This window comes from Humulus lupulus, chromosome 6 (genome assembly GCF_963169125.1).
Source record: "Humulus lupulus chromosome 6, drHumLupu1.1, whole genome shotgun sequence".
Lineage (NCBI taxonomy): Eukaryota > Viridiplantae > Streptophyta > Magnoliopsida > Rosales > Cannabaceae > Humulus > Humulus lupulus.
The window spans coordinates 17,302,487-17,374,575 of NC_084798.1; the positions used below are offsets into that span (position 1 = coordinate 17,302,487).

A 72,089-nucleotide genomic window follows, 5' to 3' on the forward strand; every position below is an offset into this window, starting at 1 on the left:
AATTGGTTTTATTCTCTGGGCGTGACCCCAAGGAGTAAGTTATCCGAAAGGGTTTCTGAACCTTGTAAAAATTCGTTGTGTCATTTATTGTTTTGCACTGTCTTTTTATTGTGTTCAATTTCTGTCGTAACAAGTTCGAATTCTGTCCCAACAGAACTGCAATCTGCTTAAACAGTTAATTACTATTCCACACTTTAATTAATTCACATGGTTTAAGGGAAGACTGACTTGGTAGATGTGCAACAAATTCAAACAATTGATATACATATCTTTTGGTCATGTCATCATATGTCTTGGAAATTTCTATATGAAGTGGTCCCATGCCTGTGTGAGCAGGAAAAATGTTTATATTAAAACCATTTTGTAATAACAAATTTGACTAACTTAACATTAGTGCGCTCAACCAGTAAATTCTCCAATGCATATGATACATAGATAAATTCTCCAATGAGAAATTACTAATGAGTTTCAGAACTATCTATATAAATTTTGTTCTGAAAATGTTGAAGACACCAACCTCTCTATATGGGACTTGGTGAGATGTATCAAGAAATTTCGGTAGAAAGCAAATGGAAAATGCATACAATTAATTAATAGAGTGAAAGGAAGAAAGTTGAGGTTGAGGTTGAGGTTAAGGCTGAGCACAACTTTAAGCACATGGGACCAGTACCTGTAAAAACAAAATTACACATTTCAACTTCTGTCAAATCATAATCAAAATGTTTGAATAATTCAACTATAAGGACATAATCCATGAAGGCGGGTTTAGTGTGGACTACATTACTTTAACATATATAGTTGGTACTTCACATCTCTTAACATAATGCATCCATCAAGTGATCCTTTAATCTCTGGATCTACCCCCACGTGGTGACCAAGACTATGGACGTTTGTTAATTTTAGACTTTTCTCCGAGCAAAGTTATGATAACGTGACTTGAAGGCTAGAAGAGCGATCCATTAATTGTCACAGCATGTATATATGTGACAATTGCTGACCTTTAAACAAATCATTTCATCTTTTTATTAAGTAGTCTATATCTAAAGTTATGGCTTTAGCTCTTATGATGATTCTCCTTTTCATTGCCACAGGTGATCCTTCCGTTGCATCTGCACATAGATCAAGTGAGACAGACAAACAAGCATTGCTCGAAATTAAGTCTCAAATAACTGAAGATCCTTTGCAGGTCACGAGTTCATGGAACGAGTCCCTCCATTTTTGTCAATGGCAAGGAGTTTCTTGTGATCCGAGGCATCGAGAAAGAGTCATTGAGTTGAACCTAAGATCGTTGAGTTTGAACGGTTTCTTATCTCCGTTTATTGGGAACCTCAGTTTTCTTAGAAGCATTGATATTTTCAACAACAGTTTCCAAGGAGAAGTTCCGTACCAAATAGGTAGTTTATTTCGATTACAACATGTGATTTTCAGAAAAAACTTCTTCAGAGGGCGAATACCCACTAGTTTGTCAAACTGTTCTCACTTGAGAATCCTAGACTTGGGATACAACCAATTTAGTGGGAACATTCCTTCTGAGATTAGTTCTTTATCAAACTTGGTTCAACTAACTCTTGTAGAAAACAAATTGGCGGGAAATATTCCACTCGTTCTAGGTAATCTCTCTTCTCTTAAAGAACTTAATATTTCAGGCAATAACCTAGATGGAAACATTCCAGCATCATTAGGCCGTTTGAAGAGCTTAATTCATCTTCGTATTTCTAAGAATAAGTTATCAGGCATGATCCCTCAATCCATTTACAATCTTTCTTACCTTGAATCATTCCTTGTTAGTAGGAATCGACTCCATGGATTCTTTCCTCATAACATTGGCTTTACTCTTCCTAATATTTGCTTCTTTCAAGTATGGGAGAACCAATTTAGTGGACGAATTCCAATTTCCTTTTCAAATTTTTCAAACATTGAGGAATTTGATATTTCTTTCAACAATTTTGTGGGAGAGCTCCCTGCAATTTTTGGAAATTTCAGGAAGCTTACGAGGGTACGTATTAGTCATACTAGTCTTGGATTAGGAAAAATAAATGACCTTGACTTCTTAACCTCTTTCATCAATTGTACCAATCTCAAAGTACTTGTTGTACAAGATAATAAATTTGGAGGGGCCTTGCCTACGTCCATAGGAAACCTCTCATCTCAACTTACATTTTTAGCACTAGGAGGTAACCAAATTTCAGGAAACATTCCTCCTAGTATTGGCAATCTAGTAAGCTTAAATGCATTAGATCTAGCTGGTAATCGTCTTACTGGAGCCATCCCTAAGAGCATTGGAAAACTTCATAGCTTAGTCCTATTGTATTTGGGTGGTAACGAATTATCTGGGGAGATCCCTTCATCCTTTGGAAATCTCACAATGTTGAACCGTCTTGCGTTAGAATACAACAATCTTCAAGGAAACATTCCCTCAAGTCTTAGAAACTGCCAAAGCTTACAAATATTGGCCCTTCCTGGAAACTTTCTCAATGGTTCCATTCCTCCAGGTGTAATTGGGATATCATCATTTGTAGCATTAATACTCTTTAGAAATCGTCTCACTGGAACTCTACCTCCGGAAGTTGGGAAATTGAAAAATCTCGTCAATATGCAAATTTCCCACAATGAGTTGTCAGGCAATATTTCAGAGAATCTTGGGGACTGTGAAAGCTTAAGATGGCTGGGCTTGGATCATAATAAGTTTGAAGGAACAATTGATTCATTGAGTTCATTGAAAGCGATTGAAGAAATAGATGTTTCAAACAATAACTTGTCTGGAAAAATCTCAAAAAACTTTGCCAAGTTAGTCTTTTTGTCAAGTTTAAATCTCTCTTACAATGATTTTGAGGGTCAAGTTCCAACCGGAGGTATTTTCAATTTCAGTGCGAATCTTTCTGTTGTTGGTAATGACAAGCTTTGTGGTGGTATAGCTAAATTATCCTTACCACCTTGCTCTGATATGACATCAAGAAAACACAATAAGTTATATCTTGCAAGAAAGTTAATAATCTCTATAGTTTGTGGCATTTTTGGACTTTGTTTGATGTTGTACCTTTTGATTTGTTGTTGGTTTAAAAGACATAAAAAGGAATCTTTAGAGTCTTTGTGGAATGATGTTCCATTCTTGAATATTTCATATGGGGAGCTCCTCAAAGCAACTGATGGGTTTTCTCTAGAAAATCGCATTGGTACTGGCAGCTTTAGTTCGGTTTTTAAAGGAATTCTTGAACCAAATCAACAATCTGTAGCAGTGAAGGTCTTCAACCTACAAAAAAGAGGAGCTTCCAAGAGCTTTGTGGCTGAATGTGAAACACTAAAAAGTATTCGACATCGAAATCTTGTGAAAATCATATCTGCTTGCTCGAGTGTTGATTACCAAGGTAATGATTTCAAAGCCCTCATCTACGAGTTCATGTCAAATGGAAGTTTGGAAGATTGGTTATATCCAAAGCCACAAACAGGAGAATATCAAATGAGAATTTTAACTTTATCTCAACGATTGAACGTGATCGTTGATGTGGCGTTGGCGTTAGATTATCTTCACAACCATGGCGAAATGCCAATAGTACATTGTGACCTTAAGCCAAACAACATTCTTCTTGACCAAGATATGACTGTCCATGTAGCTGATTTTGGTTTGTCAAGGATTATGGAAGATGATGATACCCAAATCTCTCAACCAAATTCAAGCTCTGTTGCAGTAAGAGGAACAATTGGATATGCTGCTCCAGGTAATTAAGCTTACCTTTTTTTCTACTTCTCCATATTACTTGTTTTTTTCTTAATAAAAAAAAAAGATCATGCACACCAAAATAAAATTCTATTACCCTTGTATTTTTATAGAATATGGCATAGGAAGCAAGGTCTCAACCGAGGGAGATATGTACAGTTTTGGTATCCTCTTGTTGGAGATTTTCACAGGGAAAAGACCCATTGATGATCATCTCGAAGATGGCATGAATCTTAATCAATTGGTCAAAAGAGCTTTGCGCAAAAATGTGTTGAGGGACATTGTTGATCAAAGCCTAATGATAACATTTGGACAAGAGGAGGAGGAGGAAGCATCTAGTAGCCGTACTGTGATGGAAAAGAGTAGATGCAAAATACATGAATGTTTAGTTTCGGTACTTGCAATTGGTGTCAAGTGTTCAGAAGAATCATCAAGAGAGAGGATGAAAATTAGTGATGCTCTTAAGAAACTGCAAGAAATCAAAAGTACATTTCTTAAAAATATCTAAGGTACCAAAATCATTTACCATAAAAGTAATGATATTATGCACACAATTTATACCAAAACATTAATATGATGAGATTTTAATAATCAATCTTATATAAATATAATTGGTTGAAAATCCTTGTCACATATGAGTGTGCGTAATGTTCCTCATTACCATAAGTCATCTTATATTTGGAATGGTAATACTTAATTTCTTCTGTCATTTTCATTTATGTAAGTATTCATTGTTTTGCAGGAAACCGATGAAGAGATGTTTCACTTTCGCGTTGATTTTGTAGTGTGTTTTTTTGTCTTTTCTATGATGTCGCTTAGGTTAGTAATATGTTTTTGCTATTCAAAATGGTTCATTAATTTCTTGTGGCTTTACGTACTTTGCTGTGAAAGTTTTATGAATTTGTTTCTTAGTCTCTATTTATTATTACTCAAATATATATATATATATATATATGTGAGAATTCTCTTATAGATGTTTCACTTCAAGCTCTACCGGTGGGGCTCTCAGTGTTCTCGACCCGTGAACAGTTTTCGGCGCGAATTTTTTTTATGACCGTGTATATTGTAGCTATTTAGAGCTTCCTACAAATTTGCAGAAAATTTTGAATAGTTTACAGTACCGAAAACTAAGTTCAAACATGTGGTTTTTTACGCGCATAAAAAAAATTAGTCACGCGTGCAACAACATGTTTGAACCTAGTTTTCGGTACTGTAAACTATTCGGAATTTTCTAAAAATTTGCAAGATGCTCTAAATAGCTACAATATACACGGTCATACAAAAAATTCATGTCGAAAACTGTTCACGGGTGGAGAACACTGAGAGCCTCATCGATAGGCTTAAAGTGAAGCCGTGCAAGAAAATTCTCATTTATATATATATATATATCTAAATATATGCCTCGACGAACACTTAAGAGAACATTTGTTGATTGCAAGTTGTTTTTATTTGATTCAATCTGTTCTCTCTTCAATATTAATCAACTCTGAAATATATTGTTTTTTTCAATTTTGTACTTGAAGTTCTCTTGGATGCTACTTTATCTATTTTTATACGACTTTAATAAATTTTTGATATAGGGTATCTTCTAGTAGTGAAGGATTATTAATATCACAATTTAGTAATTTACATCTAAGTTGGTAATCAAATTTCAAATATAGTTACATACAGTTACTTACACATTGATTGCACATAATCGACGTCTAAGTAAAAATATGTTACGCCCCCTAGCTCTATGTAGTAAATACTTTATAGTGTTGTGTACAATACAACAAAAACATTGTGTAAAATTAATTTTTAGTGGAGCTTTGGCACCTCTAGCATAAAAAAAAAAAAGTTTAAAGTAATATTTATGGACAACTCTTAATTTTTATCAGCAAGTAGACATTTGTGGATGTCCTTTTGTTGTAGCCTTTATTCAATGTAAGAATAAAATAAAGAATTAGATAAAGAAAAGAAAATCGCCTTTCATGTTGACATAAAAATACGCCAGTAAAAATAATTTTTGTAGTAGTGCACTAATTTATAAATAAGAGTGTTCAAGATTTAACTAATCTAATCTAATTCAATCTACAAAATGAGTATATTTGTACTTGTGCAGATTAGGTTGGATTGAAAATTTTAAAACTTGCACTCGTGCAAATTGAATTCATTTTCTATATATATGTTGAAACTTGAAAGTAACCGATCTAATCCATACTTTATTTCTATATATATAAAGTAGAAATATTTAATAATATTTTTAAAATACTAATATATGTGATATTTAAAACAACAGTTATTTAATAAAAAATATTTTGAAATTACTTTTTTTAAATAAAAAATATCTTAATTGATAAAAAAAATTGTGGTGAAACTATCCAAGCTTTTATAAGTGTGACAGATTAATACCTAAATTTTGTTTTGGCTGCAAAACTACCCAAGCTTACTAAAAAAATGTGTTATGTTATTATCTAATACTTAGCAGTGTTAAGTTGCCATGAAAAAGAAAAACTTGAGTATTTAATTGTCACACTTGCAAAAACTTTGACTATTTATCTGTCACACTTATAAAAAATTGGGTAGTTTCACCGTCAATATGTAATGACCCAACTACTCTAGACTTTGGACCATTAATGAAAACTACACATAGATCATAATTCTTAATAGAACTTACAAGTGAAAAGATCATAACTTTATTAAAACTTGTAAAAATAAAGGTTAAACTTACATAAAATTTAAGTTAAGATATGGGATCCCATCGTTTTCAAATCAAAACATAACATAATTGTAATTAAAAGAGATTGCATAAATAAGTGCAGAAAAATACACATAAAACCATAAGTAAAGACTTCATCCTCGAATCGAATCTCTCGGCTCCTTGAATCCATTCCGCATCAATACACATGCCCCAAAACTACCAAGAACCTTTCCCGCCACTAAAGCTATTTTCCTGCACATATAAACAAAAAGGAGTGAGCCTAATGCCCAACAAGGAAAATCTAACACATAAACCATATACATAAACTTCATAAAGAAACATAAAACATATCATAACACTTATGTCACATACATACTATAATGGCCATTATTACTTGGGGTCCCATAAACTAAACAAGTCATATGCCCATTAGATTAGTGGGGCTAGCTAGCTAAGCAAGTCATATGCCCATAATCTATTTGGGGCTTGTTAGTTGTATAGGTCATATGCCCAAGTCTACAAACATACTTAACATAGTATATTACATTACATAAAATCATATAACACATAAATCCTATCCTATTTTCTTTACCACAATTACCGGGATATGAGAACTGATTTGGGACTTTGGAACACTCCTAAAAACCATAAATGGAAGGGTGAGTATACTAAAGAGAATGAGATGAAAAGAATGAAGAACTATACCATTGAGAATATACTTACCAAAAACTTATGTTCAAGACCTTAGGTTTCCTAACCAAGAATAAAGAATAAGGTTAGAATGCTGAATAGAAGACTATAAGAACTTAAAGAAAATAATACCAAATGAACTAGAGTGTGAAATACCTTGAATGCTTCTATAGCCAATCTAAACCTTGAACAGAAATGCTATAAACCTTACTTCCCAAGTGTTTGATAAGCTTATAGTGATCAAGCTTATAATTCCCAACCCAAGTGTTAACACTCTCACACTAACCTAGCAACTTGCAGCCTCTGAACTTAGCTTAATAAATGAATAAATGGCTAGGTACTAGGTCCTATTTATAGAGTTTAGGAATGAAAAGATCTTCATTTAACTTGAATAAAAATAATGGCTTTTTAAGTGAAAAACATTTGAATTATCGTTCAGCAGAGGCTGAAGACTCGTTCAGAAAGATGTTGGACTTATCAAGAGGTTGAAGATTTGAATAGAGAAAATTTTCAAAAAGTTTCAAAATGCCCTGAAGGAGGCAATATATCGCCTGGGCCAGTATGCCCGAGGCAATCGTGCGGCGTTTTTTTTTTTTCCGTGCTGCTATATATCGCCCCCTATAGCTGCGATATATCGGCATACGCTGAATATTTAAACACGAAATTACACATTTTTAGCTTAATTTGAATTGAGTAAACATCCTTGACTAAGCCCTCTAACGTTTTCAAAGCTGCTGACTGACCCTAGGATATTCAAATTTTAACCTTAATAAATTTATTCCTCAAAATATTTAATCATTATTAAACATACACATGACATGTGCTATTATCTTATTGAGTCTTATCTAAACCTTATAATATAATAAATATTACCCTCAATATCAGTCATATTAATCAAACCTTAGTGTTGACCCAGATTTTGGTCAACCGACACGGAGTCAGAATATGCTTGATGTGAATGAATATGTTGACAAGAATCAAATGGCGAAAAGAATAAGAACACGATATTTTATAGTGGTTCGGCCCCAGGATCTGGTAATGACCTACGTCCACTTAGACTGTTATTGATATAAGAATCAAAGGAGTGATCACAGAACAAGGGTTCAATGAGTTTCACTAACCTCTGAAGAACAATACAATATTCCAAGGAGAATTACTCTAGTCTCAAATAATTCAAAAGTCAAAAAACCAAAAGTCCTCTCCCTTGAACTATCTTTTACTATTTATAGGCTCAAGGGGGATTACATGATTTAGTTGCCGATATTTTCTCCTAAATAATCGGATATTCAGGAGATTACGTGAGTTAAATCTGGGATCTACAAAGATCTTTACAGTAATATTACATTGCATGCGGAACCATCGACCAGACTGGTCGCAGGTAAGACTGGGCCACTTACTGCTTCTAATACGTCTTCTGGTCGATACACTAGCAGAGCCCTTCCAGGCGTCAGCCATGTGTCCAGGGATTACTTGCCACGTCATCAATTCTAATTTCTTGGATAACATTTGCCCCCCAAGTTTATTTATTACGAGCAATAGATAAACTTTTTGAGCGAACGACCCTTCGGTAACCCCGCCTTACGTGTCAGAACCCTTCGTGTGTTCTTGGAAAAAGTAACCTACTCCTGTCTAATCATGACTTTTCGGTTCCCCAGTAATAATTTGACGGCTATTCCGCTTCCCCATACTTCAAAAAAGGGAAACTGATGATTACGCCTTTTTTATGCCACAGACAAACTTATATAACATCTCCAAACTTCCCTTTTTCTTTTTACGCACGCCATTGCCTTCTCAAGAAACCTGAAAAACCAGAGCTTTAATCTTCTCTGGAGACAGTTTTTCTGCATTTTCAAGACTCAGTCCGAGAGTTCCTTAATTTCCGAAGACTCTTTTCCAATCTCCACGACCATTTTCTTGGTAAGTTTTTGAATCCTTATGCTTCAAATTTTCGTAATGCATGCTTCTGTATGTTGACTGTTTGAGTTCGTCTGCTTCTGGTTTGAGATGCTTGTGAGTAGAATGTCTTGTAGGCAAAAAAGGGTTACGAGTTAGTTTAATAGTCGGGATCATACTTTTAGGACCTAAAATCGAAGTAAAAATTCGATCTTTAGGCTAGTTGGAAAATAGGTTTTTCCCGCCCTAAGGGGAGTTGAAAAAGCTTTTTTGAAAACCTTTTTACTTTCACCCTTTGATCCGTTTCTCAAACTGTTCGTATGAAAAATTTAGCTTTTTGTTAGAATGCTGTTGTATAAAAGCTTGACTTTTATACTCGACCAGCGCCATTCTAAAAAGCCTTTAAAAATTCTCTATCCTCACCTCCCCATTCCTCTGTTTGCAGACTTTGATGCCATATTTATGGGGAGGTGAACGGCCCATCGATGACGATCTTCTCGCCCAGCTGCTCGAAGGCGAAGAACAACCGGCTGACTGAATCTACGAGATTCCCTTCTCACGATCCTCATCCAGACCTCGTCCTTCTCCATCTCAAATGGCCCGTTCCAAATCTGTAGGCAAGAAAAGACCTGAATCCGACGATAGTCCAAACCCTTCTGCCCAGCCTGATTCGCAGGCTAGGGTTCCCTCGACCAGCGGTCGAGACAATCCTGTTCCTGACCCTAACATCCAAATTAGAGCTCGCCCTCGCCATCAGAATCTGCCTGATGTCGAGTGGTACATCTCCCTGACCAGCGTAGTGACCCTTCGGATGGTTGCTAACTATTTCAGGAAGTATCCTCTCACAGGGGTTACCATCAAAATTCCTGCCGCAGACCAAAGGGCTAACCTCCCCGGAGGTATATACAGCACCTGGTCTCGGTATCACATAGAGGCGGGGGCTTTCCTCCCTCTACATCCTTTTTATCAGGGGGTGGCTAATTATTTCGATGTCGCCCCCTTCCAAATTACTCCAAATGGATATAGAATGCTGGCCGCACTCTATATCCCGTACAAACTTAAAAAATGGCCAGAACCTACCCCCCACGAGGTCAATTATCTTTTCGACCTTAAATCCAACCCGCAACAATACGGGACGGGTTTCTTCCACCTTTGTCACCAGGAGACAAACCGTACGTTCTTGAGTGATACTACGCACATATCCAATGTGGGGCAGTACAATAAGGAGTACTTCCTTACTCCGGACATAACCAGCAACAACCTGGCCTTCGCTCGAGGAGGTAAGTGCTATCTCTTACTGGTCGATACTTTTTAATCAAAGAGTTTCCCTTTATTCTTCTCAGACTATGCTTTGTCTTTCAGGCCCATGGTTACGTCCGACCCCAACACCAGACATGGTGTTGAGGTCCAATGCATTGGCCAGGATGACAGACGCAGAAAAAAGCGTCAAGTCCCTGGTCACTGATGAAAACCTGAGGCTGTCTGGCCTCCTGGCTCCTCGCCATGAAACAAGAGGATCTGTGGTAGCTGATGCCACTGCCAAGGGGGTTCCCGAACAACAACCTCCCGCGTCCCCTCCCCGAAGGAGGCCAACGGGGGTTTCAATCAGGGAACCCACGGGCAATCCTTCCGCAGAAAGGCCTTCTGCTCCCCAAGGCAAAGGGAAACAAAAGGCCACAGAGCCGGTTGTGGACTTGGGGGAATCCTCTGATGAGAACGGTAAAGTTATTTTGCTTTTAAATAGCTTGCCAATTCCCTGCCATTTGTTTGACGGGGAGGGCAACTTTACATATACTCCAAATCTAGGGCCAGACTTCTTCGTGCCAGATAGTGAGTGTGTGACTAATAGAGTCAATAGTATAGCGACCAGTAGTTGTAGCTCGGGTATTAACTTTGTGACCTTCTTTTCTATTTTGATAAAGAGTCTTCATCTGCCTTTATTTTTACCCTTTGCATGTTTTTACTTGTATGCAGATATGGCCACTCCCAACGTCTTCGACCTATACCAGGTTGAGGAGGAAGAGGAAGTTCCTCAGCTCCGGCGAAAGTCATCAAGGAGACACAACGGCGAGACAAGCCAGGGACCTGCCAAAAAGAGTTGAATAGAAGACCCTCCCAGGGACGTGCCAACTGGGCAGACTTCTGCTCATCCTCCGGCCCCTGCTGTCAAGGAGACTCCTCCTGCTCCGATGAACCCTCCTCCGGCTATGCCCAGCAGGGAACAAAACAAGCGGGAAGAAACTCTTGGGGCCAAACTCTCGAGTCGTGCCGTACGAGCAGCAAAAGACCGCATTGCGCACATCGGGAAGAACGACCGCGTCAAGGATGCAATGGTTGAGGCAGAGAGTATGACGGTCGACCTAATTCTGAACAGGACCCTGAACGAAATAGCCAGCGTAAGTGCTTCTTTATCTTTTTGGCCTTAGTTTTTGCCGCAGGTTCTAACTTTATCTTCTGTCCTCAGGCTTTGCTGTCTGCCACTACTGCTCGTACCCGCACCCAAGCCACCATCGAACAGGCTTGGGCAAAGCCTATCAAGAGGCACCAGGTGAAAGCAGCCGAGGAACTTTCGGCTGCAGAGGCCAGGCATGCAAAGGAGTTGGAGGCGATGGCTCAGCAGAGGGATGCCACGGTGACAAAGCTATCGGAGGCTGAAGCTTCAAAGGCTGCTATGAGGAAGCAGAGGGAGGAGTATCAGGAGGCCAGCCGAGTCCAGTTTCGCGAAGTCAAGAGACTGGGTGAGGTGCTTAAGTCCAAGGACGATGCCATCGCTACTCTTGAGGGCCAAGTAGAGCAGTTGAAGCTCGACAACTCCAAGAATCTGGAAAGGTATAAAAAGACGACGCTCTGGTGTTTTTATAACTTCTGGAAACACAATCAGGGCGCCGATTTCAGCTATCTTTCGGAAGATATCAGGACTGCTGAGCTGGCTCACTGCACTGCTCAACTGGCTGAAGAGGAGGCAAGAGCAAGGATCCCTGCTTCCCCAAGCCTTGCTGGTGCAGAAGAGGAAGGAGTCGTTGAGGACGCGACCAATCAGAATGCTGATAAAGACCCTCCTGCTCCCAATGCCTCTTAAGCTTTTTTATTATTTTTCTCTTTCTTTTGATCACACGACCCACGGGTCGTGATGTAAAGACAATATCTTTTTTTTAAACTTTGCTGCATGGGCAGCCAACTTTTCCTTTTATTTGAACAGTTACATCCAAGCAGTGATGCTTGCGGTGTAAAAGATTGCTTCATGATGCTATAACATTTTTATTTATTATAACATTTGTCCGCATGACCGGACTTAGCATAGTACTTTGGCTTGATTTAACAAAATATAAATTTTGAAAAATACTCTAAGTACCTTAGCATGCTTTCACTCATTTTGTTCATGTGTTTACATACCTCATGGTATGCTTTGCTATCGATGTGCCTTATATGCCCCCCAAGTGATCGAGGAGCTTTAGGTCCTTGGTCACTTGCCTTGACCATGACCTGTTCGAACATTTCTGCTCGGGTGAAAAAGTAATACTTGTAATACAGCAAAACAACACACGTAATGAACAAATACTTGTAAATATAAATTCACAAAGGTTGGCAAGAATGATTGGCTGCACACAGTCCCTTATAATCTCGTATTAAAAATGGACTAAACATGTCTTTACGAGTGATTCTGAAACAAAATCTTACATATACGAGCGATTAGCCATACAGCGTGGCTAACCCTCTTTGCAAAACTTGTAAAAAGTAAAATTTAATACAAGCCAGTCCTTTAAAAAGGACTGTTCACTGATAATACTTGCACAGGTGTTCTCCATTCCAATAACGTGGAACAAGATCTCCGTTTAAGCGTGCAATTTTGTAGGTGCCCGGATGAAGGACTTCTTCAACCTGGTAAGGTCCTTCCCAATTAGGTCCGAGTACTCCAGCAGTGGGGTCGCGGGTGTTTAAGAAAACTCGTCGTAACACCAAGTCACCGACGTTGAATTTTCTTTCTTTAACTTTGGAGTTAAAGTACCGGGCGACTTTTTTCTGGTAAGCAGCAACTCGAAGTTGGGCCTTCTCCCTTATCTCGTCAATTGAGTCTAGGGACTCCATCATTAGTTGGATGTTCTGGTCCTGGTCGTATGTTATACGTCGATGTGATGGGGGGTCTAGCTCGACAGGTAACATAGCCTCATATCCGTAAGCTAGGGAAAATGGGGTATGACCTGTCGCTGTTCGGTGAGATGTTCTATACGACCAGAGGACTTCAGGCAGCTGCTCTGGCCATGCCCCTTTAGCATCTTCAAGCCTCTTCTTCAGGGTATCTTTAAGAGTTTTATTCACTGCTTCGACCTACCCGTTTGCTTGGGGATGCGCAACTGAAGAAAAGCTTTTAATAATTCCATGCCTTTCACAGAAGTCGGTGAATAAGTCACTGTCAAATTGGGTTCCGTTGTTTGAAACTATCTTCCTGGGCAAACCATACCGGCAAACAATGTTCTTGATGACAAAGTCGAGAGCTTTCTTGGTCGTGATGGTAGCGAGCGGTTCAGCTTCGGCCCATTTGGTGAAGTAATCAACTGCCACGACTGCGTACTTTACTCCTCCTTTCCCCGTAGGCAGGGATCCGATCAAATCTATCCCCCACACCGCAGAAGGCCACGGACTTTGCATCTATTTCAATTCATTTGGAGCTGCTCGGGGAATCTTTGAAAATCTTTGACATTTATCGCATCTTCGTACAAACTCCACCGAATCCTCGTTCATAGTTGGCCAGAAGTAGCCTTGCCTCAGAATCTTCTTTGCCAAACTCTGCCCCTCAGCGTGATCCCCGCAGAAGCCTTCATGCACCTCTTTCATGAGTTCCTTAGCTTTTTCCGATGTAACGCATCTGAGTAGTGGCATTGAATATCCTCTTCGGTACATAATACCATCGACCAGTATGTACCTAGCGGCTCGCCTTTGTAGAGTTCTGGCTTTGTTTCTATCGGCTGGTAGCACACCGTTCGTCAGATACTCCAAGTAAGGTGCCATCCATGTATCCTCCATTCGAATCTCCATAGTGGTGTCAACCACTTGTATGCTTGGCTCACTCAGTCTTTCTACTGGCACAATATTCAAGGTGTCAGCATCTTTCGCGCTCGCAAGTTTTGCTAAGGCGTCTGCGTTTGAATTTTGATCCCGCGGAATTTGCTGAAGGGTGTACTCTTTGAACTGGGCTAGCAGGTCCTTTGTTTTATTCAAGTAGGCCACCATTTTTAAGCCGCGCACCTGATATTCTCCTAGAACTTGATTCACCACCAGCTGTGAATCGCTGTAAATATCAAGCGCCTTTATGCTCAAGTCTTTCGCCATTCTCAATCCAGCGAGGAGTGCTTCGTATTCGGCTTCATTATTTGACGCGGTGAAGTCGAACCTAATAGCGCAGTGAAATCGATGCCCTTCCGGCGTTATCAATATCACTCCCGCTCCAGCATGGGATTCGTTGGATGACCCATCCGTGAATAACTTCCACGAAGGAGCTTTGTCCTGAGGCTCAGGCGCTTTAGGTTGTTCGCTGTTTGGGATTTCGGTGAACTCTGCAATAAGATCGGCCAAGACTTGTCCATTTACTGCCACTCGCGGTGAATAAGTTATATCGAACTGCCCTAGTTCGACTACCCATTTTAATAATCGCCCAGCCGCTTCTGGTTTTTGGAGGACTTGCCGAAGGGGCTGGTTAGTTAAAACTGTGATAGGATGGGCTTGAAAGTAGGGGCGTAACTTTCTAGAGGCCAGGATTAAGCAATATTCTTGTAATAACCCAGAATTTTTTTTTTCTTTATTATTCTGATTTCATTTAAGAGTATGAATAATGATTAATATAATATTTGGTGAATATTATTTTAATTAAAGAAGTGTGAGTTGATCGCTTTAGACCATAGTGTGGGGACTTATATGTGAAATAAATCTAAAATGGACATCTTGTTCAAAGAGTTTAAGTATAAGATTTTATGTGTTTGGAATCCACATAAAATCTTAGAATCATTTTAGAATATGATTTTGTGATTTATTCACTAAGAGTCTATGAATAATTCAAGAGGAATTTTTAGGATTAAAATCATGATTTTATGTTGAAAGGACTCACATAAAATCATAGACATAAGTTTATACCAAAGTTGCATTAGTTAGTGCTTAGACCATAGTTGATTTTAATTATTTTAAGCTATATGGTTTTAATGCATCATTTTGGGTAAGATGCAAAGAATGTTTCGGATGGGTATAGAGTATAGTCTAGTAAGGTTTGGATACCTAAAGGATGGGGATGAGGTACCCTCACATGTGACTTTTCAGCACATGTATAAATATAAATATATATTCTTATGTTTCTCACGTAAGTTTTTCACACAAACTTGGTGGAAAATTTTGAATGAATATCTTGGGAGGTTATTGGAGGGTGGTTGAGAGGGAGTTGAAGCCACTTTCTCTCATTTGGTTTCAGCCATCCTCATATTGAAGAAAGAACCGAGAGGGAAGAAGGAAGGGAAGAAGGGCACGGTGCACTTGTGGTGTGTACGTTCGGGTTCAAGGAGATAAGAGCAAGGTGAGTTATTTCGTTGGTTTTCTTTGAGTTACAGATCTTAGACATGTCCTTAGAATATCTGTATTGATTGTAGAAGGAAGCAAAGAAACAGGAGAGAGTTTCTTTGAGTCACGTCATCAATTCCAATTTCTTGGATAACACTTAGGTTAAAATTAATATTCTTAAACTATAGGTTAAACTTAGAAAATCTACAAGTATTACTATGAGTGTCCAAATAAATCCCGGTCTGAACCAAAAATCCACAGTCATAACAATAATACTACTATTACTATTATACTACTATCTAACTAGCTAAGTAAAGTTTTTTGGACTCTACACAATATTTCTTTGTATAGATAATTTTATTTTAAAATAGAGATTAGATATGGCAAAAATGTTAGTAATATTTAGAACTTAGAATATTTAAGTTGAATATTTATAATATTTCAAAATTGTATACATTTGTAAGTTTAGATATTTATTTGTCACACTTATAAAAGCTTTAATATTTATTTATCAAACTTACAAAAGTGGATTGTTTCATTTCAAATATCCCAAATTGATATTAAGTTTTTAATTTGTAAATTTTAAGTTCAAATGCAGATATTATGGTATATTTTATTATTTGTGTTTTTAATAGGTAAACTTTATACTATTTGTTGTATAACTAGGATGGTAATTACTAAAAGTGAAATTTAAATTTTAGTGAGAAAGTACTAAAAATATTAATAAATAGTCTAAGACTGTTTTAGAAAAAGTAACCGAGATAATGCAACCAATCCAATTTGCACTATTGTAATTTTATTAGATTGATTTGAATAGTACAATTTAAATTAGATTCAAAATATCAAGTCGCTTTTTTATTATTAGCAAAATAAAATGCAAATTGGATCACCTTAAATCACGCATGCAGAAAATTAAATTTAAAAATCAATTGATGTTAAATAAAGTTTATGTTTCCCATATATTTTGATTGTGTGACTTTTTATATGGTCATGGATAAGAATCTCTCTAGCTATATACCTAGAAATTAAGGCCTTCTAAGTGATTGAATTATCATATTGATTTAATTGTCCTTGAACATTTAATTGTTTCTTCTTCCACCCCAACTTGTACGCCCATGGACTAATTTTGTAGGTAAGAGAAGATCGACTGACTTCGTCAATATTATCAATCCATAATACATATGTGCATTAAATTCCAACAATTGATATACTGTACGTATATTTTAGTCGAAATGTCGGAGAAATTAATATTATTAGAATTTGAAGGACCTCGTATTTTGTTTGGACTATAATATTTTTCCAGCATGTTGGTCTTTGACATTTTAAAAAATATATCGATTAAATTCGATATATGCTATTATGGGTAAAAAAAAATAGTATTGTTTGTCCTTAAAATCCCATAAATATACCCTACAAAAAAAATCCCATAAATATATGAAGATTATTTTCGAAAATATCCGTACACTGCCCATAATTAATATTAATAATTTTATATATATTTAAAAAATTTTAAGCACATTTATATTTATATAGATGCAAATTCTCCAATGCACATCAAATTTGAAGTGATGAAACTTAACATCAGCAACCTCAGTCTTCACAGCCCATGAGCGTGCTGTGAGTGGTCAAGACCAACAGGTCTAGTAGTTTCGATCACTGTGGGGACTAAGATTTTATATATGGACTTTTAATAAATTTAGAGCGCCCAAACAGTGAAGACCACAAAGTCATGATAACGTGACTTGAGGGCTAGAAGAACGATCCATTAGTTGCCACATGCATGAATATATATAAATATATATATATATATAATTAGGCATGACTTTTGTTTCCACCAATAAGGATTTTTTTTGTTTTTAGTGTCGGAAGAAATTATAACTTAAATATTTTTTATATGATGGTGTACACTTTAATTATAGTAGACATCCTATCAATTTTTAAGAAATTCTGAATAATTTACGGTGCCGAAAAATATTTCAAAATAAAATTTTTCACGCGCATATAAAACAGGGTTAAAACACAATCAATTTTCGTATTTTCGGTATATGGAAAGATTAAAATTCAAATTTTTTTTATATGACAATTTATAATATAGTTATTTAGAATCCCCCACAAATTTTTTCGAAATTCTAAATAATTTACAGTGTTGAAAATAAGAAATAGGTTGTGTTATCCCCAAAATTTAAAAACGATGACGTGACAATAGAAATGACAAATGGCAATGAATGGTTGGGTGATCTGGCTTAGGAGTGATCAATGAAGAATTTTGACTGGCCAGTCAAGTGTCATGATCGACCAGGCATGACCTTGTTCGACCAGTCATATGTTTGTCTGCCCAAGCATGACCTTGTCCGACCAGTCATATGTTTGTCTGCCCAGGCATGACTTTGGCTGACCAGTCATGACCATGTCCGACCAGTTATGACCATGTCTGCCCAGCCAAGTGCATGTCTGCCCAATCAATGGCGTGTCCGCCCAGTGAAGGTTTGGCCGACCAGCTTGAATGTGGTATGGATCGACTAGACAGAGCAGGGCTACGTAAAAAATCCCAGAAACAGCTTCAACAAGAATCGGTCTTGGTTTGCGCGGGAATCTCTCAGTTTATCCCATGAATATAGTGTATCGTTATATTTTGAATATTATTATAAATTAAATATAGTGAGAATAACAAAATATCCCGATTATGGGGGATATCATCTGTACGATCATGAGCCTATAAATACAAGGCTTATGACATCATAAAAATGACTTTTGATTCGAATTCTAATTTTCTAGAGAGAGAGTACTTGTATCTTGAGAAAATTCTTGTATTCTTGTAATCTGCAGTGAAGAAACTCAGTTGACTCAGGTTCATCTGATCTTGAGTGCAAATCTATAATCACAACTCTAAGTGGATTAGGCTATTACCAACACATTGGAGCTGAACCACTATAAAAATCGTTTGTGTCGTTTATTTCTCTTGAAGGTTTTTGTCGTTTGGACGTCTACACGTCGTTGGCCAAAAACGCGGTCAACATTTTGGTGCTTTCATTGAGAGCCTGAAGAGAAGAAGCACACGACTATCATATTGAAATAGCGCCCAAGAATACCAATGTGGCATCCAAAAAGTCAGGCACGTTAAAGGAGCCTGCTAGATCAGAAGAGCCTGGACCACAAAACCCAGAGACTGAGCCTAGGGTCTTTCTCGAGGAGACCACTCCAGAAGTTGAACAACTCCAAGAAGCAATGGGTGCTTTCCAAGAGGATATGGTGCAATTCAATGCTCGTCAGGAGTCTTTCGCTGAAGAGATGGCCAGGCAGAGAGCTGCGTTAGAGCAGCAAAGGCGCGATATGGAGGCCAGAAGCGAAGAGCTCAGACAGCAACAAGAGGAGGTCAACTGGAGACATCGTGAAGCAGCACTTGCTCTAGAAGCGGCTACCCAATTGGCCCAAGCCAATGCTCAAGCCACAGCACAAGCAGCCACCCAGGGAGCAAGAAATAATAATGCTGGTTGGAGGACCACTGACAGAGCCAATTCTCATGGACCGGACAGAAGCAGGAGTAACCCATCTGGTCGGCAAGATGATGGGGACCGATCCAGAACTGCCTCGACGCAAAGGGAGCAGTCTAGAACCTCCTCCAAGAGCCACCGATCAGAAACTTCAAGATCAGGAAGTCACCGATCGGGTAGTAAGAAGACTCCACCTGGGTAGGAGCAAAACAGAGCTCCTCAAGGTAAAGAAACTTCGCACTTCAAAGATGGGCATGGTCGTGATGAAGCTGATAGTTATCACACTGACCAGTCGAAAGGGAAAGAACAAGGAGGAAAAGACTGCCCGGGGCGTACCGAAAGGCCTCCACTGCACCCCGGCCAGCAGCGTAGTAGGAGAGCGCAAGTCTCGCGTAGTAATCCTTCTGAAAAATCGAAAAGTATGGTGTTCGACCGGGTAGGAGAGCATGCTTCCCGGAAGGATTTGAGGGACGTTATCACCAACAAGAGGAGGATCGTCCCGGTCGAAGGGCAAAATCTGAACCGCCCTGCCAGTCAAGTAGAAATACTTGACGACAGTGCACCAGATGGTAATGCCCGACCAGGCAGTCAAGACCTTGGAACTTCATCAGTTGCACCAGCCATCCAAGCCCAGCTTGACGTGCTAACGGCTGCAGTGCAAGGTTTGTCAAAACGACCTTTCGGGGTGGATGCGATAGACCACCGGAGTGGCAGCCCATTTTGTGCCCGGATTAGAGCAGCCCAGCCTCCGGCAAAATATAAAGCACCGGTTCTGCCAGTATATACAGAAAAGGCAGACCCCATCAGACATGTTGGGAAGTTTGAGGACCAGATGGAATTGCTCGGAGTAAGTGACGATTATCGGTGTAGAGTTTTCCCGACTACTTTGTCAGATACCGCCCAGGAATGGTATTGGAAGTTTAAGCCGAACTCCATAACCTCTTGGGAAGCATTCAGGAAGGAGTTTTGTAGACAATTCAACACTGCCCGGACTCCACCAGTTTATGCCAACCACTTGGCAGATATCAAACAAGGAAAGGATGAATCTTTAAAGAATTATATGCAGAGATTCATGAGAGAAGCCAATAGAGCAACTGCTGTAGGAGACGAGGGGAAGATGGTTGCCATATCCGCTGGGATAACTTATCGGAGCCCTTTGTGGGACAGTATACATAGAAATCCAATTTCAACACTTCAACAATTTCTTGACCGAGCAGACAAGTATATGAAATTGGATGGTGCAATCGAGAAAGAGGAGAATGGCAAAAATAATCCAGGCGGATCAACTGACTCTCCTAAGGATGGTGGAAAGAAACGTGGAAATAACGGGTCTAACCACCATGAGGAAAAGAAAGCAAAGTTAAGTTCAATGAAAAGCCAACCAAGTATGAGCCTCAGTTCACTAATTACACCACTCTCTCGGCCAGCCGAGCGGAAATATATCTTGCCAATCATGAAGAGGTTCCCTACAAGAAACCTCCACCCATCAGGAAAGAGATGAGGAAAAGAGATATGAATAAGTTTTGTCGTTTACATGGGGATTATGGTCACGACACAAATGAATGCAATCACCTCAAAGACGAGATAGAATTTTTTCTCTGGTCGGGCAAGTTGAGGAAGTACCGAGCAGAGACACCCCAAGGAGAAAGAGGCAGCAGTAATCCTGGTTTCAAACGACAAAGATCTCCACCCTTGCAGCCCGGGCCTGTGGACTTTACCTTAGACACTATATGTGGAGGTCCACACTTGGCTGAGGATAGCAACGAAGCAAGGGAGAGGTATGCTGAGCGGGAGTGCTAGGATCAGAAACCACTGGAGTGGCGAGCATCGGAAGATATATTATTTCTAAATACCGCTTTCAGAGTGGTAGCTTGATTTCGAGTTGTTTGACTTGTTATTTAAGTTTGGTTTATGAGCTGGTTATTTGCTAACCAGTCATTTTATTTTTGAACAATTTTGGTTGTTTAAGACTCGTTATTAGACATATTTTGTCATTTTTAATTTACGAGTAATAAAAGAGATTACGCGCAGCGTGGTCGATTCTTGCTACAAATGTGCATGTGTGTTAATTATTCGAACAGTGTTCAACTGGTCGGTAAGATCGGACAGTGTTCAACTGGTCGATACATTCAAGCAATGTTCAACTGCTCGAATATTTTCCATATATTCTATGTGTTTCACGAGTAATTAACTGCTCGAACAGATTCGGTCAAATAGCAAGTGACTAAGGATCTTTCAACCCACGATCACCTGAGGGGCACATGGGGTATACTGGTATATAATTTAACACAGGCAATAAGAGCACGAGTTAATATATCTGTTTTTAGGCTGACTTGTAAGTTTTCGAAGTCCAAAAAGGCCATTAAGCTAACTTGTTTGACAAAGCTTAAGTAACTTGGAATTTTTTTAAATTTCAAGTTAGAAGCAGATATTCGTGTGACAATAAACATTATGCTCATAAAATATTAGAGCAATAAGAGTGTGAGAAAGTATACTTAGTATGGACTTATGAAATGTCTAGAATTTCTAAGTTAGAAAACTAAGTACTCATGCAAAAATATAAGGCATACACCAGAGTGACTTTACTTTCACAAAAAACTTATAACTTTTTAAGTCTAAAAAAGACTTAGAATGTTTTAAGTTAACAAAGAAAAGTAAAGTATAAATGCCAACAACTCAGCTGTAAGAGAAAAATATCAAAGCTGCTAAGCAACAATTGTCTTCACAAGAATAAAGAGCAAACTACTAGCCGGGTACAAGGTTTAGCTGATTAGGTGCAAAGTTTTCCTGGTCGGGAGAGCAGATACAACTTCCCTGGTCAGCTAAGCATGTATCACTGATCGAGTAGGAAACTCTGTTGTTTAGCATGAATAACATCGATGAGTCCCTGGAGTGAATCAAACAAACATGAACAAATGCATGCAAAGTAAATACTACAAGGAGTTTTGATGGTTTTTGGAGAGAAGTTTTAGGCATATGCTTAAGTAGTTGTGCCATATGCCCGATCGGTTGGGTGATGACCAAACGGATGCCGAGTGTGCCGAAGCAGGCCCTGGCGCGCGTCCGAAGGCTACGTCCGAGCAGTTGGGGGCTGCATCCGAGCGGTGTCCGAGCAGCTAGGTTGCATCCGCGCGCATCCGAAGGCTACGTTCGAGCAGCTGGGGGCTGCATCCGAATGGCTGGCTGGGCATCTGAAGGGGAGAGGCGTCCGAAGGCTGTGTCTGAGCAGCCAGGCCCATGTCCGAGCGGACAGTGGCATTCGTCCGAGCGGCTGGGGTGCGCCTTCAAGGAGCTGTCGTCCGTGTCCGAGGAGATGCTTGCTAGCCATTCGAGGAGCCTAGTGCTTCCAAGGTTCCGCGTCCGAGGGCTGCTATCCTAGCAGCCAGTGGAAGGTGTCTGATCAGCTAGATGTTTGTCCGAGTATTGGGGAGCATGTCCAAAGATCCAAGCAAGCATCTGAGCAGGAAACAAAACACCCAAGGGTCAGCAGTTAAGAAAGTATTTGGGTCCCCGAGGACCAAATAGGCATTTCCAATCAACTAAGCAAGCACAAGTTTACTCAAAAACTTGGAGCAAACATATTTTCTTACTCATGGGATACTACAACAAGATCAAAAAATGGAATTTAAAGAATTCAAAAGAAAAGTTCAATCGTGGGTTTACTACAAAAGTGAGAGTTACTGACCGGATGGAAGCTTTTGGATGACCTCAAAAACATTTTGCTAGAAAAAAAGTTTATCATACGAGAAAATCGTATAATAAACTTGGGGGGAAAATGTTATCCCCAAAATTTGAAAATGATGATGTGGCAATAGAAATGACAAACGGCAATGAATGGTTGGGAGATCTGGCTTAGGAGTGACCCGGTAGACCAATGAATAATTTTGACTGGCCAGTCAAGTGTCATGACCGACCAGGCATGACCTTGTCCGACCAGTCATATGATTTTCTGTCCAGGCATGACCTTGTCCAACCAGTCATATGTTTGTCTGCCCAGGCATGACCTTGGCTGACCAGTCATGACCATGTCCGACCATTCATGACCATGTCCGACTAGTTATGACCATGTCTGCCAAGCCAAGTGCATGTCTGCCCAGTCAAGTGCATGTCTGCCCAGTCAATGGCGTGTCCGCCCAGTGAAGGTTTGGCCGACCAGCTTGAATGTGATATGGATCGACTAGACAGAGCAGGGCTACGTAAAAAATCCCAGAAACAGCTTCAACAAGAATCGGTCTTGGCTTGCGCGGGAATCTCTCAGTTTATCCCATGAATATAGTGTATCGTTATATTTTGAATATTATTGTAAATTAAATATAGTGAGAATAACAAAATATCCCGATTATGGGGGATATCATCTGCACGATCCTGAGCCTATAAATACAAGGCTTATGCCATCATAAAATGGACTTTTGATTCGAATTCTACTTTTCTAGAGAGAGAGTACTTGTATCTTGAGAGAATTCTTGTATTCTTGTAATCTGCACTGAAGAAACTCAGTTGACTCAGGTTCATCTGATCTTGAGTGCAGATCTATAATCACAACTCTAAGTGGATTAGGCTATTACCAACACATTGGGGCTGAACCACTATAAAAATCGTCTATGTCGTTTATTTCTCTTCAAGGTTTTTGTCGTTTGGACGTCTACACGTCGTTGGCCAAAAACGCAGTCAACAGAGTCCTTTCATTTTTTTCAATGGCCGGGATTTTCTTGTGATCCAAGGCATCAAAAAAGAGTCCCTGAGTTGAACCTAAGACCCTTGAGTTTGATGGTGTAGCGTCCCGAAAATCCTTAAAGTTACTTGTGCTTTGGTTAGTATGTCGGGAGGGCGTAATTGAATATTTGTGTAATTATGTGAGTTTAATTATGTTTAAAGTCACATGTTTGGCGACTAGGGGCATTTTTGTAAATTGAACCCATTGAGGGTATGTTTGTACTTTTATGTTATGTGTTGTGTGATTCGGCATTGGTGGATCCCGTCACGCGGAATTAGCGGAAAGTCACAGGTGTGGTATTTGATGTTTAGTTGGGATTATGGTAACAAGTGGTGACCTTTGTGTATTAGTAGCTTTTGTGGAATAGATGGGAAAAGTGGTACTTTTGCAATAAGAAAGAAAATTACTAGGCTGCCCTTGAGGATTAATAAAGGAATAGAGTTAAGGGAGAGGGTAGAGTGGTCTTTTATCCTTAAGTGTAGATAAACCAAAGTTGAATTATGCCTTGTACGTTCTAGGCTTCTCTAGTTCATTCCTTAGTCATTTTTCAAGTTCTCAAGGGAAGACACTAGGAACTCAGCTCATGGTTGCTGACTTTTGAGGAATTAAACAAAGAATTCAAGCTTAGAGATTGGGTTTAGCAGCTGCCATGGTGGAGGAATTCCAAGTTAGCAAGAGGACTATTCTAAGTGCTTGATGGGGATTGCATCTAGGACGCCACTTCTTAGCTTGTGGAATACATGTAAGAAAATTGTGTATGCACAAAGAGCAGGGCTTGACCCGATTGGTTGTATCTATACATGTTGAATTTGATGTCTTATGCGAATAATCTTGATTGTTTTATCTTAATTGTTTGTGCTTAAGCGGCATGGGCCGAGATTGGCAACAAGCATGTTGAATATGGGCCGTAATGGCAGGGCCACCTAGGGGGTGTTGTACACACTCGCTCGGCGAAGACCGTAAGCTTGGTGCCTTGGTAATGCACCTTGCTCGAAATAGGCCGCTTAGACGATTTCCAGTAAACGAATGGACAATGCTTATTATATTTTGGGCATGCTAATTATTTATTGATATTGAATTGTATTATGTTATGCTTATAAAGTTTTCTTGCTGGACATTGGCTCACGGGTGCTCTGTGGTGCAGGTAAGGGCAAAGGAAAAGTAGACCAGCCATGAGTTGGAGGGCTTAGGAGCAGTGCGTACATGTTTGGCCTACCTGGGCACCATGGTCGGGGTATTTGGAAGGATTCAGTATAGATGTCCAATTTTGTCCCTTAGGTCGACTGTAATGTAAACTGAATTTGTAAATATGTCTTAAACAACATTTTTGGGATCCCATGTAACTCTTTTATGATCTTAATGGGAGTTTGAATCTTTTCATGAGAATTTTTTATTAAATGTGTCTTTACTTTAATTTAATTACACTTTTGAGTCTAATACCTCGACTGGCGAGGTAAACATAGATTTTAAAATCACATGGTAACAACTCTAGGGTAGTAGGGCGTTACAGAAGTTTTTTATATCTCTGATTATTGAGAACCTCGGTTTTCTTATAAGCATTGATATTTCCAATGTTGTTTCCAAGGAGAAGTTCCCTACCATATAGGTTGTTTATTTCGATTACAACATATTGTTTTCGGAAGAAAAAAAAAACCTATTAGAGGATCAAATACCAACTAGTATATAGATATGAAATTTATTTTTAATTTACTAATACATGTAACTTTGTATTGTATTTTGTTACACCATCAATCACCATTTCTTTTCCTCCTTGATTAATGTTCATTTTCCACTTGGCAATTTTTTGAGCCTTTAATAATAAAATTTTGTTACCGTATGTCATTTGTTTAAAATGTCTTTTACTATTTTCATTTTTCATATGACAAGCTTTTAGAGCTTTTACCAATAAAATGTTGCCACGTGTGATTTGTGTAAAACATATAAAAATATATTACATATAAAACTATCACTACTACAAAAAAGATTTTTTTAGGACTCGTTTTGCAAGCCCTCTATTTGAGAGCCTTAAAAATTAAGGTATTTTAGGGCTCACGTTGCGAGCCCTAAAAGAATGTTTTTAGGGCTCGCAATGCGTGTTCTAAAAGATCTCGTTGAGTGCATATAAGTAAAGTTTTTAGGACTCTCTTCGTGTGCCCTAAAAAAATATTTTTAGGGATCGCAATGCGTGTCCTAAAAGATCCCGTTGAGTGTTTTTAAATAAAGATTTTAGGGCTCTTTTCGGGTGCTCTTAAAAGTTAAATTTTTTTTTAAAAAATGCAGCTACATTTTTCATTTTGCTTTAAAAAAAATAAATCTTATTGAGTGTCCAAAATGTATTATATATCTTAGATTTCTAAAATTTCAAAAGAAAATACTACAAAAACGCAAAAAAAAAAAATCAAAACAAATCTAAATTTCTCATTAACATGTAGTGTAAGCTAGCTTATAACATCTTTCATTTTGCTATAACCATTTGTAAAAATGACATCGTCCTTTCTTCTCGAACTTTGTCAATTTCTTGAGTAGTATATGGTTTGTTAGAGGTGAACTGAAAAAACAAAGAAACAAAACTTTAATTAGAATTATATTAGTAGTAATAAATTCAAAGCATATAGAAAAATTATACTATATTTATATTATGTAGTTGTATATTCATTGTTGCCTGTTTCGACAATAAATGTTTGATATGAGAGGAATTTATAAGTACATTATTCATCATCCTCATAACGTAATATCCACAGTCGATATTGTTTGATTGTTTACGACACTATAAAGATTGGTAATACATGTACAAATCTTAGTATTAAATATCTTAATAAACATCTTTATATATACATAAACCCATATACAAATAGAAACATACCATAGGTTGGAAATACATTACTCCCACTGGGCGTTTGTTGATCTTTTTACGTGCTTTAATTCTTTCTGCGAAATACATCTCAAATGCATCATGGATGGTCTCCTTGATGGCTGTCCTTTTATCTAATGGTACATTGAGAGGATCAAGAAAACAACAATAATACCAATTGGGATATAATAAAAATAACATCCAATGCTCATTGTTGAAAGAACAAGCAATAAACAAATTTTAACTTTAGATTCTATTTTTTTGTATCAATGAAAAGCATATAAATTAAACTTACCCATGGTTATAAGGCATAACTATCCAATCATGCTTTTTAGACGTGCAATATAACATCCTATCACATAAAGCTTGAGCATGAATATCTGCACGATTCACAGAAGTAGAAACCTTATTCGGATTCATAAACAACAATGATCCTCTCTTTTCCTCGTCTAATAATAGTTCCTACTACAACGTCCTACCAACGAATACCATTAATTAAAAGGAAAAGTTAAAAGAAAGCTAAATAGTTGATGATACAAAATCCTTACAGTAAATATTATTAACTTCATATAAAGCATACCTCATGTAGAAGACAATGCATGATTGTCCAATCATCTCCTTTCTACAAAATTCGAGTATTTCATCCTGAAACAGAGGAAAATATTCACAAGCATGGCCAAACACATCAAAGTCAATGGACACTTCAACGGCATAATCATGTTTAGGCCAATCATTGACGATTTCATATACTTGTCTCAACTTAGGCGGCAATGGAGATGGTTGTTGCACCTCTTGTGACAATGACGCCTTAGGTGCTCGTTTTGGAACTAGTTTTTGTGTTCGAGGTGCTAATAGAGAAGCTTTTTTTTTTCCACCTTGCTTTCCATTCCTGAGATCAGCAAGGTCAATAAGGTAAACTTCATCTCCATACATAGCCATGGTGGTAAATTATATATGACTAGCATAGCAGGCCAATAACTATACTTACTACTGAGAGAAGTATGAGGATTAATTTCGTCTGTAGAAAGAGCTAGATGAATATTTCTAGGTTCATTGGAAAATGAAGACCATTCAAAATCCACTGTCCTCCACACTGGTGAGTTAGCAGGATGTCTAAGTCTACCGTCCTTTAGTCTCTCATTCACATGCCAAGTCAAATTCTTAGCATGATCAACATTTGGATAAAACTGAATCAAACGAGGAATTGGCGGAATATACCACAGAACTTTTGCTGGTACTCATTCCTTAACTTCCTCTTAATTCCTTTTCTTTTGCCATCTGGACACGAATTCGCATCTACAAGGCTATTTCGATATAATACGCAATCATTAGGACAAGCATATATTTTTTCATATTACAAGCCTAATGAGCACATAGTTTTCTTAGCCTCATAAAATGACACGGGCATCTCGTTTTCTTCAGGCAATAAATCTTTCAAAAAAACTAACAACTTTGTGAAACTCTTATCACTCCATCCATTTTGGGTTTTCATGTTGTACAATCTAAGAAGGGCTGAAAACTTTGTAAATTTAGTGCAACCAGGGTAAATCGGCTTTTCAGCGTCATTTAGAAGATTTTCGAACTTAATGGGATCTACCTCTGATTCATAATATGCATCATCAATCATTTCATCTAAATTATCCTTATGATCAAATTGCCTATAATTCCGAACTTCATTTATCCTAGGAGGGTCCGGAGTAACATGAAGCTCTTCACCTTGCCAATACCATATTTTATAATTTTTGTCTATCTCGTGGAAGTATAAAGGCGGTATTATCATTGTGGCGGTCATTTTTTTTCATATTTCCACACTTACTACAAGGATAACAAATATAGTTTGGATCTTTGGCATGATCCAAACTAAATTTAAGAAACTCATCGTCCTCTTTCATATATTCCACTGACAACCTATTAGCTGACATCCACGCCTTTTCCATACTGTGCCTATTTGTTTTAATAAAAAAATAAAAATTAAGAAAATAAAATAAACGTACAAAACAAAACTAAGTATAAAAAAATCTACAGAAAATCAGACAGCATATCCCCTAATTTACTAGCCTAGCCATCTGTCACAATGCAACACAAACAATTCAAATAAATCAAACAACAAACAGGTTTTCATCCATAAATCACTACAGCACACATAATTCTCAGAACCTACTTCACTAATACATGCAAGTTTTCAACCTTCCGATATCACCGCACCACACATAATTCCCAGAACATACTTCACTACGGATGAATATATAAGATATCCAAACTCCAAAAGTTATACAATTTAGTGTCATGTTTTAATGAGATAACAAAACTAATAACAACCATTTTTTTTCAAGAATCATCATATAAATATATCATATATTATTAGAATTAAACCAATAGAAAAAAATAATAATAATAACTCATAGTATAAAAATAAAGATTTAAAGAATGTGTTACATATATATAGTTATCTATATTATATATACAATTACTATAATTTTTCAGATTTTTAATAATAAAAATTCAAAATTTATCCACACTTAATATTAAAAAAAATAAGATAATAATAGAGATTTCTGGGCTAGACCAACCAGAACAAAGACATGAGCTCGAGACGTGACTTATACGATCTAAGGATTCGGCTAGGTGATCTCCTTGATGTCTAGTTGAGCTGGGCTTGACTCGAACTACTCGTTTGGGAACTTGTACTGTGTTCTCGGGATTGAATAATCTTCATTAAACATTTGCTAGCTGTACCGCGAACAAGACACTTCAACTCATATTTTTTAGGTACAACAATACTATTTTGATCAATTTTGCTAAACATAAGGTCTGAAATGTAATTTAATAAAACATAGGGTTCAAACATGTATTTGGTCAAATCACAAGGGCACCCAAAATGATATTTTTCCTTAATTAAACTAAATAAAAATTTGCTAAAATATTTCTTTTTTCCCTAAACAAATGTATACATTAATTATGGGTAATAACTTATGAAAATAAAAATTGAAAAAAAAAATTAAGAATTTACAAATTTTTATATTATTTATTCGATTATTTTTTAATTTAGTATTTTAAGATCAATTATTTACTTTTATGATAGCTTATAAAATTATAATTAGTTTAATACATTTCACGTTTTGAATCATTTTTATTCAGTCTTGTATCATAAGTCAATAGATATGTGTAACTATTTTTTTATATTTTCTAATAACACATGTTAGGGGTAAAAAAAATGATGATTTTCATTTAAATTATACTTGAATATAATAAATAAAGATTGAAAAATTAATTCATAAAAAAAGTCAAAGGGTAAAAATGAAACACCTTTATCAATTTAGGTAATAATTGATTATAGATAAAAGTTTTGTAGAAATTCATATTAAGGGAAGGGAACAAGTTAAATGGTAGGGAGTAACAAAAGATAATTTCAAAAGTAAAGGGGTATTCTGTGATGGAGAAAATGGACCAAATTGTTCTTCAACTTATTTTCTTCGAAGGTATTGCATCCCTTCGATTCGATTTTTGTTTTTTTTTTTTTGGTTCTTTGGCGATTTCACTGAACAATCCCTCTATGGATTCATTGGTGGCTTCTTTTTCAACGACTTTGGTGATGTTTTATTCTCTCTAATTTATTTATTTTTATACTACTTTAAGAAGTTTTTGATTTAGCCTTTCACTGCAGTAAAAATATAAGGGTTTGATTGGTATCCAATATACAAATTTATAAATTTGAATACTTGAAACTGGTGAGCCCTATCATAATCTTTGATTGGTAAATTGTTTTTAAAAGTTAAATTCAAATCTGTATCCAAAATTTATTAAGGAAAATTGAAAACGAGAAAAGCTCGTTTTCTCAGTTTTGTGAAATTCTTTTCCAAAATCCTACGTATTTAATTTCTGTTATATTTTTAAATTTAATACCTTTCACAGATTCAATTTTTTAAAACTCAAAAATAGTTTAGTGACATTGAACCAATCATATTTTCAGAAAAATATTTTTAGTCACTAAATTCAAATTTTTATTTCAGAATCCCACTTTTCAAAAAATACAATTTTCTAATCGCGAACCAATCATATCCTAAACTAACATTAATAATTTTTGTACTACTTACGGTTTTGAAAGTCCATGTAGAGATAAGAGTGGCCATGATTCTTGGAAAGAAAAAAAGGGTGAAGACTCATAATTTAGCCTCAATCAGTGGAGAGAAGTTGTGTGACATAGGAACTAGAACGGCAACATGTTCAAGAGCAAAATAACTTTTTTTTCCACGGGCCATAGGTGATAATCACATTGATTTCCTTACCATTTCCTTCATCCACAAGTACATGATAACGTCACTTGAGGGCAAGAAGAACGACCCATTAATTGTCACAGGCATGTATATATGTGTGACAATTGTTTGCCTTCAAACAAATCATTTTATCTTTTTAACAAGTATTCTATATCTAAAGTTATGGATTTAGCTCTTCTGATGATTCTCTTATTCATTGTCGCTGGTGATCCTTCTATTGTCTCTGGATATAGATCCAGTGAGACAGACAAGCTAGCATTGCTTGAAATTAAGTCTCAAATAACTGAGGATCCTTTACAGGTCACGAGTTCATGGAACGAGTCCCTTCATTTTTGTCAATGGCGAGGAGTTTCTTGTGATCCAAGGCATCGAAAAAGAGTCACTGAGTTGAGCCTAAGATCCTTGAGTTTGAAGGGTTTCTTATCTCCATCTATTGGGAACCTCAGTTTTATTAGAAGCATTGATCTTTTCAACAACAGTTTCCAAGGAGAAGTTCCATACCAAATAGGTCGTTTATTTCGATTACAACAGATTGTTCTCGAAAAAAACCTGTTAGGAGGGCAAATACCAACTAGTTTGTCAAACTGTTCTCACTTGAGAGTCCTAAACTTGGGATTCAACCAATTTAGTGGGAACATTCCTTCTGAGATTGGTTCTCTGTCAAACTTGGTTCAACTGACTCTTCTAGCAAACAAATTGGAGGGCAATATTCCACTCAATCTAGGCAATCTCTCATATCTTCAAGAACTTAATATTTCACGAAATAACCTGAGTGGAAACATTCCAGCATCATTAGGCCATTTGAAGATCTTAATTTGTCTTGGTATTGCTGAGAATAAGTTATCAGGTATGGTCCCTCAATCCATTTATAACCTTTCTTACCTTGAAGCATTCATTGTTAGTAAGAATCAACTTCATGGATTCTTTCCTCATAACATTGGCTCCACTCTTCCTAATATTCGCTTCTTTTACGTATATGAAAACCAATTTAGTGGACGAATTCCAATTTCATTTTCAAATTTTTCAAACCTAGAGAAGTTACAGATAAGTTCCTACGGTTTGGTGGGAGGGCTTCCTGCTATATTTGGATATTTCAAGAAGCTTAACATGGCAATTATTTTTGATACTAGTCTTGGATCAAGAAAAGTTGATGACCTTGATTTTTTAACCTCTTTCACCAATTGTACCAATCTCATATCACTTTTATTGCCAAACAATAACTTTGGTGGGGTCTTGTCTAAGTCCATAGGAAACCTCTCAGCTCAACTTGAATATTTTGAATTAGACCATAACCAACTTTCAGGAAACATTCCTCCTAGTCTTGGCAATCTATTAAGCTTAAATGCGGTATCACTATTTCAAAATCGTCTTACTGGAGTCATCCCTGTGACCATTGGAAAACTTCATAACTTAGTCGAATTCGGTTTGGGTAGTAATGAATTATCAGGGGAAATTCCTTCATCATTTGGAAATCTCACTCGGTTAAGCAGCCTTTGGTTAGAAAACAACAATCTTCAAGGAAACATTCCCTCGAGTCTTGCAAACTGTCGAAGCTTACAACGTTTATCCCTTTCTAGCAACTTTCTCAACGGTTCCATTCCTCCAGATGTAATTGGGTTATCGTCTATATCTTTTTCAATAAAACTCTCTAGAAATCGTCTCACGGGAACTTTACCTCCAGAAGTTGGAAAATTGAAAAATCTCGTTGAGTTGCGAATTTCACACAATGAGTTGTCTGGCAAAATTCCAAAGAACCTTGGAGATTGTGAAAGCTTACTATGGCTATACATGGATCATAATAAGTTTGAAGGAACAATTGATTCATTGAGTTCATTGAAAGCAATTGAAGAACTCGATCTTTCAAACAATAACTTGTCAGGAACAATCCCGAAAGACTTCGCCAAGTTAGTCTTTTTGTTAATGTTAAATCTCTCTAACAATGATCTCGAGGGCCAAGTACCGATTGGAGGAATTTTCAATGCTAGTGGGAATATTTCTCTTGCTAGTAATGACAAGCTTTGTGGTGGTATGGCTAAATTATCCTTACCACCTTGCTCTGTAGTGACATCAAAGTTATCTCTTGTAAGAAAGTTGATAATCTCCATAGTTTGTGGCATTTTCGGACTATGTTTGATGTCATATCTTTTGATTCGTTGCTTGTCTAGAAGACATAAAAAAGAGCCTTCAAAGTCTTTGTGGAATGATGTTCCATTCTTGAATATTTCTTATGGAGAGCTCCTCAAAGCCACTAATGGGTTTTCTCCAGAAAATCTCATTGGTACTGGCAGTTTTAGCTCAGTGTTTAAAGGAATTCTTGAAGCAACTGAACTATCCGTAGCAGTGAAGGTCTTTAACCTGCAAAAAAGAGGAGCTTCCAAGAGCTTTATGGCTGAATGTGAAACATTAAGAAGTATTCGACATCGAAATCTTATAAAAATCATATCTGCTTGCTCGAGTGTTGATTACCAAGGTAATGATTTCAAAGCTCTCATCTACGAGTTCATGTCAAATGGAAGTTTGGATGATTGGTTACATCCAAAGCCACAAACAGGAGAATGTCAAATAAAAATTTTAACCTTGTCCCAACGACTAAACATGGTCATTGATGTGGCATTGGCATTAGATTATCTTCACAACCATGGTGAAATGCCAATAGTACATTGCGACCTTAAGCCAAGCAACATTCTTCTTGACCAAGATATGACTGTCCATGTTGCTGATTTTGGTTTGTCAAGGATTATGGAAGATGATGATACCCAAGTCTCTCAACCAAATTCAAGCTCTATTGCAATAAGAGGAACAATTGGATATGCAGCTCCAGGTAAATCTATCTATTATTTTTTCCCCTTTTACTTGTCCTTTTCTTAAGCTTATAACGACCTTATTTATTTCTCTCTAAAGAAATATAATTTATATGACCATGCACACCAAAATAAAACTCTATTACTCTTGTATTATTTGTATAGAATATGGCACGGGAAGCAAGATCTCGTCCGAGGGAGATGTGTATAGTTTTGGTATCCTCTTGTTGGAGATCTTCACAGGGAAAAGACCTACCGATGATCATTTCGAAGATGGCTTGAGTCTTAATCAATTGGTCAAAAGAGCTTTGCGCAGAAATGTAGTGATGGACATTGTTGATCAAAGTCTACTGATAGAATTAGGACAAGAAGACGAGGAAGCGTCTAGCAGCAACACGGTGATGGAAAAAAGTAGACGCAAAATACATGAATGTTTAGTTTCAATTCTTGCAATTGGTGTGAAATGTTCAGAAGAATTATTAAGAGAGAGGATGAAGATTAGTGATGCCCTTAAGGAATTGCAAGAAATTAAAAGTGTGGTTCTTAAAAATATCTAAGGTAAGATAACTGATCATTTACCATAAGAGTAAAAGTATTACTAAAGGGCATCATCTCATAATGTGGTGTACCGTAACTAGTACAATTCAATAGCATATCTCTTATATATATTTTAATTTAAAATAAAATATATGAGATTCGATATTAAATTGTACTAATTACATGTATATGGTGTGTGTACACACAATTTATACCAAAATATTACATACACCTAATGAGAAGTCATTTTTACCTCGTGAGATTGATCTTAAATAAATATGATTGACTGAAAATACTTGCCACTTAAGTATGTGTAATGTTACTCTTTACCATAAATTATCTTATATTTAGATTAATTTTATTTAATTTCTTTTATCGTTTTCATTTATGTCAGTATCCATTGTTTTGCAGGAAACTGTTAAAGAGGTGTGTTCACGAAAAAAGATTATCACCAACTCACACTATTCACTGCACCTTCGTTTCACTTTTGTGTTGGTGTCGTTGTTTTATTGTGTTTTCGATGTTGTTGCTTTGGTTAGTAATTTGTTTTTGCTATTTAAATTGGTTCATTTCTTCTGTCTTTATGTACTTTGTTGTAAAAAAATAGATTTGGTCAAGACATGTTGCAATAGTTCAAATATCTTTTGTTTTTAAACTTAGTATTTGCAGTTTGTAATGATCAAAGCCTGCGAGGCTTCCAATAAAAATACGAAATTCTAGTTCTTACTAGTGTTAAGGTCAATTCTCATTATATTTTATTTGTTTTGTTACCGATAAAAATTGTGAATGGTATTTTATTCTTAATTTTTTTTTAATTAAGAGTGTCAAAAATATTTTTATTTCTTTTTAAATAATAAATATTTAAAGATATGAAATAATTTATTTTTAATTTACTAATACATGTAACTTTGTATTGCATTTTGTTACACCATCAAATCAATCACCATTTATTTTCCTCCTTGATTAATGTTCATTTTCTACTTGGCAAATTATTTGAGTCTTTAATAATAAAACTGTTGATCAAAGTGTTTTTTGAACTAAAATCACAAATAATTAATTAAACTAACAACTTAGAACAAAAATATATTCATTCTTCCTAAGAACTGTGTTGTTATACTTAATTTTTTGTTTATCAAAATCAGTTTTAGGAGCCTATTTGAACAATTTAACAAAATACAGGGTCCAAAAAACAATTTATCAAAACACAGGGCTCAACAGGTAATGAGACAAAATACAAGATCTAAAAATGTATAAACCCAAAAAAATATTACATTTAAAACTATGAACAGAGACTACTGATAATTATGAAAAACAAAATACTACAGAATTGTTTGTTCCAATCCCACCAATTTGGTTGGCAATCCAGCAATTATGAAAGCAAGGTTTTGATGGTTCCATGGTGATTTATTTGTATTTTTAGGACTAAAATGGTTATACCTTTCTCCAATTTAAGTATGTATGATATAATCCAAGCCATTTTGGCTCTATTAATATATTCTAGTATAAATATCTAACGTTTACAAAATGTAGCACTTTAATACTCGAACTTTTTTTTATGGAAAAAATACCTTAATTTGCTAAGACAGTCTATGTTAACTCTGTTATTAAGTGCTTAGTATGCCAACATATGCTAGATTTGGCAAGCTTAGTATAGAATTCACTATGATCTTTTTGAGTTGTTACACAACTGTATCAGATGCACATGTAATTATCAAAGGCATATATTATGCTTGATTCGTTTAAATAATTTATGTTGTCTTGAAATATAATCATCATGTTTAATTTATTGAGTTTTATACATATTTTTGAAGTTACTTGTTTGATTTTGGTTTTGTTTGACTAGCAGATTCACAATGTGAAAACCAAAAAAAAGTAGCAGATTGACTTGGTGAATATTATCAATACATATGCATCAAACTCAAACAATACATCTTTTGGTTTTTGTCATCATCTTGAAAATTTGTATAGGTAATAATGAAGTGGTCCCGTGCATGTCTGAGCACGGACAAAACCTTTTTTTTTTCTCATTGAATTGGTAAATTATATGTTACATTTTAGGGAATTTTCTTATCTGCTAGCTTATCATTTTACAAAGTATTATTTTGGTACCTTCTGTTTTTAATAATACTTATATGGTACTATAAATTTTAAAATTATACATATTTGATACCCTAGACTCAAATTTGATAAATAAAATTTTGTCAATATGATCACGCTGTCATCAGTTATATATAATTAAGTAATTAAATTTAAATTTAGAACTTACATAATTAACAGCTATTTGATTAAATTGGTAAAATTTTATTAATTAAATTTAAATTTAAGTACCAAATATATACGATTTTAAAATATAATGTATCATATAAACATTATTAAAAACAAAAAATATTAAAATAATACTTTACAAAATCACATCGTATCAAATAGTTACCTCCATTAAATGTACATAGATGCAAATTTCTCCAATGCTTAGTGGGACTCAAGAGTACTACAAAGTCATACTAACGTGACTTAATGGGTAGAAGAGCGGCCGGCTGTCCCTTTTTGACTACGTTTAGTCAATATATACGAGTTTTCCATATGCATGTATCTATTTATATATATATATGACAATAGTTGACCTTCAAACAAATCCTTTTATCTTCTTAATAAGTATCTCTATTGATGATTCTCCTTGCAGAGAAAGTTATGGCCGTAGCTCTATTGATGATTCTCCTTTTTATTGCCGCTGGTGATCCTTCTGGTGTAGCTGGACATAGATCTAGTGAGACAGACAAGATAGCTTTGCTAGAAATCAAGTCTCAAATAACAGAGGATCCTTTACAAGTCACGAGTTCATGGAACGAGTCCCTTCATTTTTGTCAATGGCGAGGTGTTACTTGTGATCCAAACCATCGAAAAAGAGTCACTGAGTTGAGCCTAAGATCCTTGAGTTTGAAGGGTTTCTTATCTCCATCTATTGGGAACCTCAGTTTTATTAGAAGCATTGATCTTTTCAACAACAGTTTCCAAGGAGAAATTCCATACCAAATAGGTCGTTTATTTCGATTACAACAGATTGTTCTCGAAAAGAACCTGTTAGGAGGGCAAATACCAACTAGTTTGTCAAACTGTTCTCACTTGAGAGTCCTAAACTTGGGATTCAACCAATTTAGCGGGAACATTCCTTCTGAGATTGGTTCTCTATCAAACTTGGTTCAACTGACTCTTGTGGCAAACAAATTGGAGGGAAGTATTCCACTCAATCTAGGCAATCTCTCTTCTCTTCAAGAACTTAATATTTCAGCCAACAACCTTGATGGAAACATTCCAGCATCACTAGGCCATTTGAAGAGCTTAATTCATCTTGGTATTTCTAAGAATAAGTTATCAGGTATGGTCCCTCAATCCATTTATAACCTTTCTTACCTTGAATCATTCATTGTTAGTGAGAACCAACTTCATGGATTCTTTCCTCATAACATTGGCTCCACTCTTCCTAATATTCGCATTTTTCGTATATGGGGAAACCAATTTAGTGGACGAATTCCTATTTCATTTTCAAATTTTTCAAACCTTGAGGAATTTGATATAACTTCCAACAATTTTGTGGGAGGGCTCCCTGCTATTTTTGGAGATTTCAAGAAGCTTATGTGGGTAGATATTACTCTTACTAGTCTTGGATCAGGAAAAGCAGATGACCTTGACTTCTTAACTTCTTTTACCAATTGTACCAATCTTATATATCTTCAGCTGCAAGAAAATAACTTTGGAGGGGTCTTGCCTAACTCCATAGGAAATCTCTCAGCTACACTAGAATTTTTTTCAGTAGGAGGTAACCAAATTTCAGGAAACATTCCTCCTAGTGTTGGCAATCTAGTAGGCTTGAAGGGATTAGGACTATATGAAAATCGTCTTACTGGAGCCATTCCTACGACCATTGGAAAACTTTATAACTTAGTCAGATTATACTTGGGTAGTAATGAATTATCTGGGGAAATTCCTTCATCCTTTGGAAATCTCACAGTATTGAACAATCTCGCATTAAACTACAACAATCTTCAAGGAAACATTCCCTCAAATCTTGGAAATTGCCGAAGCTTACAACTATTATTTCTTCATAACAACTTTCTCAATGGTTCCATTCCTCCAAATGTAATTGGGTTATCATCTTTATCTTTGTCATTAGTACTTTCTAGAAATCGTCTCACCGGAACTCTACCTCCGGAAGTTGGGAAATTGAAAAATCTCATCGAGTTAGAACTTTCCCACAACGAGTTGTCTGGCAATATTCCAAAGAATCTTGGGGATTGTGTAAGCTTACAATGGCTGCGCATGGATCATAATAAGTTTGAAGGAACAATTGATTCACTGAGTTCATTGAAAGTGATTGAAGAAATTGATCTTTCAAATAATAACTTATCAGGAAAAATCCCAAAAGAGTTTACCAAGTTAGTGTTTTTGTCAATGTTAAATCTTTCTTACAATGATCTCGAGGGTCAAGTACCAATTGGAGGTATTTTCAATGTCAGCATGAATATTTCTCTAGTTGGTAATGACAAGCTTTGTGGTGGTATTGCTGAATTATCCTTACCACCTTGCTCTAAAATGACATCAAAAAAACGAAATAAGTTATATCTTGCAAGAAAGTTGATAATCTCCATAATTTGTGGCATTTTCGGACTATGTTTGGTGTCATATCTTTTGATTCGTTGCTGGTTTAGAAGACATAAAAAGGAGTCTTCAGAGTCTTCATGGAATGATGTTCCATTTTTGAATATTTCGTATGGAGAGCTCCTAAAAGCCACTAATGGGTTTTCTCTAGAAAATCTCATTGGTACCGGCAGCTTTAGCTCAGTGTTTAAAGGAATTCTTGAACAAGATCAATTGTGTGTAGCAGTAAAGGTCTTCAACCTACAAAAAAGAGGAGCTTCCAAGAGTTTTATGGCCGAATGTGAAACACTAAAAAGTATTCGACATCGAAATCTTGTGAAAATCATATCTGCTTGCTCGAGTGTTGATTACCAAGGTAACGATTTCAAAGCCCTCATCTACGAGTTCATGTCAAATGGAAGTTTGGAAGATTGGTTATATCCAAAGCCACAAATAGGAGAATATCAAATGAAAATTTTAACTTTCTCTCAACGATTAAATATGATTGTTGATGTGGCGTTGGCGTTAGATTATCTTCACAACCAAGGAGAAATGCCAATAGTACACTGTGACCTTAAGCCAAGCAACATTCTTCTTGACCAAGATATGACTGTCCATGTAGCCGATTTTGGTTTGTCAAGGATTATGGAAGATGGTGATACCCAAACCTCTCAACCAAATTCAAGCTCTGTTGCAATAAGAGGAACAATTGGATATGCAGCTCCAGGTAAGCTTACCCTTTTTTTTTCCCCTTTTACTTGTTCTTTTCTTATTATTTATTTGAAATCTTTAAAGAAAAATAGACCATGCACACCAAAATAAAGCTCTATTACTTTTGTATTTTGTTTTATAGAGTATGCTATGGGAAGAAAGGTCTCAACCGAGGGAGATGTGTACAGTTTTGGCATCCTCTTGTTGGAGATCTTCACAGGGAAAAGACCCACCGATGATCATTTCGAAGATGGCTTGAGTCTTAATCAATTGGTCAAAAGAGCTTTGCACAGGAATTTAGTGAGGGACATTGTTGATCAAAGTCTAATGATGGAATTAGGACAAGAAGAGGAGGAAGCGTCCAGCAGCAACACATCGATGGAAAAGAGTAGACGCAAAATATATGAATGTGTGGTTTCGATACTTGCAATTGGTATCAATTGTTCAGAAGAATCATTAAGAGAGAGGATGAAGATTAGTGATGTTCTTAAGAAATTGCAAGGAATCAAAAGTGTGATTCCTAAAAGTGTCCAAGGTACGAGATCATTTGCCATAAAAGTAATAATTTTATGAACACACAATTTATACCAAAACATTACACACACATGACAGATCATTTTAACAAATGTTTTTAAATAAATATAATTGGTTGAAGATATTTGTCTCATGTGTGTGAGTAATGTTACTTTTTATCATAAATTATGTTATATTTGGAATGGTTATACTTAATTTATTTTGTCATTTTTATTTATGTCACTTTTCATTGTTTTGCAGGATATCGTTGAACAAGTGCTGTTTCACTTTCTTGTTGATGGTGTTGTTGTTTTGTCTTTTCTATGTTATCTCTTTGATTAGTAATATGTTTCTGCAATTCAAAATGGTTCGTTTCTTCTAGCTTTATGTACTTTGTTGTGAACATTTTATGAATATTTGTTTCTTAATCTCTATCCATTATTATTTATCCCAAGAATAATTGGTCAAGACATGTTGCAAAAGATGTAGTTTATATACACTTGTTTTTATACGTAGTATGTGCAGTTAGTAATGATCAAAGTCACACGAAACTCTAGTTCTTAATAGTGTTAAATGTCAACTTTCATTATATTTTATTTGTTTTGTTACCATTTAAATTCAGTCTAGATTGTCATTTCATTTTTTTTTTTTGCTGGAAGATTTTTGGTTTTTTCTTCTTTCTATGTAGTAAAAAGTTGCTTTGCAATATTATATACGTGATGGAAAATAACCCCCAACTCAATGACTCTGTATTATTACAAAATTTGACACAAGTGACTATTTTTTCATATCACTCCATATAATTGCCTTTTTTTTTTTCCTTACAAATACTTGTTGTTTATAATAAAATTCTCAAATTGTCCTTTTTCAATAACATAACTGTTTCAAACTCTCACATTTTTTTTTCTTTTCAATTTTCTCAATTCCATATACTTTTATAGTCTCTTAATATCTTATTCAAAGAAATATAATTTATTTGTTTAAACTTTTAAAGATAAATTATTATTGTTCTTTAATAAGAAACTATATCAATAAAATTATTATTATTATTATTGTTATTATTATTATTATTATTATTATTGTTCTTTATTGTTATTATTATTATTTTTTTTTTTTTTATTGTTCTTTTATTATTATTGTTCAAAAATTATAATGAAAAATTTACTATATCAATAAATACTAACAATTTTAAATATAATGTCAAGAAAGTTTATAATTTTTTAAAATAAACTCTCTACTTATAATTTCTTATAAATAATTATAGACTAAACTTGTTTGCAATTTTAAATTTAAACATAAACATATTTTTCAATTTCTATTTCAATGAATGTGATTAATTTTCAATAATAAAACTCAAATGATAAACAAAAATATAAATGTAAACTACTTGTTTAGATTTTCAAACTAACTTAAATATAAGTTGTAAACTACCTGTTTACTATTTCAAATTTAAATATAATGTCAGCAGTGACTGGAGGGGACACCAAAGGCCTCTACCCTTCCATCCCTTGGATAGATAGAGTGGGAGGGCCGAGCTTTTGGTTTTTTCATGTTGTCAAAGAGTTGAACAATGATTTTTTTTTTCGTGTCGTCAAAGAGTGGAACAATGAAAATAGATGGCGAATGCTTGATTGAATTGATCGGGTCATATAGGAACAAGGCTCAAGTCTACCAGTCTGTTATGATGCCTCAGCTGCATACATCACTGCACTTCCACTTGACACCTATTGTAATGATAAACGACTCGTCTTGCCGTGACCTTCTCTTGAATTCTCAAAACTTCTGTCGCTCCACCCCCACAGGGGCAGAAAACCCATCGTTGTCTTGCCTGTGCTACCAAAGACTCTGGGGAAGTCGGAATAGGAGAGCACTCATCTTAGGGTGGGCTTACTACTTAGATGCTTTTAGTAGTTATCCGCTCCGCACTTGGCTACCCAGCGTTTACTGTGGGCACGATAACTGGTACACCAGAGGTGCGTCCTTCCTGGTCCTCTCAATGCTCTAACGCCCACACCGGATATGGAACAAACTGTCTCACGACGTTCTGAACCCAGCTCACGTACTGCTTTAATGGGCGAACAACCCAACCCTTGGGACATACTACAACGCTAGGTGGCGAAGAGTCGACATCGAGGTGCCAAACCTTCCCGTCGATGTGAGCTCTTGGGGACTTGTTTACACTTTTGAATTTTCAAGGAAATTGTAAACTAGTAAAAAAAAATATATATATATAAATTTTTTATTAATTTTTTAATTGAATTATACACGTTGCATTGATGTGGCATGCCTAAGCTGTCAAATCAACATTCTGTTAGCCATATCATTTGAGGGGAATTTTTAAAAACGTGAAAAGTTCGAGGAGCGCGATTTGCAAGTAGTAATAGTTCGTGACAAAAAATTATATTTATTCTACATTTTATTTGTTGTGTTGTTATAGGACAATTTTTTAAATTTATTTAATAAATGTAATATACATTATTATTATTTTTTAAAGAAAATTTTATTGTAACATATAATAATTATTATTCATGGAATCTTATGAATGTTTGTGTTTTATTTTCAAGAAGTAACAAGACAATATTGTAAAAGCTAATGTTTTTAAAAACAATAAAAATCTATAACACTATTTAATACCAATTACTCACTTAACTGTTATGTTAACCTTGTCGAACAATTGTCTTTAACAGAAAAACAACAAAGTCATGGACCCAGCAAAAATTCGTCAGATATAAACACTTTATATACGAAGATAAGCTCTAATTTTATAATAAATTCCATATTAGTGAAAATAATTCATTTTTAATCAAAAACTTAACCTAAGGGGGGTGTTTGGTACGATGTTTGGGTTTGGGAGAGTAGAGTTAAAAGGGGTTTAAATTAAGAGAATGTGAAACTCAAATATTTAAAAGAGTTAAGATTACCCTTAAATCAAGCTAAAAAATGGAACTCATTTGGAAACACAAACCCACAAGTCATTAAAAATAAATTTACCAAATATGGGTTAGATTTGATATTCCTATTCCCACCAAACCAAACCCCCATACCAAACACCCTGGTACAAGGTTTGGGTTTGGAGGAGTAGAGTTAGAAGAGGTTTAGATTAAAGGAGTGTGAAACTCAAGTATTTAAAGGAGTTAAGATTACTCTTAAATCAAGTTAAAAAATAGGATTCACTTGAAAACACAAACACACAAGTCATTAAAAATAAATTTACCAAACATAAGTTAGTTACAAATGGAGTGTTAACTTTTTTTACTAGGCATTAAGTTAAAGCTAGTACTTTAGTAGTAGAACGTTAGGCAGTGTTTAATTTTTTAAAATGACAACCAACTTTCTTTTTTCTTTCTTATTTTAATTTAGGCTATTTAGGATTTTTACCCCCCGAACTATTACCACTACCGTATCGTGCCCCCTAATTTTTTCAGGCCGTTAAAAATTCCCCCGAAATATTCACAGTAATGTAAAGAAGGACTTTCGTTAACTTTCAACACATGTGGCTAATAGAAGACTGACATGACTCTTTATATGCTAATGTGTCTTGGCCATGTCAGCGCCATGTGTGTTATTTTAAAATTAAAAAAATCTATGATCATATTAAAAATTAATGAATTAAACACTAAAAAATAGAATTAATAAATTAAATCATTTTTTATACATTAAAAAAAATAAAAACCATATTTAAAAACAATAAAATTACACACATGGCGCTGACATGGCCAAGACACATCAGCATGTAAAGAGCCATGTCAGCATTCTGTGTTGAAAGTTAACGGAAGTCCTTCTTTACATTACTGTGAATATTTCGGAGGGAATTTTTAACGGCCTGAAAAAATTAGGGGGCACGATACGGTAGTCACAGCCGGCTATGTGGTTGTGGAAGCTGGGCTATTGCCCAGGGCCCAATAAACTAAAGGGCCCAATTTATTTACCTGCCTTTTCAGTTTTTTTTTTATTAAAATAAATGAAATCAAACGTGTTCCCACTTTTAAAGGAAAGATTCTATTTCTAAAGACTGTTTCTATTCTCAATCCCACTTTTAATGTTAAATTGTTAATTCATAAATATTTAGTCAAACCCTCAAACGGTATATATATAATATTATATTATATATTAAAAATCAAGAGTAACATTCATGAATAGAAAGGGATAGGTAGGCTTTTGCAGACAAAAAAGAAAAAATAGCAGTAAGTGAAAAGTTGATTCATTTTTATTTATTTTTTGTTGGCTCACCATCAAGACATCAACATCAATTTGGTCTCAAATGCATCAACCTCTCCATCAAGGCGTCAAGATTAAAGTAAGGTATCTATATATATTTTAATATATATGAAGAACAAATAAGTGAAATATGAATTTAATTTTTTTTGTCATATAGTATTTTATTCTTTCTTATTTATTAATTTGTTTTTTTGCCGTTATTTTTTTTATATATGATATATATAATGCTAAAATTACTAGAGAAAAAAAATATGTAATATATTGTTTTGTTTAGTGTTCAATGTTCATTCTCCTTTAATACCGTTAATCCGTTCTATTATATTTTATTTTTATTTGCTATTTTTAATTGAGATTAATCACTAATTTTTATTTAATTATTAATTAATCACTACTTATTAGTACTACTTTTTTTTATTGTTGTAGAAATATCACTGCATAGATCAGAAAATTAATTGAAAAGGGTATTGGGCAATTAGCGACTCTAAATTTGTGACAGTGAATTTTTTCAATTTGAAGCTTTTAAACTTTGAAGATGGAATTAGCAGCGAATACCAGGTTCTTTTGTTCCTTTTTTCACTTCTAATTTAATAAATTATTACTATATTGATTGTTCTTTGAAACATTATATTAGTTCTTGTGGTTTTTTTTTCACTATGCCTCCTAAGATTAGAAAACATGAGTCTGGGTATGAAAAACGTAAGAAAAAAAAAATTGAGGAGTTAACTCAATCTCAAAGAGGAGCTCTTGATAAATTTATTATAAAAGAACCACAAGTTTCTTTAGAAAATCATAATTATGACATTGTTGATGTTGAATTTCCTGAAAACATGATTCCTAATGAGAATGTTAGTATTGAGAATCAAACTGAAAGTGTTGATGTGGAAAATAGAGGTGACGTGCCCATTAAAAATGATAATGTGAAAAATAATAGTGACGTGCCCATTGAAAATGATAATATGGAAAATCAAAATTCTAATACTAAAAATAGTGATGATGATCATTTGAATAATTCACTTGAAAATGAAGATGTTTTAGAGGATAATGATAATAACAATGAAGAGCAATCAAACCCATTTGAACATTTGCTTGATATATTTGATCCAAGAAATTGGGATGCTCTTGATTCAAAAATGATTGATTTATTAGTGATGAAGGGTCCAAAAAGAGATTGTTCTATTATGAGTGGTTCTAAAGCTAAATTTTCTAGACGATTCACTGCTAATTTGTATACTAGAGTTTTATCAAATGGAGAGAAGTGTGATCGAGATTGGCTTGTTTATTCAAAAGAGTTAGATAGAGTATTTTGTTTTTGTTGCAAAGTTTTTAAAAGTGGGATTGGTAGAGGCATGTTAACAAATGAAGGCTTTAGTGATTGGGCACATATTGGTGAAAGACTTAAAGAGCATGAAATCAGTATGGAACATGTTAAAAATATGACCACTTGGTATGAATTGCGTCTAAGGCTCGAAAAGAATCAAACGATTGATAAAGCTACTCAAAGACTAATTGAAAAAGAAAAAGATCATTGGAAAAAAGTTTTACTAAGAATTATTTTAATAGTGAAATTTCTTGCTAAACATAACTTGGCATTTCGTGGTTCTAATGAGAAATTGTATCAAAATAGTAATGGAAATTTTTTGGGCTTAATTGAAATGTTGGCAAAGTTTGACCCAATTATCCAAGAACATGTTAAACGCATTACAAATGATGATATTCATAGTCATTATCTTGGACATAACATCCAAAACGAGTTAATACTTGTGCTTGCTTCTGCAAGTAAAACTGAAATCATTAAAAAAGTTAAACAAGCAAAGTATTTTTCTGTGATACTTGATTGTACTCCTGATGTTAGTCATCAAGAGCAGATGTCCTTGATATTGAGATATGTGGATGTTTCTTCACATTCTGTTAGCATTGAAGAATCATTTTTAGGATTTTTAAATGTGAATGATACAACTGGTCACAGACTTTTTGATGTTCTACAAAATGAGTTGAAAAAACTTAATCTTGAAATGTTTGATGTGCGGGGACAAGGCTATGATAATGGGTCAAATATGAAAGGAAAACATCAAGGTGTACAAAATAAATTTTTAGACATAAATCCAAGAGCCTTTTATACTCCTTGTGGTTGTCATAGTCTTAATTTGACATTATGTGACATGGCTGAATCATGTAGTAAAGCTAGAGATTTTTTTGTACTTATTCAGCGTATTTATACGATTTTTGCCAATTCTACTAAGAGATGGCAAATTTTGAAAGATAATGTGAAAGGATTGACTCCAAAATCATTGTCATCCACTCGTTGGGAGAGTCGTGTAGATAGTGTTAAAGCTATAAGATCTCAAATGTCAGATTTTGGAGAAGCTTTACTTGAAGTGTCAGAAAAGGATGAACTTGATTCTAAAATAAGAAGTGAAGCAAAATCCTTAGCAACAAATGAGCTTAGTGATTTTGAGATTTTAATAGCAATTATTATTTGGTTTGAAATACTATTTGCTATTAATTTAGTTAGCAAGCTTTTACAATCAAAGGATATGCTTATTGATGTTGCTATGGAAAAAATAAAAGGGTTAATTTCTTTTTTCGTGGGATATAGAGAAACAGATTTTTATAACGCCTTGAATAATGCTAAGGAAATTGCTATTGAAATGAATATTGATCCAGTTTTTCCTTAAAGGCGCACAATTCGAAGAAAAAGACAATTTGATGAGAATTTGAATACATCTGTTGAGTTATCTGGAGAGGAATCTTTTAGAGTTAATTATTTTCTTTACCTTATTGATCAAGCCATTGTTTCTCTTACTAAGCGATTTGAACAATATCAAGAATATGAAAATATTTTTGGTTTCTTGTTTATTTCTGACAAGCTCCAATCGTTAGACAATGCAAGTTTGAAGTCTTGTTGTAGTCATTTTGAAAAGGCATTGAAACATAATGAACATTATGATATTGATGGGAATGAATTATATGTGGAGTTAAAGTTATTAACAGAAATCTTGCCTAGGAAAAAAATGAGAGCTATTGATATATTAAAGTTTTTGAAAGGCTTAGATTGTTTTCCTAATACAGTTATTGCGTATAGAATTTTGTTGACTATTCCGGTGACAGTTGCTTCTGCAGAAAGAAGTTTTTCAAAATTGAAGTTGTTGAAGTCCTACTTGTGGTCTACCATGTTACAAGAAAGGCTTAATGGATTAGCATTGATCGCGATTGAAAATGATATTTTGGAGACTGTAAAATATGAAGAGTTGGTTGATGAATTTACTTCAAAAAGTGTGCAAAGGATGCCTCTTTTTAAGTAGAATGTTGATATTAGCTTAAAGTTTGTAATGGAAAAATAACAATTTTAATAAAATAGTTTGAATTTTTGGTGCTTAATTTTGTAAAATATATAATCGTAACAATAATATTTGAAAATATTATTAGTTTTTAGTTAAATTTTTTTTATTTCTTAGGGGCCCAAATTTTTAGATTAGAACAGGGCCTCCAAAATATTTAAGACGACCCTGACGGTAGTGGTAATAGTTCGGGGGTAAAAATCCTAAATAGCCTTTAATTTATATATGAGAAGACAATATTACTTTTATGAAAATCTATTAATGATTCTTTATTTCATTTATATTTGTTTTCATTGAGACAGAATTTTCTTTTTAGGTGATTTTGTCATGTGATTTACTTTTGATAATATTTTATAAAATAATATATTTTTAAAGTTTGATCAGTCGTTTAAATTTTTTAATTATTTATCTAAAAATCTTGATCGATTAATTAAAGTTTTCAATTAGTTGTTTAAATTTTTTGACTAACTATCTAAATTGTCAAATGACATTTTGCAAAAATATTACCAAAACTAATTAGAATGCAAAATAACTTTAAAAAATTGATCATTTTTCCAAAAAAACCCTTATTATTATTATTATTATTATAAATAAGTATACTTTTCTTTTTCTTTTTCAATATAAGAACTTACATGATGAAGTGGAAAATTAAAATTTAAAAGAGAATTTTGCCATTTTTAGAAATTAATGAAAGTTTTGTGCAAATACATCCAAAAACAAAAACTTGTTGCCATGCATTAAAACGGCGTCGTATAACCTGGCTAAAGGAAAGTACCAATTAAATAAATAATTAAGAAATCATCTGTTAATAAAATAATTAAATAAATAAAAACAACGTTTTCTTCGTCTTCTCTTTTTCTGGTTCGTTTTTGCTTCAAACTGTGAACTTTCATACTCAAAACCATTTCTATACAGACAAGCTTGACGCCTCGCCCTCTTCCCCTCGTAAGCTCAATTTTTTCTTTACCTTTCTTGAAAAATAATCATACTCTTCCAAAAATGGAAAATACTAACTTTTTTTTCTTCACTACCTATTGTTAAACTGTGAATTAGCGGATGGTATTTAAATGAGATCCGGATTTTATTCGTTGAGTTTCAATTTCATTATTTTATTTTGATTGGGTCTTTCTGTTTTGGTGGGTTCCTTCCCTTGAGGTATTTTTTTCTTCCATATTTCTGGTTTTTTTTTTTGTTTATCAAACATGGCATATTTGTTTGTTTATGTAAGTGGGTATGTGAATGTGATCTGATTAGTTTTACTATATATGTATATACTTGTTTTCAGACTTTGTAATCTTTGAAAGTATGGTGAAGGAGACTGCATACTATGAGATATTGGGTGTCAATGTTGATGCTTCCCCAGCTGAAATCAAGAAAGCTTACTATCTCAAGGTATATAAATTTTCATTAATTTGGATTTCTTTTCCTGACCCACCAAGAAATTAATATTCTTTTGTTATTTAAGATTGTGGATTTATGATGGGTTTTTATTTATTTTTATTTTTTAATGAAATAGCTGAAGTTGGAGTTGGGTGTTCCCATTTTAAAACTTGGGAAAAGTAATGCTAATTTTACTTTTTAGGTGTTCCCATTGTAATTAGAGTATGTCCCTGTTCATGAAAATAAAGTTTCTAATTTTTTAGCTAGATGATATGAACTGGAGTATTCTGCAGTCCAAATAGTTGGGTGGGCTGAGAGAATGATTCATGGTTTGGAATATATACTTCTAGTTATTCTGATAATTCTCCTTGGACACAATCTTTTATTTTTTATTTTTGGCTACTTTCTGCTATGACATTATCATCCTATGAATGCCACAGCCCACTAAATCTTAAAATTTGATTCCAAGTTTGTAAGGCCTTTTGCAATTTGACTAAGTATTTAAAGCTCACTTAGAATAAAGTCTGCAAGTCGTTCTCTAAATGTTAGTACTGTTATCCAATTTATACATTGAGCTTTGTGATTGATATCTGTCTATGTCTTCTTTCCAGGCAAGGATAGTACACCCAGATAAAAATTATGGAGACCCTAAAGCAGCTGAAAAGTTTCAGGTATGTTGGTGTAAGTTATTAAGTTTAGTTCTTTATAGAGGAGAAATGTAAAAATGTTTTTAGTTCGTCTAATTTAACTAATTAGCTGGAAGCTTTTTTTTTAAAAAAAAAAACTGATGTGAAAGTAGATATACCAGATTGTATATCTGAAAGCTTAAAATAAAGTTGTGGAGAAATATAATAACTTATGAATGGCTATTTATACTTGTCTGTGTAGCTGCCTGCCTTGCGTTAAATGCGTCTAGTACATTTCATAATTAGCCTCCTAAAACAAGATGAGGAAGGCTGCCATAGTTATGTTGGCTCTTCATTTTTAAAACTAATGTGAAAGTAGAAAAACATGAAAATCTCTTGGAATCCATTGTTGGTGTACTTTTTTCACTCCTTCTTGCACTTATTTTCTTGGTTGTGATACATGCATGAAGGCACTTGGTGAAGCTTATCAAGTTTTAAGTGATCCTGAGAAGCGTGAATCATATGACAAGCATGGAAAGTCAGGAGTTGTACAGTAAGTTTATGAGAACTTTGAATTATTATCATGTTACCATACAAAATGTTACATCTATTGATTAGTGTGTGATGTATTTTTTGGAAATGAACTTTGACTTTTCTCTTTTGTAGTGTCTCGCAATTTTAATTTTTTGCTTTATCCAAGTTGACTTCTTGCTGTATAAAATGATTTTACAATAGTCATCAAGATGCTCTATGAGTATTCTTGGATATGCTTTATGGGCCATTAGAAAATTGTGTTATATATTGTTAATGCTCATTTTGTTTTTGTTACAAACTCTAGGTAGTCAATCCACTGACAGATTTATCATTATTTTTGGTTCTTCATTAGATACATAGCTTATCAATTATTTCCTTAAAAATGTAAGCTTTTCTATAAAGCATAATTTATAATTTTTTATCTTTTGCTAAGTTGTTGCGATATGGTTCTTAGAGAGGAAAACATAAAAGTGAATTGAATCAAATCTGTTTTATTTAGAGTTGGATTGATCTTGCAGTCAACTCCCAATATACAGTTAGTGCCAGCTCAGCAAACCTAACTACCCAAAATTAGCCACCTAGCTACTCAGTACACAAGCACATCTCCTGGTTGTGCATCTTTACACACTTAACTAAGAGTTTTCTTTTTCTTTTGCCAGTGAATCATTGTTGGACCCTTCTGCGGTGTTCGGAATGCTTTTTGGAAGTGAATTATTTGAAGAGTATGTTGGTCAACTTGCTTTGGCATCTTTGGCATCTATTGAATCCGAAGAAGAATCTCAAGATCCTGAAGTTCGACAGAACAAAATTCGGGAGAAATTGAAAGTATGCTATTTCTTGTTGGGAGAAATCGACAGTACAATATGTTGGTTCTTCTATGATCATAACTGAAATTGCATTCTCATCATTTTGCAGACATTGCAGAAGGAGAGAGAAGAAAAGCTTATAACAGCTTTGAAAAATCACCTTGAACCATTTGTTAATAACCGTACTGATGAATTCGTGGAATGGGCAAGTTCGGAGGCACAACGTCTCTCAAAAGCTGGTAGAACTTTCTTTTTTCCTTAAATTTTAAAAAAATTTCTAAAACCAGTGATTGCTATCTTTTGAAATCTATCTAAAGTTAATCTTTCTTAGTAGTTTTCGCAACATAGGGGAGAATTATATATATTTACTGTAACAATAAAGAAATAGCTCCCCATGGTACGGTAATTTCATCATGACTTCATGAGAAGGAAACCAGGATGTTCTGTTTGTCTTATAAGAGACTTATAATAGTCAATTACTCTAAAATCATTATGGATCTTCCCTATGTCTCTATGATTTCGCTTGGGCGTATTATCTTCTTTCTTAACAAATGAACAGTTGTTCTTGCTCTTCAGATCATTTGTTCCTTAGACTTTTGATTATTGAACCTCAACTGCCCTTAGGTTCTAAGTCGTGAGTGTACTGTCTAACAAATCACAGAGAAAAGCCTGCTCTACCTATGTCAAAATGATTTTAGCTTTCATTATTTTGATTGGACAACTTCTCTGGCCAGAGCTTGCTGCTCTATTCCATCAGTGTTCCCATCATTAGAAGGAAGAATAAGGGTTAGGTGCTATGTTCTGTGTGTGTAGATTGTACTAAGGGTGATTTTGAGTATTAATAATAGTTAATAGCCTATTGTATAGTTTTGTTACTGTCCTTACTTTCTGTTCTATGTTAGGCCACCAAATTAGGCTGACCTACTCAAGATGGAAACAGAAAACTAATTAATAGGATTCAATTTATTTTTTATGCCTAGCTGTCCTAATTGTAATCTCTAATTGGTTGTTGGAGTCTGAATTGTAACAGGAGTTAGTTGGGTAGTTAGAGTCTTGTATTTTGGGGGTGGGGATGCTAAGTATATATACCAATCAGTAGCCTTACTTAGAGGATATCTGATTATTTTGTGTAAAGTGAAAGAGTAAAGCTCTTTGTGGAGAGTTTCCAAGTCTCTCAAATTACTTGGAGAACTTTTATTTTGGTGGCTGATATCAAGAAGAGTTCTACAACAAATTCATTAAAAAATTGTATCTGTAATAGTGCCTATCATTCTATTGTTTCGCTGAAGCGGCTAGATTAGTTTAGGAGATACATGAGGAGTAGAGTCAATCTGACTTTGGGAGAGGGAGGCCTGTCAAATTAACCTGTATTCTTCTAGGGTTTAATCTCAAGATTAACTCAAATTTTCAATACAGAAGAAGTTGTTTTGAGTGTTCTTTTTATTGATATTGTACGGTATCTTATCATTTACCTCTTGTCAATTTCTGCTAGTCTAGGAAATTACATTTGCAGTTGTAAATGAGTTTTGGCTTGTACAATGCATACTGTTATGACCATGTAGTACTGGTATATGAGCTGGAATTGTTTGGTTTTAACTTCTGAAGCTATTTTCTCATTTCAAGCAAAATCCTTTACTGGTGTTATCAAGTAATGAAGTTAAATGAATTTTTACAATGTAGATAGTATGTGAGCTGGAATTTTTCAGTTTAACTTTTGAGTGAAAATATCAAACTTGTGTTGTCAAGTTTTGAAGTTATTTTCAATGCTGACAACTAGATCTATATGCTTATTATATGATTCAGCCCATAATTGACATTTCATTAGCTTTTGGTGAGGCTATGCTGCATACAATTGGCTACATTTACACGAGGAAAGCTGCAAAAGAACTGGGAAAAGATAAGCGGTTATTGAAGGTTCCCTTTCTGGCGGAGTGGGTACGAGATAAAGGACACCAGATAAAGTCTCAAGTAATGGCAGCTTCAGGTGCATTATTCATAAATGAAGTATCTCTATTTGGTGAAAGATAGCTTTATATCTTATTGGTCCCCATCAAACTTAAGATATCTAGCTCAGTTCCCTTGTGGTTCTTGAATTTGTAGGTGCTGTATCTTTAGTTCTAATTCAGGAAGACATGAAGAAGATAAACCAAAGAGAAAACAAAGAGGAGAACCTAATGAAAGCAATGGAAGATAAAATGGATGTCATGCTTAATTCCCTATGGCAAATTAATGTCGTTGACATCGAGACAACTTTGTCACGTGTCTGCCAAGCGGTGAGTTGCAATACTTCTTTCTTTTGGGTAAAAGTTTACGAGCTCATGCTGCTGTTGAATATTCTTAAACAAAAGTTCTTAGAAGAGGGATGTTTATCATCCAAATTGAAAATCAAAAGCTAGACCTGATAAACGATGTTCATTACTTTTGGCGTTCCAATGACTAAGAAAAATTGGCAGTTGAATAGGAGTCTGATGAGTGACCGAGTCGTCTATCGATTTTAACAATGATCTATTTGTCAAAATGAATTATGCTACTTATTTCTGCAAGTAATTTGATTTTCACGAGAGATGTATCATATCTAAATGAAAACTCAGTTGTAGTTTTTGGGTAGTAATTTGTCAACTGATTCCCTTTCAGGTCCTTAGAGACCCTAATGTACCTAAGGAGGTTCTGAAGCATCGGGCCCAAGCACTAAAAAAATGTGGGACAATTTTCCAAGTAAGCCTTCTGTTTTCTTTGCATATTTTACTTGTTAATGTTTTTATTATCAGAAAATTCACAGCATTTCCTGTAGCTTGTCACAACACAAGTGATCCAATGAAATTTTCTTCTACTTTTCAGGGTGCCAAAGCTCCTTACAGTAGAGACAACAGCCTTCGCCGAGAAGCCGACATTACAGTCAATGCTGCTTCATCATCCTAGTCCTATTCCCTAGCTGCAGGACACCCGCGTTGCGTGAAAATGGTACTTATGTAGCAACTTCGGAATATTGTGTTTGTTGTTAATTGTGTTGAATTAGCATGCTCCCACTAGACTTGATTCAACCTTGGCCTCGTTAGGATTGTTGTTCGTACAACTTTCTGTGACATATTATATGTTTTTCTGTGTGATACTATACAAATACAAACTTTGTGTCAATTATTATTCTGCGAAAATACAGCTTTAAGCTCATTATAATTACATCGTACAATTAATAAATGATTGTGATCATATTTAAGGATGGCCTCAAACATACAAAGTAGATCAGAAACTATAGCAAAAAAAAGTCAATTGATGTTGCTTACCTATTCAAAAATGTTGGTCAAAGGTCATGTTTGGTAAGATGGAGAGAAAATATGGAGTCATGAGAGTTTTTTTTCCTCGGAGAAGGATGATAGAGAGGACTCATCAGCGAAGCCTCGTGATATTTTTCACTTGTCTTCGAAATAAGTTATATCTCGCAAGAAAGTTGATAATCTCCATAGTTTGTGGCATTTTCGGATTATGTTTGATGTCATTTCTTTTGATTCGTTGCTGGTTTAGAAGACATAAAAAGGAGCCTTCAGAGTCTTCGTGGAATGATGTTCCATTCTTGAATATTTCGTATGGAGAGCTCTTGAAAGCCACTGATGGGTTTTCTCCAGAAAATCTCATTGGTACTGGCAGCTTTAGCTCGGTGTTTAAAGGAGTTCTTGAACCAGACCAACTATCTGTAGCAGTGAAGGTGTTCAACCTGCAAAGAAGAGGAGCTTCCAAGAGATTTATGGCGGAATGTGAAACACTAAGAAGCATTCGACATCGAAATCTTGTGAAAATCATATCTGCTTGCTCGAGTGTTGACTACCAAGGTAATGATTTCAAAGCCCTCATCTATGAGTTCATGTCGAATGGAAGTTTAGAAGATTGGCTACATCCGAAGCCACGAACAGGAGAATGTCAAATGAGAATTCTAACTCTGTCTCAACGATTAAACATGGTCGTTGATGTGGCTTTGGCATTAGATTATCTTCATGACCATGGCGATAGTACATTGTGACCTTAAGCCAAGGAACATTCTTCTTGACCAAGATATGACTATCCACGTAGCCGATTTTGGTTTGTCTAGGATTATGGAAGATGACATTGATGATATCCAAATCTCTCAGCCAAATTGAAGCTCAGTTGCAGTAAGAGGAACAGTTGGATATGCAGCTCAGGTGATTAAGCTTACCTTCGTTACTTTTTCTATTTTACTTGTTCTTCTCTTAGGCATATTATGACCTTATTTATACCCTTGTATTGTTTTTTTAATAGAATATGGCATGGGAAGCAAGGTTTCAACCGAGGGAGATGTATACAGTTTTGGTATCCTCTTGTTGGAGATATTCACAGGGAAAAGACCCACTGATGATTATGTCGAAGATGGCATGAGTCTTAATCGATTGGTTTTCGCTTTACACAAAAATGCAGTGAGGGACATTGTTGATCAGAGTATAATGATTGAATTTAGGCAAGAGGGCAACACAGTGATGGAAACGAGTTTACATAAAATGCATGAATGTTTGGTTTCGATACTTGCGATTGGAGTCAAGTGTTCAGAAGAATCATTAAGAGAAAGGATGAAGATTAGTGATGCTCTTAAAAAACTGCAAGAAATTACAAGTATAGTTCTTAAAAATAATATCTGAGGTAAGGAACCAGATCTTTGTTATGATGATATGTGCATATACGATTTATACCAAAGCATTAGACACATCTATGAATATGATTCTTACCACATATGTGTCATGTTACTATTTGCTATAAATTACCTTATATTTAGAATGGTTATACTTCATTTCTTTTGTTATTTTTCAGGAAACCATTGAAGAGGTGTGTTGAAAAAAATTATAACAACTCACATTGTTCACTACACTTTAGTTTCGCAGTGTTGATGTTGTTGTTTTGTTGTCTTTTCTATGTTGTGGCTTTGGTTAGTAATACATGTTTTTGGATTTTTAATTATTTGTAAATATTTTTGGATTTTTAATATTAAATAATTTTTTAATATTTAAATAAAATTGGACCAATCAGGTATAGCCACGTAGGTTCCTGGTCAGACTTAACGGCCCAAGACCAACGTCTCCATAAAATGAGTAATGGTAGGCATTATTGCCCCCAAAATTTTTACATAGGCATTTAAGTGCAACAAATCTAACTACATAGGTATTATTCCCGCAAATTTCCTTTTTTATAATATACAGTGAGGAAAAATGAATTCTTATAATTCATGTTAATGAATTTGAGTATTAAAATACTTAAATTTTTTAATATTGGATATTTATGCGGCAAGCTTTTCTTTGTGGTTTAACCCTATGTTTGGTATATGGAAGAAAGAAAAATTATAGGACATAAAAAATAGGAGTGAAAGAAAAGAAAAATATTTCTCTTATCTTGTTTGAAGGGAAAGAAAATAAACTAAAAGTGAAATTATAGTTGAATAATTTTGTATAAATTTTTTGAATTAAAAATAAAGGTAAATTGGTATGCTTTTATCTCTATTTTTGGAAGAGCAAAAAATTGTGGGCCCAACTCTTTAATTTCCACCCATTTTTCTTTTCCATCCTTATTTCTCACCAATTAAATAAATTTTTTTTTTTATTCTCTTCACTTTTCTCTCCAAATTTTTCTTTCCTTCCTCTATTCTCCTCTACCAAACATAGGATAAAGTTATACCCATATCTATATAGGGTCACGAGATATTTACCCATGAATTTTCTCTTTTGAAAAGGTAACAATTGGTATTTTTGAGGGTTTAAGGTGTTAAATCTTTGGGTTTTTAGTTAGAATACTTTAATTGTTGTGTTGTTTTATGTAGCGTCCCGTAATTTTACTTAGTTAGATAGTAGTAGTAGTAGTAGTAGTAGTAGTAGTAGGTAGTAATAACTTATAGTATGTTAGTTTTAGCGGATATTGGTTCAAGCCGGAATTTAGTTGGATACTCATAGCAATACTTATGGATTTTATAAGTTTAACCTATAGTTTAGAAATATTAATTATAACATAAGGTTTAATTTTAGTAGTTATGATTATTATAGTATAGTATAGGTTTATGATATTAGTAGCCTTGTTTGTGAAAAATGGGTGATTGCATAAGAATAAATTAATTATAATATTATTAAAAAAATTTATGGATCGAGCCTACATATAGCCCAAAAGCCCAATAAGATTTTGGGCTTAGTAAATTCGAAATCAGCCTAGGGAATTAGCGTTTGTTATTTTATGGTTATTTAAGATATTTGTGGATTAGGTTGTTATTTAGATAATTAAATAAATTTTTCATAACTTTAGAGTACTGTAACTCCGACCTATTTTTGACCTAGTTATATTATGAATTTAGAAAAATAATATTTCTAGAAAGTTGTAGATAATTGAATTAGCTTTCTAACGGTATAAAGATAGTCTAAACCGGAATTCTACAGCTCCAATTATGTTGGTTTTACTACATGTGAGTTTAGAGTTACGAGATTTAGAAAGTTAGAGGTTGGGATATATTTTTTTATGTTAGATTATTCTTCAATTATTTAATAAAAATATTAATAAGATAATTTAGAGATATTTTCTACAGAATTTAGGATTCTATTTTATTTAAATTTAAATTTGGATTATAGTTAGAATGAAATTAAGTATTTTTAAATAAAAGAAAGATTTAGAAACTCTAGAAACTTCCAGAACCATTAAGAGCATGACACTTGTCATAATCATGTTTATTTAAGGATTTAAGTATTTTTTTTAACATAATAGTTTCACTCTTCAAACTCTATAAATAGGACCCTTCACTCAGCCATTTTATTCATTCTTCAAACTCTTCAAGCACAATTCAGAGCATTCAAGCTGCTTAGATTATTCTTGAGAGAAACACTAGGGCTTTGGGATAAAAGCTTTACCATCTTAAGCTTTGTAAACACTTGGGTAGTGAGATATAGTGTGATTTCGATATCGAGGTGTAGAACAGTTCTAGTTTATCCAAGGTGTTTTGAGTTCTTTAATTTAAGGTTCTTCTCAGTAAGTTTCTTCTTTGATGGTTTAGTTTTCTTTTCATCTCTTTTCTTTAGAAACTCACCCTTCTTTACGTTTGGTTTTAGGAGTTCCAATCCCGCTCTTGTCTCCAATATTCTGGTTTTTGGTAAGGAAAATTAGGTAGTTTAGTATTAGGATCTAGTTATGATATGATTTATGTTTGTATGATCTAACATTTCAGGTACAATAAATGGGTAAGTGTGTCTGGACCTAAGGTGTCTAATAATGTATGACGGACTATGTCCGGTAGGCTTGGTTGCCAAAACTTTATGACGGACCTATGTCCGGTGTATGACGAACTTTTGTCCAGGGCTTAATTGCCACCCCTATATAAACACTTATCTTTTTATTATATCTGACTTGTTAGTATGACCCATAGTTACAATTATGATTATGATTATGATTTATGACCTATGACCTATAGTTATGAATATGATGTATGATCTATGACCTATGACTTATGACTTAGAGTATGACCTATTATTTATAGATAATGATTTAGAATTATGACTTAAGTTATGATATGATCTAGAGGTTTGTGTTGGTATGACTTTTGTGAATTTATGTTATGTTTGATTATATGACTAACTCTTGTTTGTATTTTCCTTACTGGGCTTAGAAGCTCACTCCTTATGATGTTGTTATTTCAGGAAATTAGGGATAGAAAGGCCGGTGGCGAGTGGGACCTAAGAGCTTCGTGATGTATTCGTTGGGGACCATATAGTCGAGGAAGATCATGCAGGACTATTTTTATTTTATTTTATTAAAACATGTTATTTTAAAAAAGTTTTATTTAAATATTGTTTATTTTTATTTAATAGACAATTATGTTATTTTTTGAAAAACCATGGCCATGTATTTATTTTCAAGTTTTTATTCAATAAAAGAGCAATATTTACGATTACGACCCAATGCTGTGTTCTCGGTAATCTATGAGAAATTAGGGCGTTACATTTTATAAAGGAAATTTTGAAAGAGAAAAGAGAGAGAAAGTGTGGATGTAAATAATGTGAGGGTTATTTGGGTCCAAAATATATTTTTCAAGCACAGTTTTCAAATTTTTGCATTAAGAGGTATATTTTTATTAAGATTGATTAAATATAAAACCTAAGCGGTCTTAGACATTGAGGTGTAAAACCTTTTAACAATTTCACATAATGAATGTGTGAAATTTGAATTTTTGTTGGAGGCATTTAAAAATTCTCCTTTTAGGTCTAAAGTTGTACAATGAAGTATATAAGCATCCTAAAAAATTTGGGAATATTTGGAGTATTTTAAAGTTGATTTTTAGCAAGTTGACCAGACCTAGAGGCTATATATTGCCTCCTTGGAGGCGACACATTATCCAAGCCTTAAAAGCCTTAGCAAATGATGCATCGCGTGATGAGTGGTGGCGTGTTGTTGTTTGCTGATTTGACAAGTTCATTTTTTGGCTCCAAATTTGTAAATTAATGTTTTAATCCTATTGGTTAGACTTATTGATGGCGCCTACACTATAAATGTGGCTTTTAGAGTTGTGAAACCTTAATCACACTTCTCATCGCTCTCAAACCTCTCTATCTTTCTAGCGTTTCAAGAACACTAGTTTTTTCCAAGAAAATCACCAATAATTATTTGACTTGTTGGATTTTCAAAGCTTGTTATATCCCACTTATCATTCCATCTATGCAGAAGCTTTAAGCAACTTAGGAAATGCTTGGAATAGAGATTTTGGACAATGATTCTCATCGTGGCAAGCTTTGGTGCAACATTTTGTTTTGTTGCGACATAGGTGCATTTGGTTTTCGTTTTTGAGTCTCCCACCAATTTTGTCATTTCCTTTTTTTATTTATATATTGTATTTATTGTTTTGAGTTGTAATATCTTAGTAATGTAGTCTCACTTTCTCAACAAACTTTCAATATGGGTGCTTTTTTAAGCATAGAAGTTCAATTTTCCAATCACATTTTTTCTTCTAATAATAAATTCATTTAAATTATCTCTCATTTCTGTATGCATAAGTTTTTTGAACAATAACATAATTTAACAAAAGCAATTAGATGGGAAACTTGATAGTAGACTAATAGATGCAAAGCGTTTAGGAAGTTAGGAATTTGAATGCTAAAATTTTGAGGTTGGAAACTTTAATGCAAAATAAAAAAAAAAACAAGTTATTTGATAATTTTCGCTCCAACAAAAATGGAATATACTCATTTGGTACTTGTGTTCTAGCATAATACATGTTTGACCTCTCTTTAATGAATAATACTATGTAGTATCTCGAAAAGTCAAAATTAGTAAAAGAAAAAGCAATATTGGACTCAATTTTGGTCAACAAATTTTCTAGTAAGACCAAATTACCCTAAGTTATAAATAACGAAATAATTTTAAAACAAAAACTTATTTAAAATTCAATTATAAAAAAATAAATATTTATAAAGAAATTATAAAATTATACTATTTAAAACACATTTAAAAATAATTAATATAAAATTTAAAACTTAAACAGAACAAGATAAATTAAATTAATATTTTCAACTAAATCAAATAAATAAATTGTAAAGGGAAATTTGAGTTTCTATGCTTAATGAGATATACTAAATCAAAAAAATGCTAGACACTTAAATCATTTCAAAACAATGCCAAATTTTTTGACAATACCCAAAATACCCCTCTCATAATTTTTCTCACCCCTTCCTCTTCCCTCTTCCCTCTCTCTCCCTCAACACATTCCTCTCAACTCCCTCTCTTGAAAAAAAATTCATGGGTAAGATAAAATATCATAGAAATCAATGTAATGGCAAGTATTCAACACTTAGGACACTAAAATACTACATTTCGAACAGATTTGGACATGATTTTTGGGTTTTTTTTGCGATTTTTTTCAGATCTGAAACTTTGAAATCTGCAGAAAATCGACGTGGTTCGATGGTGGTTCGATGGTGCTCGATGCCAGCTCGATGGGGCCTTCAAAATCAAGATTTTCATGAAAAAATCGATGTTGCTCGATGGTGGTTCGATGGAGGTTCGATGGTGGTTCGATGGTGTTCGATGCGATTCTTGCAAGATACGTAATTTTTCACTCGGGTATCCGTTTGGGGTGATTTTTTTTTTGATTTTGGGTATTTTTTCAAGATCTACACGTTTGGGATGTGTATATACACATTTGGGAAATGTAAATCTTGAAAAAAATGACAAATGCAAAACATACCTCATGTTCAAGATATGTTTTGGTATGTTTTCAAGTTCTAAACTTTGAAAATGTGTATATGAACATATAAAACGTGTAGATCTCAAAAAAATACCAAAAATAAAAAAAAAAATCATCCCAAACGGACACCCGAGTGAAAAATTATGTCTCTTACAAGAATTGCATCGAACCACCATCGAACCACCATCGAGCAACCATCGAGCAACGTCGATTTTTTCATGAAAATATTGATTTTGAAGGCCCCATCGAGGTAGTATCGAACACCATCGAGCAACCATCGAGTTGGGCATGATTTTTTAGTTATTTTTCAGATTTGAAACTCGGAAATATGTAGAAAATTGACTTTGCTCGATGGTGCTCGATACCAGCTCGATGGTGCTCGATACCAGCTCGATGGGGCCTTCAAAATCAATATTTTCATGAAAAAATCGAGATTTCTCGATGGTGGTTCGATGGTTGCTCGATGGTGGTTCGATGGTTGCTCGATGGTGGTTCGATGCAATTCTTGTAAGAGACATAATTTTTCACTCGGGTGTCCGTTTGGGATGATTTTTTTTTTTATTTTTGGTATTTTTTTGAGATCTACACGTTTTATATGTTCATATACACATTTTCAAAGTTTAGAACTTGAAAACATACCAAAACATATCTTGAACATGAGGTATGTTTTGCATTTGTCATTTTTTTCAAGATTTACATTTCCCAAATGTGTATATACACATCCCAAACGTGTAGATCTTGAAAAAATACCCAAAATCAAAAAAAAAATCACCCCAAACGGATACCCGAGTGAAAAATTACGTATCTTGCAAGAATCGCATCGAACACCATCGAACCACCATCGAACCTCCATCGAACCACCATCGAGCAACATCGATTTTTTCATGAAAATCTTGATTTTGAAGGCCCCATCGAGCTGGCATCGAGCACCATCGAACCACCATCGAACCACGTCGATTTTCTGCAGATTTCAAAGTTTCAGATCTGAAAAAAATCGCAAAAAAAACCCAAAAATCATGTCCAAATCTGTTCAAAATGTAGTATTTTAGTGTCCTAAGTGTTGAATACTTGCCATTACATTGATTTCTATGATATTTTATCTTACCCATGAATTTTTTTTCAAGAGAGGGAGTTGAGAGGAATGTGTTGAGGGAGAGAGAGGGAAGAGGAAAGAGGAAGGGGTGAGAAAAATTATGAGAGGGGTATTTTGGGTATTGTCAAAAAATTTGGCATTGTTTTGAAATGATTTAAGTGTCTAGCATTTTTTTGATTTATAACCCCTCACTAAGCATAAAAACTCAAATTTCCCATTGTAAAATCTAAATGCCCTTTATATACCCAAACCTAATAATCAGGTAAATTAAAAAAACATTGAACTATTATATAAAAGAAAATGTAGATCTAATAGTGATGGGGCTACTATTGGAGAAGAACTTGGATTGGAGCTTTTCGAGAGGCAATCAATTTGGGAGAGCGAGGAACTGTTGGCGATGATGGGTATCAAAGGCACGGGGCTAGATGACGATGTTGCATGGGCTACTATTCGGACGCCATGTTATTCGGACGCTGCGTGGGCTATGACTGGGACACATAAATATCAAAGGTAAGTCGAGATCTAGGTAATATAGCAAGTATGGGGGTTCGTGGTGCGGTTGGTACGGTTTCTCTCTAATTTTTTGGACCAAACCGCATATGCGGTTTGAACAATTTTCCAAACCGCAACCCGCACCGCATAGACCTCAAACTGCATAAACCGCACCGCAAAAATGCGGTGTGGTGCGGTGCTGTTTTTGCGGTTTATACCTATCGCCAAATAATTTAACAATTAAATATTATAATTAAGAAAGATTCATAATAAATCTCATAACCATAACCATAAAGTGTTTAACAAAAGAATTAAATGTACAACAAGCTAATAAACTTTAAGCAAGACAATAAAAATATAACAAATAAAAAATGTAATATAAAAGTAAATATTATTTTAATTAAAGAGGAATATATTTAGATTGAAGTAGAATATGTGTTAGCATCCTATGAAACATTATATTTCTTTCTAGATACTGTGTATATTATATTATACTATATAAATATTTATGCATTAATTTTAAATGTAGCAAAATTGAAAAAAAATAATATAAAAAAGTTAATATATATAATGATGCGGTGCGGTGTGGTTTGAACCGCATTTATAAAATTTAAAACTGCAAACCGCACCGCACCGCGCGGTTTGGCAAAAATACAAACCGTAACCGCACCGCGAAGGGTTCTAAACCGCAAATTGCGGTGCGGTGTGGGCGGTTTTATGAACACCCCTAATAGCAAGTTCACGAGGGTTGACAAGCTTGGAAACTAAGCAAGAATGAAGGTGGCAACGGTAGTGTTCGGGACTGTGGAAGACACAAATTTAGGTCTCGTTAAAGGTGTTCGTGAAGATCTAGGTTTAGCCAATAGTGATGGACAAACACCATTTTGGGTTGATGCTAAGTTAGATTGCAATTTTATTTTGCTTTGGTTGTAATGTTGTTATGATTTTGAGTGTGAATTTGTGATTTTGGGTATTTTGGTGTTTGTACATTCTTCAAGAACAAAAATGGTAATTGAATGAGAAGAACAATAAACTTGGATTAATACAATTTCTTTTCTTTTAATTTTGGTGAATAAATGAGGGAGGTAAAAAGTAGATTTAATGTTATTCATATGATGAACATTGTTCATAAATTCAATTTGTATGTTTTTTTAAATATTATTTTTATTTAATTAATTTAAAAATTAATTTCATTTCATTAATAAAACATCCCAAAAAAATTAAAATGACTTAATCACTTATAGTGAGAACAATTTGGTCATATTAATTCAAATTTATTAATTCAAAATTGAGTCTTTAACTTTTTAGAGTACTAAATATTATTCATAACAAAGGAATCAAACATGGCTTTTATTAAAACAAAAAGTACGAAGTAAATATAATCCATTTCACAATAACAAAATCTTTCAGATTAAATTCATCAAAATAACCATCTCTCTTTTTTGTCACAAATAAACCTTTACAATCAACTATTGCTTTGCTCATTTGTAACCTTTTCTCTTTAAAATTAATGAGGTTTTCATTTTTTTTATCTTTGAAATTTTCAATCAGAAAGTTTAAATATTAATTTTGAATAGAATTTATTTCATAGAAATAAGTGAGAATATTAAAAAAAAAAAGATGATGTATGATGAATCGGGTGTAAGAGAGAGTGAGCAAAATTAATTTTTAAATATCAATTGAAGGTGTTGTTTTGATGAGGATGCAAAGCAAAAACAATAATACATTAAAACCTCAATATAAAAATAGCTTTGAGATCAAACTAATTGTATTCTAATTAAGAGATTATAACTAAATGGATGTATTGGTGCAAAAAGATTTCAGAACACTTAAAATTATCAACTTTAACAACAATAACAATAAAAATTCTATAACTATTACATATTTAAAACTAATTCATGTAATTCAAATGTAGAATAAATTTTTAATTTTCTCTTTTGAGTACAAATAAATGACATTATATTTATTTTTTTATTTGAATGTATGCATAATTATTACTATAAAGAGCTATATTTTCTTAATAAGTGAATTAAAAAACATATAATTAATTAAATTTTAGAGGTTATTGTTATTTATAATTGGCTCAAATTAGGATCAATTTCTTTTATAATAAAATAAATGTTATTCTTATATAAAGTATTGTTATATAGATGTTTTATATATATATATATATATAAAATGATAATAGAGTTATTCAATTTGAAATATGAATGGAATACATTAAATTAAATTATGAGGGTTTTATTTTTGAGCAAAGGTTTTTCTTTAATTAGGGAGATAAACTTAAATATATATAGAGTTTATACTTTTTTTAATCTTGTGTTTTGTTTCATTATCTGTTTAGACATTTGATAAAAAACTTTTTGGATCTTGTGTTTTGTAAAATAGTTTAAATAAATCTCTAAACCCGATTTTGATGAAAAAAAATTCAATATAACAACACTTGTTAGGCTGAATAGTTGTAATTTTGATCTGAGTTGTTAGTTTGATAAGTTATTTGTGATTTTAGTTCAAAAACCTTTAATCAAAATTAGATTTATGAATCTATTTGAACTATTTTACAAAATACAGAGTCTAAAAAATAATCTATAAAAAGACATAGTCCAAATAAATAATATGACAAAACCAGCTTTATTTCTTTTTCTTTGATAGGAAAAAGTGAACATAATAAGTTATATCATAATGTGCATAACATAATTCAATTCAGGGATTATTATATAACTTAATTTTTCTTAATAGAATAAAAGGGTGTGATGTTTAGTTATTTACCCTTTTTTGTAATAGTAATGTAATATATAAAATTAATAATTATTATTCCAAAGAAAAGAAGTGTTATATGCTTTTCTTCAAGTTGAGGAGAGATATATTCCTTTTTATTTTATATTAACAAATCAAATGAAAGTGAATAGGAATATTCTAGGGTAAGGCTTTTATGATTGAAATAGTGTTGATCGTTTCTAAGTTTTGATTTTCAATAAGAAATATATTTTAAGATCTAGACCTTTGCAAGTTTTAGATCTAAAAGACAACTATACAAAATTATATTAAAAAAATTAATAATAACAACTTTTGCAAATATAAATTGTAGTAACATCTGTGTTCACTTGGATCCCAAGGGAAAAATTATTTAAAAAATACCTGAGATGGTATTGGACTTTGAAGAGACTATGTTTGGACAAAGAGCAAATTCAAAAAAGGAAAATCTACAAAAATGCACTAAAAGTTAAAAAAAATCTGAAAAATATGGTACATTACAAAAATACGGATTTTTTGGATAAAAATACAGAATGGCAAAAGTGTAAATACGGAGTGACAAAATCATAAATAAAAACTGTAAAATACAATTTTTTGTGATCAATGTTTACAAACTAGTAAATATCTATTACAAACTTGTAAATATCTGTTACATGTTTGTAAATAATATTTATAAAAATCAGTTATAGAATTGTAAATTTTTTTGTTTTTGTAGATAAAACTTACAAATAAGTCCGTAACTATTTTTTTTTTTTTTTTTGTAACAATAGTTTACAAATCTAGTTTTACAACTAAGAAATATATTTTTGTAACTAACATTTACGAAAATATGTTATAGTTAAGAAATCATAACCAAAATATACATAAAAATATTATATTTTTTCATATTGTTACAATATTATACCAAAAAATTACAGGAACATTCATATTTATGTTATACAACTTAAAAATATAAATTTAAGATGTTCATTATTTATAAAACACTTTATTAAATATATATATAGAAGTGAAAAACAATATATTTTTTTAAACAAGTTTTACATTTTTGTAACAAGAGTCTACAAAACTAATTTCACAACCAAAAAATTTAGTTTTGTAACTAACATTTACATAAATATTTATAAATTTATTTAACATGATTGTTACAAAAATTTATAAAATTAAGTTGTGAATTTAACATGTTTGTAACAATTTTTTTTAAAACTAAGTTTCTTACTAAAAGACACTATTTTATTTTGTAACTAATATATACAAAAACGTTAGATTGCATAAAACAAGTAACAAATATTAGAAAAAATATATAACTACTAGTATAGAAATAGATTATATTTATTAAAAATATTATAATTTATGCAAGCATAAAAATTTGTTTAATATTAATAATACATTTATTTTAAATATATAAAAATAAAAAAATTGAAAAGAAACTAATTGAATATTATTATATCACATTAATATAATTATATTACATCAATTAATGATGTATCTTTTTTTACTAGTATAAGACAAAATAAAAATTCATCGTGACATAAAAAAAAAGTTCTTCATTATTTATTAGAGATCAAACTTATACATTAGTGAGTTATGTTCTTATTTTATTTCTTTTTACTATTCTCTGTCATTTTCTGTTGTTGAAGGAACCGTATATTTGTAATTATTTGTATTCACCGTATATTTCAAAAAATTTCTAAATATACAGTGTTTTATGTAATTAAAAATGGCTAAAAACCAATTTTAGGAATCCAGTTTTGCTAATCTTATTCCACTCTTTATTTTAGGTAACCTATTTTTTTTTTTTTGTTGTAAATTTGAATTTTTAATACGGATTAATTTAATCATTAATTATATTAATTTTAAAAATATATATGTGATGATGTGGATTGGGTAGAAATATCTATTGCATATTCATTAAGAATGTTGGTGTAGGAGGATGAATTTTTTTAGAATTCATAATTGAAAATTATATATATCTATAAGTTTGAAAGAGTGAGCTAATATGCTCACAATAATACCCTAATACCTTCTATAATGAAAAAATAGCTATTGGAAAAAAATAACAGTGACAAAAAAAAAATTTGTAAAAAAAATTGTTATAGAAAAAAAGGTGTCGAAAAAATAGTTGCCGTGAAAAAAAAAAGGAGTTTTAAAAGAAAAAGTAAAGAAGTTATTGCAAAATAGTATTAAAATATTTCAAATAAAGTATGTTTTCAATTAAAAATATTAATATTAATATTAATAAAAAAAAGTAAGTTGCTCACCAAATTAGAGAGCCAAATACCTCATTATTTGGTGTGGGGTTCTCTAAAATGGCTATGGAGTAAGATTTACACTATGTTTGGTAGAGTTATGGAGAATAGACATATGGAGAGGAGAGTTCAGAAAAAATAGATGATATAAACAAGGATGAGAAACAAGGATGAGGAGACTGTAAAACACTAAGGGGGTATTTGGTACGCGCGTTTGATTTGGTGGGAATAAAATATCAAATCTAAACTATGTTTAGTAAATTTATTTTTAATAATTTGAGAGTTTGTGTTTTCAAAAGAATCTTATTTTTTTAGCTTTATTTAAGATAATTTTAATTCTTTTAAACATTTGAGTTTCATATTCTTTTAACATAAACCCTCTCTAACTCTATTCTCATAAACTCAAATTTCTTACCAAACACACCTTAAAATTGTGATTCTTTTAGAAAAATAATTTTTTTATATTCTCAAAAGTTGCTTGATCAAGTTTTTCAGTTGTTTAAACAAGTTGTCAACCTAATTGATCAACCTGGTACATATTGTTCTTGATTTTTCATTATCTTGGGTTTTTATTAGTGATATTATTATTATTGTTGTTGTTTCTGAAAAGATATATATTTGTTTTTAAATGAGAAGATATTTATTTAATCAAGAATTTTATTAAGTATGTATCATTGTTTCCTTAAATGAGTTGTTTTGGAAAATCTTTGTTTTTTATTTTTGAAAAAGTTCCTCTAGGGAATTGTATTATCAAGTACTTTCAGATGATATAACATCACAAATACAATTGGGAAGGGAGTCCATGCTCCCCTAATATCATAAAGAAAAATTAACTCATTTTTTGCTTAGAGCAATGGCCATATTCCTAAGCCTAGATATATGACATCATATATTGTTAGAAAGAGATTGCAGGGAAGAAGAAAGATCAAGAATGAGACAAAGTGTTCTGTTATTGATGAAAAGAAAACTCAGAAGAGTTTATATACAGAGGAAGAGAAATATAACAGAGCAACTGATTGGTTACAAGAAAAGCAAGTGTAATAGAAAACAAAACAGAAACTGTTATATAACAAAGCTAATCACAGCTATCCCTAATAGCCCCCCTCAAACTAAGGGTGGTCAAAGACTGAACCCTTAGTTTGTCTCTAAGTACTAGGAAATTGGAAGAGGAGATTGGCTTTGTGAGGCAGTCGGCTAATTGTGCAGCAGCAGGAACATGGTTGACTTCAATTTCTTTGGAGAGAACTTTGTCACGAACAAAGTACAAGTCGATCTCTATGTGTTTGGTGCGGGCATGCAGCACCGGAGTCGCAGTTAACATGACGGAACTCAGATTGTCACACCAAATCTGTGGAATAGAAGAAGAGGCAAACCGAAGTTCAGTCAACAAAGACTGAATCCAAGTGATTTCAGACACCACAGTAGCTAAACTTCTAAACTCAGCTTCGGTAGAAAATCGTGAAATGGTCGATTGTTTCTTCGACTGCCAAGCTACCAGATTTTTACCAAAGAAAATGCAAAAGCCCGAAGTTGATTTTCTGTCATCCGGATCAGATGCCCAGTCGGCATCACAAAAGGCCTCAATTTTGGTAGAAGAAAATTTCTGATATGTCAATCCATAGTCAAGAGTCCCAGCAAGGTACCTTAGGATCCTCTTCACAGCAATCCAATGAGAAAGAAGTGGAGAATGCATGAATTGAGCCACTTTGTTCACTGAAAAAGCTATCTCTGGCCGTGTGATAGTGGCATATTGCAAGCCACCCACAATGGATCGGTAAAGAAAAACATCATCAACAGATTTACCACCAAATTTAGAGAGCTTAGAACTTCCAACCATAGGTGTCTTTTGACTGTTAGCTCTTAACATCATTGCTTTTGATAACAAATCAGTAAGATATTTCTTTTGAGAGATGTGGAGTTGATCTGAAGTCCTTGTAATGTGAAGCCCAAGGAAATAATTGGCATCTCCTAAATCTTTTAAAGAGAATACCTGATTTAGAGTGTGAACCAAGGACTGAATAACATGAGAACAGCTGCCCATAACCAATATGTCATCAACATATATTAAGACATAAGTAGTATGAGCAGTAGTAATCCGTAAAAACAAGGATTGGTCAGATTTTGAAGAGACAAAACCAAACTGTTGTAGAGCAGCAGAAAGCTTTTCAAACCAAGCACGGGGTGCTTGCTTCAGGCCATAGATAGCTTTTTGGAGCTTGCAAACCTTATGCGGATATTGAGAACTCTCAAAGCCAGGTGGTTGAAGCATAAACACATCCTCTTTTAAGTCCCCATTAAGGAATGCGTTATTGACATCGAGTTGCTTAATGGTCCAGTTGAACTGCAATGCAAGAGATAGCAGAATCCGAATGGTAACTGGCTTGATTACAGGGCTAAAAGTCTCATGATAATCAATTCCTGCTTGTTGATGATAACCCTTCGCAACCAAGCGAGCCTTGTGTCTCAAAATAGTCCCATCAGCCTTTTCTTTAATTTTAAAAACCCATTTACAACCAATAACTGGTCTGTCAATGGGAGTGTCAACCAATGTCCAAGTTGAGTTTTGAGTGAGAGCCTGAAATTCAGAAGACATAGCTTTGTTCCACTCGGATGAATTTGTTCATCTCCAAAATACTCATTGCTGGTGGTAAGATTGCTCAATTCTGGTGTCAAATGGTTGGTAGCTCCAGAATCCGGGTACCAGCTTGAATCCGAGACTGTTTCAGCTGTAGCAGACATGGCTTGTAACTCAGCAACTGCAGCAGTTGGTTGAAGAGGTTGAAGACTTTTAGGACCCGTAAACGACTTGTCGAATCGATAAAAGCATTGGCGAACCGTATGGCCAAGCTTCATGCACAGCTGACATTGAGGTCGCTGTCCCCATGTGTTGGATTGACCTCTATTGTTGAAAAAGGATCCGCGATAGCCAGAATGAAAACCTCGAGAAGAGCCAGAAAGGGGACGACGAACAGCACCATACGAGTTGGAAACACCAGAGAAATGAGAGCCATTGTTAAAGACGCCACGAGAGAAGGAAAAATCAAAGTTGTTACCTCTATAAGAGGAACCACCATGAGAAGGTAAACCAGGACGGCTATGGGAGGAGCTCGGATTGAAAGCCAAATTGGCTTCAGATTTGATGATGTCAAGATCTTTGACCTCTTTAGCTATACGGTACTCCTGGGCCATTAGCAAAGCCTCAATTTCTGCTACTGAATAATCATCCTTTCGTGTGCTAACAGAGGTAATAAAAACACCATATTCAGAAGATAACCCATTGAAAACGGCTTCAATGTGTTCAGAGGGAGACATCTTGTGACCAATAGAAGAGAGAAGATCAACCAATTTCTTGATCTTGAGAAGGAATTCAGAAAGGGAACCGGTCATTCTTGTGTTTCGAAGGGCTGTTTTGAATTGGCTAATCTTAGCCCGATTTTGAGCCGTGTAATATTCAGTTAGGGCTGCCCAAATCTGAGCTGTGGTATCACAGCCGACCATTCTTGTGAGTGTGTTGTCGGACATTGAAGAAAGGAGCCAAACAACAAGACAATTGTCCTGCTGTTCCCAGTCTTGGTATTCTTCGCTGATGTTGTCAATCGCACGATCGGCATCGGTCACGTACATCGGAGGAGCTGAGTTCTCTGAAAGAAACTTTTGTAAACGGCTACCTTTGATTGCAGCAAGGACTTGATGGCGCCATTGAAGATAGTTGTGGTCATCAAGTTTTACTTAAAGAGAATGCGAGAAAGAAAACGAATTGGTTTTGGGAAGAGAAAACTGACGAGAATTTGACGACCCACCATTGGCGGTGGTATTCCGAGCTTCAGTACCCATTTCAGACGAAGTATGCTCTGATACCATGTTAGAAAGAGATTGCAGGGAAGAAGAAAGATCAAGAATGAGACAAAGTGTTCTGTTATTGATGAAAAGAAAACTCAGAAGAGTTTATATACAGAGGAAGAGAAATATAACAGAGCAACTGATTGGTTACAAGAAAAGCAAGTGTAACAGAAAACAAAACAGAAACTGTTATATAACAAAGCTAATCACAGCTATCCCTAATATATACCACCTCCAATTAATGACATCACTCAACATCAACAATTCAATATGAAAACTGATTTAGTTGTCCTCAATTTGGTAGTACAGAACACCACTATGGAGCCATAAGAGTCGTGAATATAGCTACAGAACCACCCTATCGTCAAAGATGAATGGTACACAGGGAATATTATCTTAATTCCTTATTATATTTCCACTGCATATTTTCGTCATAATATATTATTTAATCACAAGATTTTTTCAGTCAAAAGATCATTTTGTAATAAATGGTTATATTCTTTATTTAATCAATTT

General features: G+C 34.1%; 4 protein-coding genes and 2 pseudogenes across 11 annotated transcripts; all 6 read left to right on the top strand.

Moving 5' to 3' along the window:
• Positions 1-995: 995 nt before the first annotated feature.
• On the top strand, positions 996-4,626 carry LOC133781752 (putative receptor-like protein kinase At3g47110). The gene is made up of 3 exons (XM_062220822.1): positions 996-3,716; positions 3,829-4,224; positions 4,458-4,626. Exons 1-2 carry the CDS (start codon positions 1,049-1,051, stop codon positions 4,221-4,223), a joined length of 3,063 nt encoding a protein of 1,020 aa, XP_062076806.1. The 5' UTR covers positions 996-1,048; the 3' UTR covers position 4,224; positions 4,458-4,626.
• Positions 4,627-31,010: 26,384 nt separating this feature from the next.
• Positions 31,011-34,910, top strand: LOC133784769 (probable LRR receptor-like serine/threonine-protein kinase At3g47570). Its single transcript, XM_062224046.1, has 3 exons — positions 31,011-33,669; positions 33,815-34,207; positions 34,598-34,910. Exons 1-2 carry the CDS (start codon positions 31,011-31,013, stop codon positions 34,204-34,206), a joined length of 3,051 nt encoding a protein of 1,016 aa, XP_062080030.1. The 3' UTR covers position 34,207; positions 34,598-34,910.
• Positions 34,911-36,830: 1,920 nt separating this feature from the next.
• Positions 36,831-40,663, top strand: LOC133781753 (probable LRR receptor-like serine/threonine-protein kinase At3g47570). The gene is made up of 3 exons (XM_062220823.1): positions 36,831-39,545; positions 39,672-40,064; positions 40,304-40,663. The coding sequence occupies exons 1-3, from the start codon at positions 36,851-36,853 to the stop codon at positions 40,312-40,314; spliced, it is 3,099 nt and encodes a 1,032-aa protein (XP_062076807.1). The 5' UTR covers positions 36,831-36,850; the 3' UTR covers positions 40,315-40,663.
• A 4,250-nt stretch (positions 40,664-44,913) lies between these two features.
• LOC133784770 (uncharacterized) lies at positions 44,914-47,562 on the top strand (annotated as a pseudogene).
• An 850-nt stretch (positions 47,563-48,412) lies between these two features.
• On the top strand, positions 48,413-58,862 carry LOC133781754 (chaperone protein dnaJ 10-like). Of its 8 annotated transcripts, XR_009870252.1 has the most exons (13): positions 48,413-48,543; positions 48,884-48,990; positions 49,590-49,649; positions 50,075-50,157; positions 50,798-50,963; positions 51,054-51,183; positions 52,770-52,928; positions 53,045-53,217; positions 53,579-53,659; positions 53,783-53,905; positions 54,464-55,116; positions 55,214-55,588; positions 58,609-58,862. XR_009870252.1 is itself a non-coding variant. In XM_062220825.1 (12 exons), the coding sequence occupies exons 3-11, from the start codon at positions 48,904-48,906 to the stop codon at positions 53,861-53,863; spliced, it is 1,020 nt and encodes a 339-aa protein (XP_062076809.1). In that variant the 5' UTR covers positions 48,449-48,543; positions 48,652-48,753; positions 48,884-48,903; the 3' UTR covers positions 53,864-53,905; positions 54,464-54,648. The 8 variants fall into 8 exon arrangements, 6 of the variants coding, with proteins under 6 accessions (XP_062076812.1, XP_062076811.1, XP_062076808.1 ...); XR_009870251.1 differs by lacking the exon at positions 58,609-58,862 and having other exon boundaries at positions 55,214-55,676; XM_062220825.1 differs by lacking the exons at positions 55,214-55,588; positions 58,609-58,862 and adding an exon at positions 48,652-48,753 and having other exon boundaries at positions 48,449-48,543; positions 54,464-54,648.
• LOC133784771 (probable LRR receptor-like serine/threonine-protein kinase At3g47570) lies at positions 54,432-55,767 on the top strand (annotated as a pseudogene).
• Positions 58,863-72,089: the final 13,227 nt, after the last annotated feature.

Excerpts from the sequence above, each read along its gene's own strand:
- LOC133784769 (XM_062224046.1), top strand. The coding sequence starts at position 31,011 with ATGGATTTAGCTCTTCTGATGATTCTCTTATTCATTGTCGCTGGTGAT. Across the intron at positions 33,670-33,814 it reads AATTGGATATGCAGCTCCAG|AATATGGCACGGGAAGCAAG; the intron begins GTAAATCTATCT and ends TTATTTGTATAG.
- LOC133781753 (XM_062220823.1), top strand. The coding sequence starts at position 36,851 with ATGATTCTCCTTGCAGAGAAAGTTATGGCCGTAGCTCTATTGATGATT. Across the intron at positions 39,546-39,671 it reads AATTGGATATGCAGCTCCAG|AGTATGCTATGGGAAGAAAG; the intron begins GTAAGCTTACCC and ends TTTGTTTTATAG.
- LOC133781752 (XM_062220822.1), top strand. The coding sequence starts at position 1,049 with ATGGCTTTAGCTCTTATGATGATTCTCCTTTTCATTGCCACAGGTGAT. Across the intron at positions 3,717-3,828 it reads AATTGGATATGCTGCTCCAG|AATATGGCATAGGAAGCAAG; the intron begins GTAATTAAGCTT and ends GTATTTTTATAG.
- LOC133781754 (XM_062220828.1), top strand. The coding sequence starts at position 48,904 with ATGGTGAAGGAGACTGCATACTATGAGATATTGGGTGTCAATGTTGAT. Across the intron at positions 49,650-50,074 it reads AAGCAGCTGAAAAGTTTCAG|GCACTTGGTGAAGCTTATCA; the intron begins GTATGTTGGTGT and ends ACATGCATGAAG. Across the intron at positions 52,929-53,044 it reads TCAAGTAATGGCAGCTTCAG|GTGCTGTATCTTTAGTTCTA; the intron begins GTGCATTATTCA and ends TTGAATTTGTAG.